Here is a 72,089-nt window from a genome sequence, read left to right on the forward strand (position 1 = left end):
GCAGGAACAGACATTAAACAGGACAGAGACAGCGTCAGAACCGGTATGCAAAGACAAACAAACATTAATCCTGACAGGAACAGACATCAAACAGGGACAGCTCAGAACTGGGTATGCAAAGACAAACGAACATTAATCCTGACAGGAACAGACATCAAACTGGACAGAGACATTATGCAAAGACAAACAAACATTAATCCTGGAGGGAACAGACTTCCAACAGGACAGAGACAGCATCAGAACTGGGTACGTGAAGACAAACAAACACTAATCCTGACAGTGAACAGACATCAAACAGGACTGAGACAGCGTCAGAACCGGTATGCAAAGACAAACAAACATTAATCCTGACAGGGAACAGACATCAAACTGGACAGAGACAGCGTTATGCAAAGACAAACGAACATTAATCCTGGAGGGAACAGACTTCCAACAGGACAGAGACAGCATCAGAACTGAAGACAAACAAACACTAATCCTGACAGTGAACAGACATCAAACAGGACAGAGACATCAGAAGCGGGTATGCAAAGACAAACAAACATTAATCCTGACAGCAGGGAACAGACATCAAACTGGACAGAGACAGCGTAAGAACTGGGTATGCAAAGACAAACTAACATTAATCCTGACAGGGAACAGACATCAAACAGGACAGAGACAGCGTCAGAACCGGGTACGCAAAGACAAACAAACATTAATCCTGACAGGGAACAGACATCAAACAGGACAGAGACAGCGTCAGAACTGGGTATGCAAAGACAAACGAACATTAATCCTGCAGGGAACAGACTTCCAACAGGACAGAGACATGTATGCAAAGACAAACGAACATTAATCCTGACAGGGAACAGACTTCAAACAGGACAGAGACAGTGTCAGAACTGGGTATGCAAAGACAAACAAACATTAATCCTGACAGCAGGGAACAGACATCAAACAGGACAGAGACAGCATCAGAACCGGGTATGTAGAGACAAACTAACATTAATCCTGACAGGAACAGACATAAAGCGTCAGAAGTATGTAAAGACAAACAAACATTAATCCTGAACAGACATCAAACAGACAGAGAAGCGTCAGAACCGGGTATGCAAAGACAAACGAACATTAATCCTGACGGGAACAGACATCAAACAGGACAGAGACAGCGTCAGAACCGGGTATGCAAAGACAAACGAACATTAATCCTGACGGGAACAGACATCAAACAGGACAGAGACAGCGTCAGAAATGTAAAGACAAACAAACATTAATCCTGACAGCAGAGAACAGACATCAAACAGGACAGAGAGACAGCGTCAGAACCGGGTATGCAAAGACAAACGAACATTAATCCTGACGGGGAACAGACATCAAACAGGACAGAGACAGCGTCAGAAGAACATTAATCCTGACGGGGAACAGACATTTGCAAAGACAAACAAACGTTAATCCTGACAGGGAACAGACATTCGGGTATGCAAAGACAAACAAACATTAATCCTGACAGGGAACAGACATCAAACAGGACAGAGCAAAAATGCAAAGACAAACAAGCATTATCCTAGAGGGAACAGACTTCCAACAGGACAGAGACAGCATCAGAACTGGGTACGTAAAGACAAACATTAATCCTGACAGGGAACAGACATCAAACAGGACAGAGACAGTGTCAGAACCGGTATGCAAAGACAAACAAACATTAATCCTGACAGGAACAGACATCAAACAGGACAGAGACAGCGTCAGAACCGGGTATGCAAAGACAAACGAACATTAATCCTGACAGGGAACAGACATCAAACAGGACAGAGACAGCGTCAGAACCGGGTATGCAGAGACAAATAAACATTAATCCTGGAGGGAACAGACAGCAAACAGGTTTTGCAAAGACAAACAAACATTAATCCTGACAGCAGGGAACAGACATCAAACAGGACAGAGACAGCATCAGAACCCAGTATTGACAGGGAACAGACATGTGTATGCAAAGACAAACGAACATTAATCCCTGATTGACATCAAACAGGACAGAGACAGCGTGTGACAAATAAACATTAATCCTGCAGGGAACAGACATCAAACAGGACAGAGACAAGTCAGAGCCGGGTATGCAAAGACAAATAAACATTAATCCTGGAGGGAACAGACAGCAAACAGGGGAGACAGCGTGGATGCAGAGACAATAAACATTAATCCTATCAAACAGGACAGAGACAGCATCCAGGTATGCAAAGACAAACTAACATTAATCCTAACAGCAGAACAGACATCAAACAGGACAGAGACACAGGTATGCAAAGACAAACAAACATGAATCCTGCCAGCCAGACATCAAACAGGACAGAGACAGCGTCAGAATGCAAAGACCGAACATTAATCCTGACAGGGAACAGACATTCAGAACCGGGTATGCAAAGACAAACAAACATTAATCCTGACAGGGAACAGATCAAACAGGACAGAGACAGCATCAGAACCGGGTATGTAGAGACAAACTAACATTAATCCTTACAGCATGGGGTTCAGACAAATAAACATTAATCCTGACAGGGAACAGACATGAACAGAACTGGGTATGTAGACAGACATCAAACAGGACAGAGACAGCGTCAGAACTGGGTATGCAAAGACAAGAAACATTAATCCTGACAGCAGGGAACAGACATCAAACAGGACAGAGACAGCGTCAGAACTGGGTGCAAAGACAAACTAACATTAACTGACAGGGAACTCAAAAGTATGCAAAGAAACGAACATTAATCCTGACAGGGAACAGACATCAAACAGGACAGAGAACAGAACCGGGTATGCAAAGACAAACAAACATTAATCCTGACAGACATCAAACTCAGAGACAGCGTCAGAACCGGGTATGCAAAGACAAACAAACATTAATCCCTGACAGGGAACAGACATCAAACAGGACAGAGACAGTGTCAGAACCGGGTATGCAAAGACAAACAAACAAATCCCAGGGAACAGACATCAAACAGGACAGAGACAGGTCAGAAGTGCAAAGACAAACGAACCCTGACAGGGAGACTCAAACAGGACAGAGACAGCTCAGAACATTGACATCAAACAGGACAGAGACAGTCAGAACCGGGTATGCAAAGACAAACGTGACAGCAGGGAACAGACACAAACAGACATTATTACTGGGTATGCAAAGACAAACAAACATTATTGACAGCAGGGAACAGACATTCAGAACCGGGTCATTAATCCTTCAAACAGGACAGAGACAGCATCAGAACTGGGTATATTTCCTGACAGGGAACAGACATGTCAGAACTGGGTCCAAAGACAAACAAACATTAATCCTGACAGGGAACAGACATTCAGTTTCTCTCACAGGCACATTCAACCTGCAAAGTTGGACAGGGAACAGACATCAGCGGACAAATAAACATTAATCCTGGAGGGAAACAGACATCAAACAGGACAGAGAAGAACCTGACAAACAAACATTAATCCTGACAGGGAACAGACAAGCAGAGACAGCGTCAGAACCGGGTATGCAAAAGACAAACAAACATGAATCCTAGACAGCAGGAACAGACATCAAACAGGACAGAGACAGCGTCAGAACCGGGTATCAAAGACAAACAAACAGAGATGACGGTATGCAAAGACAAACAAACATAATCCTGACAGCAGGAACAGACATCAAACTTCAGAAATGTAATCCTGCAGCAGGGAACAGACATCAAACAGGACAGAGACAGCATGTGAAGACAAACAAACTTCCTGAACAGACATCAAACAGACAGAGATATGCAAAGACAAACAAACATTAATTAGGGAACAGACATCAAACAGGACAGACAGCATCAGAAACTAAAGACAAACGAACATTAATCCTGACAGGAACAGACATCAAACAGGACAGAGACAGCGTCAGAACCGGGCATTAATCCTAACAGGAACAGACATCAAACAGGACAGATACTCAGTGCAAAGACAAACAAACATTAATCCTGACAGCAGGGAACAGACATTCAGAAATGAACATTAATTGGAGGAACATTTTGCAACCTTTTATATCTGCATAGACTGACAAACAAACATTAATGGACAGAGACAGCATCAGAACCGGGTATGCAGAGACAAATAAACATTAATCCTCATCAAACAGGACAACGACAGCATATGGTATGCAAGACAAAAAACACTAATCCTGACAGGGAACAGACATCAAACAGGACAGAGACAGTTATCAAAGACAAACAAACATTATTTCAAACAGGACAGAGACAGCGTCAGAAAATCCTAAGGACAGGTTGCAAAGACAGAATATGACAGCGACCGGGTATGTAAAGACAAACGAACATTAATCCTGACAGGGAACAGACATCAAACAGGACAGAGACAGCGTCAGAACCGGGTATGCAGAGACAAATAAACATTAATCCTGACAGGGAACAGTTACAGAGACAGCATCAGAACCGGGTAAAACAAACATTAATCCTAACAGCAGGGAACAGACATCAAACAGGACAGAGACAGCGTCAGAATATTGCAATGTCTGACAGGGAACAGACATCAAACAGGACAGAGACAGCCTCAGAACCCTATGCCCATCAGAACATGCAAAGACAAACGAACATTAATCCTGACAGCAGGGAACAGACATCCTCCTGAAAGACAAACAAACATTAATCCTGACAGGGAACAGACATGTGCAAAGACAAATGAACATTTCCTGACAGGAACAGACATTCCTGCAAAGACAAACAAACATTAATCCTGACAGGGAACAGACATAAAACAGACAGAGACAGCGTCAGAACTGGGTATGCAAAGACAAGTAAACATTAATCCTGACAGCAGGGAACAGACATCTGAACTGGGTATGCAAAGACAAACGAACATTAATCCTGACAGGGAACAGACATCAAACAGGACAGAGACAGCGTCAAAACTGGGTTGCAAAGACAAACGAACTCCTGACAGGGAACAGACTAACAAACAGCAGGGCATATCAAGACAGCCAGAACCGGGTATGCAAAGACAAACAAACATTAATCTATCAAACAGGACAGAGACACGTCAGAACCGGTATGCAAAGACAAACAAACATTAATCCTGACAGGAACAGACATCAAACTGGACAGAGACAGCGTCAGAACCGGATGCAAAGACAAACAACATTAATCCTGACAGCAGGGAACAGACATCAAACAGGACAGAGACAGCGTCAGAACCGGGTATGCAAAGACAAACAAACATGAATCCTAACAGCAGGAACAGACATCAAACAGGACAGAGACAGTGAACTGGGTATGAAATGTGGAAAAAAACATTATGCCTGACAGCAGGAACAGACATCAAACAGGACAGAGACAGCCAGAACTGGGGTCATCCAACAGGACCACATCAAAAGCAAATATTATTTCTCTATGCAAAGACAAAGTTGTCATCAGGGAAACAATTACATCCAGAAGTTGTTGACAGCAGGGAACAGACATCAAACAGGACAGAGAGACAGCATCAGAATGCATTTATGAACAGACATCAAGATAACCCATTCACCTGACAGCAGGGAACACATCAAACAGGACAGAACATGATAAAGACAAACCTTATCCAGTGAACAGACATAAAGACAGCAGAAATGACAAAAACAAATATTAATCCTGACAGGGAACAGACTACACAATGCAAAGACAAACAAACATTAATTAGGAACTGACAGAACCGGGTATTTTTTTGTCAGAACCGGGTATGTAAAGACAAACAAACATTAATCCTGCCATCAAACAGACAGAGACAGCATCGGTAAATGTAGCAGACAACTAACATTAATTGTCAGGGAACAGACATCAAAATGCAACAGCATGATGACAAATAAACATTAACAAAACAGACATCAAACAGGACAACGACAGCATCAGAACTTACGTAAAGAGTCCCGACAGGGAAATCCAACAGGAGAGACAGCATCAGAACCAGAAAGACAAAAACAAACATTAATCCAGCAGCAGAACAGACATGACAGCGTCAGAACCGGGTATGCAAAGCATTAATAGAATGACAATGTCAGAACTGGGTATGCAAAGAAACGAACTCCACCAGGGGACATCAAAAGCGACTCTGTAAAGACAAACGAACATTAAGACAGGGAACAGACATCCAGGACAGAGACAGTCAGAACCCAAAGACAAACGAACTCAGCAAGTCAGACACTAAAGACAAACAAACATTAAAACTGGTGCAAAGACAAATGAACATTAATTGACAGGGAACAGACATGTGCAAAGACAAACAAACATTAACCAAGGCAGCCTAATTTTGTCAGGACATTCAACATCATCCTTCTATAGACAAGGTAGTGCTTAAGAAGTCTGTGAGCTGAACTGCAATTGGCAGGAATGTCCACCAGAGTTGTTGCCAGAGAATGTAATGTTAATTTCTCCACCATAAGCTGCCTCCAACATCGTTTCAGAGAATTTGGCAGTACGTTCAACTGACCTCAAAACTGGTTAGCAAGTGTAACCACGCCAGCCCAGGACCTCCACATCCGGCTTCTTCACCTGCGGGATCGTCTGAGGAGTTTTTCTGTCTGTAATAAAGCCCTTTTGTTGGGGACAACTCATTCTGATTGGCTGTGCCTGGCCCCCTAGTGGGTGGACCTATGCCCTCCAAGGCCCACCAATGGCTGCACTCCTGCCCAGTCATGTGAAATCCATAGATTAGGGCCTAATTTATTTATTTCAATTGACTGATTACCTTATATGTACTGTAACTAAGTAAAATCTTTGAAATTATTGCATGTCGCGTTTATATTTTTGCTCAGTATATATAGCCAAGTTATCATTACTCGTTGTGCATTTATTATTACTTGAATTATTAATTGTTTAACTTTTCTATTATTTCTCTATTTTCTTTCTCTCTACATTGTTGGTCAGGGCCTGTAATGTAAGTAAGCATTTCACTGTTAGTCTCCACCTGTTTGTGATGAGCATGTGATGAATAAAATGTGATTTGATTCGATTTTTGTAGACAGTATAACCTATTAAAACTACGGCTTAACTGTTTGTGTTCCTCATAAGTGCTCCATTGGCTCACATTTTGCAACCTTTTATAAGATAGCTGATATGGAAATATGATGAATTTTATGGTTGTGGAAACGTTATCTATTTTATGTTATTAAGGAGCAGGTTTCAATAGAATATGCTACCTATTTTCCGACAGAACAACTACACAGATAAAACAATCATCTAACATTTCACTCTCATCATCATCCTCCCCCTCTCCCCCCATTCCCCTCCTCCTCCTCCCTCTCATCCTCCTTATTCCTTCCTCCCCTCATCATCCTTCTCCCCTCCTCCTCCCCCTCGTCCATATCCTTCTTCTACACCTCCTTTCCCTAACAATCATTATCATCTATCACCCCTCCCCTCCCTCTCCTCCTCCTCCTCCTCCTCCTTCCTCTCCAGTGAACCAGAGAATGTGGAAAATAACCTTCTCATGCCAGGTCAGTCCAGGCCACCAACAGGATATCATTTCATACGAGGAAGTGAAACAGCTCTTAGTTAATCAACAATACACACAATGCCTTATAAACACTTTCACTACACTCTCAAACATGGATCCTTATCCAGGCTAACAGAACCAATGACCTTCTCTAACAATACATTAGGAACTGACACATTTTTTTGTTATTGTATTGCATTCGTTACAAAGTGATGAACAAAAACCTGGTTGGACCTAAGTACCCAGAAAGAACAGCGCAGGATGTCAGTGGCAAATAACTGCAGAGGTATGGAAGAAACCTTGAGGGGAACTAGACTCTAGAGAGAGGGAGCCCAACCTCAGCAGTAGTCGACACTTTATTATACAGGTGTGATTATGTATTTATAAGGCATTGTATCATCAACATCATCCTTCTATAGACGCAGTCAGCTGAACTATGCCAATGTCCTATTGAAAGAGAAATGCTTGAATTTTGAGTGGCATCAGAAAGCTATGCAGAAAGCAAGTAACGTTCGTTCAGCATCTTCATCTTGTACCTCTATCCTCTGCTCTGCTCAACAACTTTTAGACATGTTAGATAATAGTGACTTATTTTCAAGAATCCCTTTCAAGAATCCCTTCATCAATGTTAACAAAGAGATATCGCCTACGTGTAGGCTTTGTTTCGATATTGTCTGGATATCTTTTTTGCAAGAGTAGGTGTAAAGCGCTAGTGTTCTCGGATGTGACATTACCTGAGTCGTCCGCAATCTGCAGTTAGACCTTGCTTCCTGTGTGGAAAGTTGAGCGACACTTTCCAATGTATTTTCTCCTAAAAGTCTGATGGTTTAGTCATTTCCCCAATAAGCAATGGTAAAAACAAAAAAACGGAGAAAAATAAGCGAATCTATTCTGTGAAGTCTTCCGTTCGGTAAGAAGAATGTAGTCAAACTTTATTTTTGGAGAAGTGGGTTTTCCAAAGCACGGCTGCCAGGCTTCGTTCAATCCGTCCTGTCCTCCACCCCGCGCCACGGTCCAGCCCCTCCTCTATCCGTGAAGAGGCAGGTCTCTCCTCGCCCGTTCACCGTCCACCGCGAGAGCCACAATAACACGGTCACGTGTCCACAGACCTGGATGAGATGGGAGAAATGACGCAACTTAATAGAACCCTTTTCATACACAGGTGAGGTTGTGATGAGTGGGAGTCTGTTTGCCATGTACATAGAATAAAATAGAATCGAATAGAATAATAGTATTGAATTTAATAGGTTCCCTTATCACTGCCTTCTGAAGAGACAATAGTCTTTTGAAAATGTTAAAACTGTTCCCAAAAACGGTTGTTTTTGTTACAGTAGCCTATTGCATGGTAAAATGGTAGCCTAATTAATAAGTAATAACATAAGAATTAATCTGTATATAACTGTTTATTTCCATGGGTAGCTGGATGAGTATGCAATCCAAAACACTAAATATGCATGGGTAGTGAATGTTGCACTTTCTATTGCTCTGCTTGGCCTTCCATAAGGTCCACTATAAGTGACCAGTCTTGGAGCCTCCAACCATACTGAAAACAGATATCTTGCTGTTCTCCACTAACTTGTTGCTGCACTCGTGTATACAAGGTCATACTCGTACTAGTGCCCATAGCAACAGGGGAGGAAATGAAATGGAGACCAAATGGAGTGCCCGCCTTTCCTGCTCTTTGGCCATTAACTAACATTGAGCAAATATCGAATGGAGAATATCTTTAGTTTAGGCTACAGCTCATAGGCAACAGCAACAGGAGCAGCAGTAAAACCATAAATGAACATCAGCCTATGAGTATTCCTACAACGCATAGGGGGGCTGGGGAAACAGTTGAAGACCAGGCAGAGACCACTGCAGTTGCAGTTGTGCTTCTCTTATACCCAGCATCTGAAAAATGAACTTTTTAAATATTTTTGTTTAAAGACAAAACTACACTTTCATATGTTGTTAGTACAATCAGATTTGCCAACTCATTGTATGAGACACGTTCAATAGCAAAAAGTTTAGTTCAGTTACGTCATGAACTCGATTCAAGTGCCGACATGTCAAATTGGTCTATACTGTCCCCCAGTGGTCATTAGATGACATCATATACTGGGATCAAATGCCCTAGCTGCAGATATACCCCCATTTACCCAACACCTGTACAACCTTGAGTAAAGACCTTGGGTAAAAACTGAAATTTAGATCAATTTAACTTCATCTTACATCCATTGACATGTTTTATTTTTTATTAAGGTTAAATAAATTAAGACATGTTTATGTTATCCACATGTATTTGTCATACACTATTTAAAAAACACAGTTCTCTATTAGCCTGGGTCCCAGTTGGTTTCTGCATCAGCAAAATGTTGGTTTTGTTGACACATCCACAGTATATTGTGGTTGTGGCATCTTCCAGACACATACATGAGTGTGCACCAATAATCAGATTTAACGTCATTCTGTTACGCAGGGTGGAGTAGGTGAACCCAAGTGCAGACTCAGACGAGGAGACAGTGATGAGGTATTTATTGAAAAGTGATGGATGGGGGGGGTGCAGGCCAGGGGATGCTCGGGCGTGTAACAGGGAACCAGGAACTGAGGCTGCGGCTGGTGCAAAGGAAGCAGGGGCAGGGTAAGCAGGTCCGAGGCGGAATCCAAGGAAGCATTAGAGCGGAGGTCCAGGGCAGGGAAGCAGGACTTACGAGACAATGGGATTGGCGACAGGGACCGGAGTCAGAGCGAACTAAACTGTGGTGGAGAGAAAAGCAGGATCAGGTTAAGGAAACCAGGCACCACAAGATAATAAGCTCTATGCAGGCACAACTGGCTTGCCCTGCAGACTGACTGAGCAGAGGCTATAATCTGACAGCATAGAAGTGGCAGGGCTATTTATAGAGGTCTTGATTATGAAACAGGTTGCAGCTGGTGGGGATCTGCTCTGACTCCAGCACACCTGTCTCCCCTCACACAATCAGATACACCCACACAGAGGGAGAGAGCACTGGGGGTGTGGCAGCAGGTTAGGGAGACACAGGATGAGAATTAGAGGGCGTGGCAGGGGCAGATGTAACACATTCAGTCTGGTAGAGGGTTGCGGTTAACTCTGCATCATTCAGTCAGGTAGAGTGTTGCGGTTAACCAGACATCATTCAGTCTGGTAGAGGGGTGCGGTTAACTCGGCATCCTTCTTTCAATAGCTAAGCGGCAGGTAGCCTAGTGGTTAAGAGTGTTGGGCCAGTAACCCAAAAGGTTGTTGGTTTGAATCCCAGAGCCGACTAGGTGAAAAATCTGTCACTGTGCCCTTGATCAAGGCACTTAACCCAAATTGCTCTAGATAAGCGTACCTGCTAAATGACTCAAATGTTAGCTGAGTTAATATGCAAGTCAGTAGGCTATTCTGTAGATGGTGTATGAGTTATGATCACAGCAGGACGGCAGACTTATCATGTGACTGTCCATCGCATGCTGGGGAAATAAGGTGACTCGGGCGTGTGATAAGTGACATCGATTTTGGAGCGAGGTGATTTGCTCCATGCAATTGAAAGGAAGCTTTTTATCCTGCTGACCCCCTGGTGTCCCGTACTGCGCCAGTGGCAGGCCACAACCCCTGATCTCCCTCATTAGAGACTCTGAAAACAAACAGACAACTAAACAACAGTACAAAAGAGGATCCGGTGATGGTGCAATTGGTTCATTAACTTAATTGAAACAGTGTAAAAGCTATCCCTATCTCTCTTGGGATGCTGTACATTTTTATTCATAGAAGGCTGGAAAAGAAACCATTTCTCTCATTCTCAACTTTTCGTATTCAGACTTATTTTAGACCTACAAGGCTTTTTTTCATTGATCAGACAGCATGTTATAAGTGTATGGAATATATTGTGTATGAAATAGTTGACTTCTGACCTAAAGTTCACGTTTTTCATTCATGTAGGGGTAATCGGTTTTCAAGTAGTGGTAATCTCTACTTTAGACATGCACAATATGCCTTGGATGAACAGTGTTTTTCACTTTAAAATGAGGTGTGAGGCCTCAAGTGAAACTACAGTGATACATCATTGTGAGGGCATTGTTATAATATTTGCTTTATTTGTGTGTAAGCATGCAGAAAGAGAAAATATGCACAAACAGCAAACAGGTTAGAGGTTACTTAATGTATGTCCATAGTGGAGATTATGGGCCTAATGAAATGCATAAATACTCCAGGGGCCTGAAAACAGTTTTCATCCAGCACAGCAGCAAAGCCTAATCATGTAGTCAGGAAATCTCCACTTTGCAGCAGCTTTGCAGACCTAAAAATAAACAATGAAAGCAAGGCCACATAAGAAATAGAAGTCAACCAACACTCAATAGAAGGTGAAACGGATCTATTAAATCTACCATGGCTTACTTTCCTAGAGAGGCATCTTCTGGTTAAGAGGAAATGATGTAGCCTAATGAATGTGTCATTGACTATTTAATATGTCTTATGATTTGCATACAGTTAGTTTCAGGAAGGCGTAATACCAGTAACACCCAGACATTGTTGTGACAAAACACCTGACTAGAATGGGTTGTTAACAAACTATACAGTGACCACATCTCAATGGTCAATTAAAATACAAACTATTCACCATGACCATACAAAACAATCTGTATTACTCAGACATAAACAACCCAGAGAAAGAAAGCTGTGATATGATATATGTTGATAGTTGCTTGATTTAGCTGTTGATCCTTTGTATCAAATCAGATTTCCACAGACAGAGAAATCCAATAATACTTATTGTCTATAGGCCTATTGATCCCTGACCAAAACTAGTAACCATGCCTTGCAAAAATGTTATTCAATTATTCATACATTTTATGAGCTAAGTGAGCTGCATTGTAAGTGCCCTAGCCATATCAAGTCAAGCGTTATTTGTCACATGCACCGAATACAACAAGTGCAGACCTTACCGTGAAATGAAATACAAGTTAAGGGCTTGTATTTACCGTGAAATACAAGCCCTTAACCAACAGTGCAGTTCAAGAAGAGTTAAGAAGATATTTACCAAATAAACTAAAGTAAAAAATAATCAAATTTAACACAATAAAATAACAATAACGAGGATATATACAGGGCTACCGGTACCGAGTCAATGTGCGGGGTACAGATTAGTTGAGGTAATTTTTATATGTAGGTAGGGGTGAAGTGACTATGCATAGATAATAAACAGCGAGTAGCAGCAGAGTACAAAACAAATGGAGAGGGGAGGGGTCAATGTAAATAGAAATAGTCTGGTGGCCATTTAGTAAATTGTTCAGCAAAGTTGTTCGGAAAGTATTCTGACCCCTTGACTTTTTCCACAATTTGCTTACATTACAGCCTTACTTAAGAATGTATTACTTTTTTTGCTACATCAATCTACACATAATATCCCATAATGACAAAGTGAAAAGAGGTTTTAATATGTTTTTGCAAATGTATTAAAAACTGAAATATCACATTTATATAAGTATTCAGACCCTTTGCTATGAGACTCTAAATTGAGCTCAGGTGCATCCTGTTTCCATTGATCATCCTTGAGATGTTTCTACAACTTGATTAAAGTCCACCTGTGGTAAATTCTATTGATTGGACATGATTTGGAAAGGCACACACCTATCTATATAAGGTCCCACAGTTGACAGTGCAAGTCAGAGCCAAAACCAAGCCATAAGGTCGAAGGAATTGTCCGTATAGCTCCAAGACCGGATTGTGTTGAGGCACAGATCTGGGGAAGGGACCCAACAAATGTGTGCAGCATTGAAGGTCCCAAAGAACAGTGGCCTCCATCATTCTTAAATGGAAGAAGTTTGGAACCACCAAGACTCTTCCTAGAGCTGGCCATCTGGCCAAACTGAGCAATCAGGTGAGAAGGGCCTTGGTCAGGGAGGTGACCAAGAACCTGATGGTCACACTGATAAAACTCTAGAGTTGCTCTGTGGAGATGGGAGAACCTTCCAGAAGAACAACCATCTCTGCAGCACTCCACCAATCAGGCTTTTATGGTGGAGTGGCCAGATGGTAGTGGCCAGACGGCAACCACTCCTCAGTAAAAGGCACATGACAGCCTACTCTGAGTTTGCCAAAAGGCACCTAAAGACTCTCAGACCATGAGAAACACGATAATCTTGTCTGATTAAACCAAGATTTAACTCTTTGGCCTGAATGCCAAGCGTCATGTCTGGAGGAAACCTGGCACCATCCCTACGGTGAAGCATGGTGGTGGCAGCACAACCTGCTTTAGAGCGTTCAGGACCTCAGACTGAGACGAAGGTTCACCTTCCAACAGGACAAAGACCCTAAACACACAGCCAAGACAACACAGGTGTGGCTTCGGGACAAGTCTTAATGTCCTTGAGTGGCCCTCCCAGAGCCTGGACTTGAACACTGATCGAACATCTCTGGAGAGACCTGAAAATAGCTGTGCATCCAACCTGACAGGGCTTGAGAGGATCTGCAGAAGGAATGGGAGAAACTTTCCAAATACAGGTATGCCAAGCTTGTAGCGCCATACCCAAGAAGACTCAAGGCTGTAATCGCATAGTAAATGCATAGTAAATACTAGCGGTTGGAATAGAGAGATGTGCCCCAAATTCCCTGATCTGGACAGGGGTCTGGCTGTAAAAACACCTGGACAAAAACAAAAGTGAACAGTGGTTAATTTAAGCATACACTCTAATGCAGGACTTGACAGATTAGAGCAAAATATTTGTCATATCCCCCTAAATCAGATGAGCATTTTGCAACTTTGACCAGTGAAGGGGAACCTCCTGACCGCCTCAAACAAATGCGTAATTACAGATTATTCAAGCAGAAATGACACACTTCAAATGGCAAGATTAACAGATTTTGCAGCACAAAGGAAACACTTAAAATAGCAAGCTGGGTCAATGCATGTTTTTAATTTGATCTGAATGGTACCATATACATGCATACATACTGTACCTTTCCCACTCCATTTTAGAACGAAATTAGCAACATAACATTTAACAAATCAAAGATTAAATAAACACCTACCACACTTCTGCCTGGTTCTATTTTCCTTGATAAATTTAATAATGAAACATTTCATTTGATACATGTAGGTCAAGGAAAATATGTCATTAGTGTTCTAAAGAACCTGTGGACTTGGAAAAATAACTTTGCATAAACCAACTTTTAGCATTTGACCAAACTGTGATCTAGTCTCTAGTCTCACAGCAGTGTAACCGGTGTGAGTGTAGCCCAATCTATTATTCAACATTTTGTATTAAAAGGGATTAAACAAACACTGCAAAATGTCATGGTAACTTTAATTCAACATGATTCGGGTTTTTGGCACTGACACAGGTAAAAACACAGGTCCCCTAGGCCTCAACGATTTTGATGCATAGGCCTACATGGGGCCTTTTGGAAATATCAATATTCTACCCACATTTTTAGTCCGTAGCCTGTATCTAATTTAGAGGTGGAGTTATTTTAGTGTAATTCATTTAACCAATTCATCCATTAATTTAAGTTAAAATACAAAAATCTACTAGAATAAATAATTGTTTTCTGAATAGCATCGTTCACCCATACCTTTACAATTAAATCTGTCACATGTGGAGAAAAAAAATATTGACCTGAAGAAACTGCTCATGCGCGAGAAACATCAAAACAAGCACAAAGCCAGCTGTCAAATCGTTGCAATACCGGCGAACATTACACAATGTGTTACTAGGTAAGATATCATTATGTATTATTGTGACTCACCTTACTACGGTTTCATTTGTGCTTGTAATCAGTACGTTAGTTTGCTTTTAAGGGATTCTGCTGGGTCTGTTAGCTAGCTAACCATGCTAGCTAGCTAACACTAAGCCAGAAAGACAGAAATACTTCAGACTTGGTTAGCTAGTTAGCTCTCGTTCACCCAAGAGGGCATATCTTGGGCTAGTTAACAATAACGTTAGCTAGACAGTTGGGTTTCGTAAGTCGAACAGAATTTGGTTGAAGGTCCAAGAATTAGCTAGCTAGCTCTTTTAAAACTAGCAAGTTGCATAGACAATGCTAGTCTCAACCTATGCGGAATACAAGCTTTCGAACTTGTTTGTGCACGCATGTTATTATTTAGGAATGATCATTGTCTGTTAACTTACAACCCCACTCTCTCCTGTTGGATTTATGCATAACATCACTAACGTTACCCCTTTTTTGTTATTTTAATTGTTGACACTTAGACAGTAGTAATTCATGATTGTTGTAGTATTAAATATTATTTTTTTTACAAAAGAGATCAGCTTTACATGCTTAAATTGATGACATCGGCACACACTAACTTGAATTAACGTTACAACATTCTGATATTGCTTTTGTATCCATTCAAGGCTTTTAGACACATCTTCTATTGGAGACCGGATGTGGTGATCAAAGTGTTTATTTACCAGATAGATCACATCCACCCAGCGCAGAGGGTCATGGACACAGGTTCAGTAGTAGGTAGGACCAGTTCGGTCTCCGAAGAGATGGAGGGGATATGTGTGATGCCAGATATGAGCAACATCAAGTCGGAACACCCGGGTGGGAGTGTGGACGACACAGGTGCACAGAACGTGGCCATGGGGATCAAGTTCATCCTGCCCAACCGCTTTGATATGAACGTGTGCTCAAGGTTCGTCAAGTCGCTCAACGAGGAGGACAGCAAAAACATCCAGGACCAGGTCAATTCTGACTTGGAGGTGGCGTCTGTTTTATTTAAAGGTACCAACTGACTACCAAGTGTTGATGCACTCTTTATTTGTATTACAATGTGATTTCAATATTTGACCCCAGAAAATCAGAGGAGATATTTTGCTCCTCAATTGATCTGAGCTGTTGATGCTATATCTCTTTTGCCTCTTTCAGCCGAGTGTAATATTCAGACGTCGCCCTCACCAGGGATACAAGTGCGTCATGTTTACACCCCATCCACCACCAAACACTTCTCCCCCATCAAACAGTCGACAACACTCACCAACAAGCACCGTGGAAACGAGGTGTCCTCCACTCCTCTTCTGGTCCACTGTAAGTACCTGAGCTCATCCTAAACTAAAAAAGTTTGTCACATGTCACTTACCCTCTTAAACATAGACTACAACCTAAAATGTACTTGACTCTAACATTGAATTATGGCTGCTTGACCTCTGACATGTGACTTATGCTTTCTTTCCAGCCCTGTCCATTCACCAGCTGGCAGCACAGGGAGAAATGGTGTTCTTGGCCAGCAGGATTGAACAAGGTGGCAATGTCCCTCAGGGTGGAGTTGTATTTATATCTGTTTGTTAATGGTATATTGATGTTGGGCTCGCTACAACCATGAACAGTCACATAATTAACAGTTGGTAAGATAAGAATAACATTTACTCAAATGTCTAAAGGGCTTCACAGGTTGACTAGAAATATGTGAAACATGTTACTGACCGCTTTGATGTTTGTATCGCTGTAGAGACAGTGATTAACCTGCAGGATGAGGAAGGCTTCACCCCCCTGATGTGGGCCGCAGCACACGGACAGATAGCTGTCGTAGAGTTCCTGCTCCAGAACGTAAGAACAATAACATGTTGAGAGATGCACTATACACCACCGTTCAAAGGTTTGGGGTCACTTAGAAATGTCCTTGTTTTTGAAAGAAAATCACTTTTTTTTCTTTCCATTAAAATAACATAAAATTGATCAGAAATACAGTGTAGACATTGTTAATGTTGTAAATGACTATTGTAGCTGGAAATTGCTTTTTTTAAAATGGAATTTCTACATCAGTGTACAGAGGCCCATTATCAGCAATCATCACTCCTGTGTTCCAATGGCATGTTGTGTTAACTAATCAAATGTTATAATTTTAAAAGGCTAATTGATCATTAGAAAACCAAAGAGGACAAATATATTAGTGTCTAGTTTGAGAAACGGACACCTCACAAGTACTCAACTGGCAGCTTCATTCAATTGTACCCGCAAAACACCAGTCTCAACGTCAACAGTGAAGAGGCGACTCCTGGATGCTGGCCTTCTAGGCAGAGTTGCAAAGAACAGCTCTAGTTCACCCAAGAGCGGGCCTATCTTGGGCTAGCTAACAATAACGTTAGCTAGACAGTTGAGTTTCGTCTTTATTATTTCCTTAGACGTATTAGCTAACTATCAGTAATCGTAAGTCCGACAGGGATTCTGGCCTTCTAGGCAGAGTTGCAAAGAAAAAGCCCAATCTGACTGGCCAATAGAAAAGATTAAGATGGGCAAAATAACAAACACTGGACAGAGGAACTCTGCCTAGAAAGCCAGCATCCCGGAGTCGCCTCTTCACTAACGTTGAGACTGGTGTTTTGAGGGTACTATTTAATGAAGCTACTCCCTTCACAGAAAAGTGCAAATTGGCCCTAACCAGAATAGAAAGAGGAGTGGGAGGCTCTGGTGCACAACTGAGCAAGAGGACAAGTACATTAGTGTCTAGTTTGAGAAACCAATGCCTTACAAGTCCTCAACTGGCAGCTTCATTAAATGGAACCCGCAAAACACCAGTCTCTGTTTCTGGACATTTTGAGCCTGTAATCGAACCCACAAAAGCTGATGCTCCAGATACTCAACTAGTCTAAAGGACAGTTTTATTGATTCTTCAATCAGAAACAACAGTTTTCAGCTGTGCTAACATAATGGCAAAAGGGTTTTCTAATGATCAATTAGCCTTTTAAAATGATAAACATGGATTAGCTAACACAACATGCCATTGGAACACAGGAGTGATGGTTGCTGATAATGGGCCTCTGTACGCCTATTGAGATATTCCATAAAAATATCTGCCATTTCCAGCTGCAATTGTCATTTACAACATTAACAATATCTACACTGTATTTCTGATCAATTTGATGTTATTTTAATGGACCAAAAATGTGCTTTTCTTTCAAAAACAAGGACATTTCTAAGTGACCTCCAACTTTTGAAGTGGTGTATATACAGTGGTGTATATACAAAAGTATGTGGACACGCCTTCAAATGAGTGGATTTGGCTATTTCAGCCACACCCGTTGCTGACAGGTGTAGAAAATGGAGCACACAGCCATGCATCTCCATTGACAACATTGGCAGTAGAATTACCTTACTGAACAGCTCAGTGACTTTCAACGTGGCAATGCCATAGAATGCCACCTTTACAATAAGTCAGTTCGTAAAATGTCAGCCCTGCTAGAGCTGCCCTGGTCAACTAAGTGCTGTTATTGTGAAGTGGAAAGTCTAGGAGTAACAATTGATCAGCCGCAAAGTGGTAGACCACACAAGGTCACAGAGTGGGACCGCCTAGTGCTGAAGCACATAAACATTGTCTATCCTTGTTTGCAACACTCACTACCGAGTTCCAAACTGCCTCTGGAAGCAACGTCAGCACAAGAACTGTTCGTCGGGAGCTTCATGGAATGGGTTTCCATGGCTGAGCAGCCACACAAGCCTAAGATCACCATGCACAATGGCAAGTGTCGGATGGAGTGGTGTAAAGCTTGCCACCATTGGACTCTGGCGCAGTCATCTGGCAGTCCGATGGACGAATCTTGGTTTGGCGAATGCTACCTGCCTGAATGCATAGTGCCAACTGTAAAGTTTGGTGGATGAGAACTAATGGTCTGTGGCTGTTTTTCATGGTTCGGGCTAGGCCCCTTAGTTCCAGTGAAGGGAAATTATAACGCTACAGCATACAATGACATTATAGACGATTCTGTGCTTCCAACTTTGTGGCAACAGTTTGGGGAAGGCCCTTTCCTGTTTCAGCATGACAATCCCCCAGTACCAAAAGCGAGGTCCATACAGAAATAGTTTGTCAAGATTGGTGTGGAAGAACTTGACTGGCCTGCACAGAGTCATAACCTCAACCCCATCAAACACCTTTGGGATGGATTGGAACGTTGACTGCGAGCCAGACCTAGTACCCCAACATCAGTGCCTGACCTCACTAATGCTTGTGGTGAATGGAAGCAAGTCTCTGCTGCAATGTTCCAACATCTAGTGGAAAGCCTTCCCAGAAGAATGGAGGCTGTTATAGCTGCGAAGAGGGGACCAACTCCATATTAATGCCTACGATTTTGGAATGAAATGTTGGGCAAGCAGGTGTCCACATACTTTTGGTGATGTAGTGTAACAACTCAGCAAATTACTATTTCAGAGATATGCAGCATTCAGTCAGATACTGTTACCTAAAATGTACATAAGACAGGAAAACACCACAAATGACATTAACATACTGTATGCAGTATGTATTGTTGAATCCGTTTAGCCCAGATGCTTTTCTCACCAATGGTCTCTTCCATGTCCTCTTCCTTTAGGGAGCGGACCCCAACCTGTTGGCTAAAGGCAGAGAGAGCGCTCTGTCTCTGGCCTGCAGCAAGGGATACACAGACATCGTGAAGATGCTCATCGACTGTGGCGTGGATGTCAATGAATATGACTGGGTAGGAATGTTACATCAGGATTTTCATCTGTATTCTTGTGTATGGCTTAATTTTAATGTACAGTATGTCAAACCAATCATAGAGCAACATTTGTTCCTGTTGAAGATTTCACTCTTACGGTTTCAGAACGGAGGGGTTCCCGTTCTCTACGCTGTCCATGGAAACCATTTGCGTTGTGTGGAAATTCTCCTCGGTAAGAACTGCCTGACTGAGGGGCAGGAGCATGTACAGTAAGAAATGAAGCCCTGACTGACCTTCCATTCAGCAGACTTACTGTCGCATTGGTGGCAACTGTCACTTTCTAGATGAATGATGATTCTATGACTTTTATTAACTGAGACAATATGTTGTGTTAAAAGCTTGGTCTGCACTGATTTTGATGAGATATGTTGCTTATATTTAGGCTGTGTTGATCCAGGCAGGTCTGTAATCTGACATCTTCCATCCTTTCCTGTCACAGAAAGTGGCGCCGACCCCACCATTGAGTCTGACTCTGGCTTCAACGCTATGGATATGGCTGTGGCAATGGGCCATAGGAATGGTATACAAATATGCATCTCATACAGGTCATATTTAGGCTATATACTTCTCATCATGAAGAACAAGTTCAAATATCATGACTAAAGAGGTCTTGTAGTCTAGCCATACATACATAAAGTGGAAATATAGCATTTATTTATTTGTGTTATGCCCGGTCTACTTTCATGATGATATTGTGCAGCGAGATTACTATCTTGGAATATGTTTAAAGAAATACAAGGGTATTTGGTGAGTTCCTTCTAGTCCGTGTATAACAGTAATCCCTGCCCTGCCCTCCCCCCCACATCCCCTCTTCCACAATCAGATTTCTGTGTTTTGATACAATTATGCAAATGAGGCCATCTTAACAGGATCTCCTCTGATTCTAACAGTCTGGTCCACTCGTTCCACTAGGATCAGAAGTAAACTTTTTTTATATAGTGCTGTGTATGCCAAGGATAAACATGTCATCTGTTATGGTATCAGATCCCACTTTACAAACCATGCTCAAAATAAGCCCAGTAGCTGTTAAGATTTCATGACTTGGATGTTTGTCCTATGGTATGAACAGAGATTTAACGTTTAAAATGCTGGTATTTTGGCGCTGTAATTCAATGATATTTTCTCAGTTTGAGGATAGCTTTAACTAACTAGCATTCCTATTTACATTTAATGAACCCTACCAGATACTTGCCTTTTTTGTTTGCTCAATACTCACCAAACGTTCAGACATTTTGCTTTTAATTTTTTCTAACTTCTAAAACCTCCATTTTTGCATGATGTCTCTGTGCAGTAGTAGGCTATGGCTGAAACATGTCTCTCTTCTCTGACCAGTTCAACAGGTGATGGAGGCCCACTTACTGAAGCTGCTGATGGGGATCAGAGAGTAACCCTTTAACCTGGGGCACAAGAGGAGGGACTGCCTGTGAATGGAAATACAGTGGACACCATAAAGAAAAAAGAATTAAGGCTGAGGATGATTGTGGATCATGTTGAGACTTATCTGTTAGGGTGAAGCACAGGTGTAAATGGTTTTGATGAAGCATGTGAGTATTTATGGAGACATGCAACTCAAATGTGTCAGTTTCAGGCCGCCGTTCTGGGTAGATGCCCTTTTCTTTGAGTTTAGTTTGTTATGATGTAAATAAGTTTTGAGCCAAATGCTAATGTAAAAGTAGTGCTTAAACCCGTCTGCTGTAATCATGCATTGATATCAATGGAAGATTTTTGTTAAAGTGCACAATTTTCATTTGAGAATTTTGCTCAAGTAACGGGTAAACACTATAAAGTTGGGATGAAATTAAGTAGGTCAAATGGATTGCTTTGGGAAAAATGTGTGGATGCTTCTGTAGGTAAAATGTTTTAATTTGTTTTTGTTTATGACTGACTTACATTGGAGCAAATTAGTTGTTTTCAAGGAAAAAAGAAACCGCACATTGCTCTTGATAGTATCACTGATATTTAATAAGCTTACATATCGGCCCCACGGCCCTCGTCAGGGCTTTTGTTTTTCTTTTTTAAATTAGGACTAAGGTAGAAATCTAAGGTAGAAAGGTCATTAAAGTGTACTGAGACTGGATAATCCCTGTCGTTTCTCCTGATTGAACTTCTAAGTTCACTAATTCTCTGTTTGAGAGAGCGGGAGGTTTTACGACATAGCAGAGCCCACATGGACATTTAATAATGTAAATAACATGGGTGGTGGAACACGTAATGATGTAATTTATTTGGAACTGTTTTCCTGTGTGTGGGTGGCAGAAATATTCACACTTCATCATATTGTTGCACTGTGCGCATCCTCTGCAATCAAAATGGTAAAAAAAGAAACAGCTTAAACAAGAGCACTTTCTCAAGCAAAAATGTTGCTAGGACTGTCTGGGAGTAATCTAAGTGGGGAGGGGGAAACTAGACGTTATTGGCAGAGAGGTTTGGAACTACTTCTTATTCCATTAATGGATTTACTGCCTGGTGATGTCATAGGCAGGCAAAAACTCCATCCCACCAAAACAGGCTGAAATTTCAGGTAGTCTTTTCAAACAACTCTTACACTACAATTGCATAATTTTCACAGTATTATTCTGACCTCAATGTGGAAAGATATATTAAACACAGGAAAATAGTAATGCATCATAGCTACAATAAAGACTACAGTAAGAAGATGGGCAGAAACTGGTTATCCGATAAAATCCTTGATACCACTTCGCTACCTAAGCTCATGCGCAGAAACACGTTATTGGGTTGTGCCTCGCGCAAGTGCATGCCGTCAAGTCAAAGGCACTCAAATAAAATTGTATTGGTCACATGCACATAATGCTTGTGTTCATAGCTCCAGTGCAGTAGTATCTAACAAAACAAAGTTGCTTTGGAGCTAGAAGCAGAGCTGCCATGTCTGTCGTCATCTCCTTGTTTTTTACGAAAAAGTTTGTCACTTTTTTAAAACGTATTTTTATTTATTATTTTACCTTTATTTAACTAGGCAAGTCAGTTAAGAACAAATTCTTATTTTCAATGACGGCCAAGGAACAGTGGGTTAACTGCCTGTTCAGGGGCAGAACGACAGATTTGTACCTTGTCAGCTCGGGGATTTGAATTTGCAACCTTCCGGTTACTAGTCCGACGCTCTTACCACTAGGCCTGAACGTACTTTGGTGCGAAATTTTCAAATCAATCCCAGTACTTTACCGAGGTTGGGGTAATAACATGTTCAAATACTTTAAACATTGTCTCGATTGTAGGTTGTGCCTTTAAATTGTGAAAATTAACGAAGGAAGAATTTGTGATTTCTCTCATTGACTTCTCAAACCCCGGCCTGGTCTGCTTGTCAAGCGTTCCCGGGAGTCTCGTGATGTTGCACCTCGGTTTAAAAACTCAATGTACTAGATAGGATAACACACTATTACATTTCATAACATTTAAACTATTACCTGCACTCCAGATCGTCAAATCAGTCAATATATGGTATGGGCATATTTGTTTAGAACACATTCATCTGTTTATATCATGACAAAGTATATATTACGCTTAGATGTGCTCAATCTAAACTGCACCAAATTATTCCATTTAATTTCCCCTAAAAATACCATCTCGGGCCGTTGTTGCCATACCAACGTACTCTGCACTCACTCTGGACAGAGACGAACTGTAAACTGAACTCTTGAGATACTCTTAAATGTGTTTAGGCGATTATACAGCAAGCAAGTTACATAACATGCTGATTTTGATTTACAGTTGAAGTCAGAAGTTTACATACACTTAGGCGGGGAGTCATTAAAACTCGTTTATTAACCATTCCACAAATGTCTTGTTAACAAACTATAGTTTTGGCAAGTCGGTTGGGACATCTACTTTGCGCATGACACAAGTAATTTTTCCAATAATTGTTTACAGAGATTATTTCAATATATAATAATTCACTATAATTCACTGTATCAGAATTCCAGTGGGTCAAACGTTTACATACACTAAGTTAACTGTGCCTTTAAACAGCTTGTAAAATTCCAGAAAATGATGTCATGGCTTTAGAAGATTCTGATTCTGACACCATTTGAGTCAATTGGAGGTGTATTTCAAGGCCTACCTTCAAACTAAGTGCCTCTTTGCTTGACATCATGGGAAATCAAGACCTCAGAAAAAAAAATGGAGACCTCCACAAGTCTGGTTCATCCTTGGGAGCAATTTCCAAACGCCTGTAGGTATCACATTCATCTGTACAAAGAATAAGTACGCAAGAATAAACACCATGGTACCACGCAGCCGTCATGCCGCTCAGGAAGGAGACCTGTTCTGTCTCCTAGAGATGAATGTACTTTGGTGCGTAAAGTGCAAATCAATCCCAGAACAGCAAAGGACCTTGTGAAGATGCTGGAGGAAACCGGTACAAAAGTATCTATATCCACAGTAAAACGAGTCCCATCTCGACATAAACTGAAAGGCCGCTCAGCAAGGAAGAAGCCCCTGTTCCAAAACCGCCATAAAAAGCCGGACTACGGTTTGCAACTCTACATGGGGACAAAGATCATACTTTTTGTCCTCTGGTCTGATGAAAGAAAAATAGAACTGTTTGGCCATAATGACCATTTATGTTTGGAGGAAAAGGGGGAGGCTTGCAAGCCGAAGAACATCTCAAACGTGAAGCACGGGGGTGGCAGCATCATGTTGTGGGGGTGCTTTGCTGCAGGAGGGACTGGTGCACTTCACAAAATAGATGGCATCATGGGAGAGGAAAATGATGTGGATATATTGAAGCAACATCTTAAGACATCAGTCATAAAGTCAAAGCTTGGTCGCAAATGGGTCTTCCAAATGGACAATGACCCCAAGCATACTTCCAAAGTTGGAAGCATACAACAAAGTCAATGTATTGGAGTGGCCATCACAAAGCCCTGACCTCAATCCTATAGAACATTTGTGGGCAGAACTGAAAAAGCATGTGCGAGCAAGGAGGCCTACCAACCTGATTCAGTTACACCAGCTCTGTCAGGAGGAATGGGCCAAAATTCACCCAACTTATTGTGGGAAGCTTGTAGAAGGCTACCTGAAACGTTTGACCCAAGTTAAACAATTTAAAGGCAATGCTACCAAATACTAATTGAGTGTATGTAAACTTCTGACCCACTGGGAATGTGATGAAAGAAATAAAAGCTGAAATAAATCATTCCCTCTACTATTATTTTGACATTTCACATTCTTAAAATAAAGTAGTGATCCTAACTGACCTAAAACAGGGAATTTTTACTGGGATTAAATGTCAAGAATTGTGAAAATTTTAGTTTAAATGTATTTGGCTAAGGTGTATGTAAACTTCCGACTTCAACAGTAGGTATTATAGTGTGTAGATACATTAGCTAACCACCCCAGAGAGCAGTGCATTATAGGTTTTGTAGTCGACTTGAATTGCAATGGATTTCCACAGACTTTGTTGCTACCAATATTATAACGACAAATTGAAACATTTCACAAAAAATATTGTTTTCACAGTGGTATCTAACACTATTATAGGAATTAGTGGCTTGGTTTATCCCTTTTACCAAGTGTAATGCACAGATGCAAGTCATTTGGACAGTTGACAAAGGGCCTTTTGAAGGTACACTACATGGCCAAACGTGGACACCTGCTTGTCGAACATCTCATTTGAAAAGCATGGGCATTAATATGGAGTTGGTCCCCCCTTTGCTGGTCTAAAAGCCTTCAACAATACATGTACTGTATACAGTATGTTAATGTTATTTATGGTGTTTGCCTGTCTTATGTACTATGTGCACTTTATGTAACAGTATCTGACCGTTTGCTGCATATCTCTGAAATAAAGTCATTTGCTGGGTTGTTACACTACATGACTAAAAGTATGTGGACACTTGCTAGCTGAAAATCTCATTCCAAAATCATGGGCATTAATATGGAGTTGGTCCCCCCTTTGCTGCTATAACAGCCTCCACTCTTCTGGGAAGGCTTTCCACTAGATGTTGGAACATTGCTGCAAAGACTTGCTTCCATTCAGCCACGAGCATCAGTGAGGTCAGGCACTGAGGTTGGGCGAGTAGGCCTGGCTCGCAGTCGGCGTTCCAATTCATCCCAAAAGGTTTTTGATGGGGTTGAGGTCAGGGCTCTGTCTTTGTATGTTATAGCGATAAAATTTCTCTTCAATGGAACTAAGGAGCCCAAAACATGAAAAACTGCACCAGACCATTATTCCTCCTCAAACTACACACAGTTGGCACTAAGCATTCAGGCAGGTAGCGTTCTCCTGGCATCACCCAAATCCAGATTTGTCCGTCAGACTGCCAGTTGGTGAAGCTCGATTCATCATTCCAGAGGACGCGTTTCCACTACTCGAGACCAATGACGGCGAGCTTTACATCAATCCAGCTGACGCTTGGCATTGTACATGGTGATCTTAGGCTTGTGTGGCAGCTCAGCCATGGAAACCCATTTCATGAAACTCCCAACAAACAGTTATTGTGCTAATTTTGCTTCTATAAGAAATTTGGAATGCTGTAGTGAGTGTTGGAACAGAGAACAGATGATTTTTAGGTGCTTCAGCACACAGCGGTCCCGTTCTGTGAGCTTGTGTTGTCTATCACTTCATGGCTGAGCAGTTGTTGCTCCTAGATGTTTCCACTTCACAGTAACACCACTTATAGTTGACTGGGGCAGCTCTAGCAGGCAGGAATTTGACAAACTGACTTGTTGGAAAGGTGGCATCTTATGACAGTGCCACGTTTAAAGTCACTGAGCTCTTCAATACGGGCTATTCTACTGTCAATGTTTGTCTTTGGATATTGCATAGCTGTCTGCTCAAGTTTATATACCTGTTAGTAACGGGTATGGCTAAAATACCCAAATCCACTCATTTGAAGGTGTGTCCACATCATTTTGTGTCATACTTACCAGCATTAGTCAAGATAGCAGTCACGGTCAACGCTACCCCATGTCAGCTCAAGCATAAATTACCTTTAAAACTTCAGTGTTGTCTGTCCAGTGTGCTGCTCTATAGCATGCTTTACATCAAATCATGGCTTTAGGGTGCAACTAAAAAAGTTAACAGGCAAGATGTATGTTCATTTAAAATATACAACTGATAAGAATCACCTTTGTCCCCTTATTTCATGTAATCAGATAACACAATTCTCTTAGTTGACAATAGCAAAATGTTTATTCCAGATATTATGGTTTCAGCCAGACTGCAAAGAAATAAGGTTCAGTAACATGGAGGAAACTGCTGAAGAGACCTCGAACCCCAGAGAGACAACATACAGTAACTTACATACAATCTCTCACTGACTCTCAAACTGGACACGGCCGGCAGTGCACAAAATAGCATTTGGAGAATCGGGTGGCAAGAAAGAAAAATAACGCCTTGTGCCCACCCCACGGCCTAGTCAAGTCCTGTTGAGACTCTCCTGAAGGTCTGTTGTTTCCTTTAGTTTGCCTCATCCTTGGAAGCCTCGTCAAAATTCTCCACCAGATCTGAAACAACAAGCCAACTTGTCAGTCAGGGAAAGAAACAAGCAGTACTCTTTCCAAACATACATGCCTCCATCAGTCTTTCCAACTGATCTCAGTCCACTTCAGAAAAAATGTGTGTTTTACCTAAAACATGACCCCAGGTATAATTTCTACCCCCCCAATAACCTGATAAATCTGTCGGGTCCATATTTGGCTCAGTGGGGTCGAGGGTTATAATGGAAACAATTCTAAGGTCTGAATATAATTTAAAGTGGGAAACTAAACTCTGTTAATGACATGATGGCATAGACCGTTAACCCCGTGTCACCGGGCTTCAACCGCTCCTCACTCTGAATTAGAGTAATTGTTTGTTACATTTGTGAAAACGTTGGGTTACGAGAAAAGGAGAGCCTTGGGAAAAGCCGTGGGTAACTAATGGCAACCTCATGTGTATGGACCATTTTTCTTTGCAAAGAAAAGCAAACAGTGCTTTCAGAACTCAAACAACAAACATTTCAAACACTAAACCCACCACCACGACTCCAATCACCATCAAGTGTTCAGTCATTGTTAGATCTCTTTAGCATGACCCCCTTCACTTCCTAAAAGTAAGCAAACCTGCCACGGTTCTATTATATGCGGCAAAATACAAGTCACAGACAGGAGAAAGTATAAATTACCACAATGTGAAATAACACTACACGTAGTTGTTGTGGAGACCCAACTCTTATAAGTGTCTAGGACAAAAAGCCATTGTTGACGATACCTACACTATTACTGCACTTCCACCTAAGACTAAAGGCTTCCCAGACAAAACTGTTTGGAAAAATTTGTGCGTATATTATGACAACATTGTGACGTTTTCATTCATTTTGGACTTAGGTGAGGGTTTTTCAGCTGTTTGGGCACACTACATTTTTTTCTGGAGGTAAACCGAAATTGGTAGCTGAAGTCTATGCCCCTTTGTCAGTGATTGGTCAACAGTAGGGCTTCTTCAATAAGTCTCGTCATTCAGCGAGAGACAACTCGTTTTCATGTAAATTTGTTCGAGAAATACTGCACCAAACATCTTAGTTCAGATGTCAAATTCAAGACTAAGATCTCCTTGTCAAAATTGTCCAAAATAATGACCGATTTATTAAGTTATCTTAGATTGATTCAATACTATTTTGAGGCCTTTTAAAAATCGACAAACAGTACCATTGTCGTTTTTTTTCTAATTTTTCAAGCTGGGGTCTTTTCAGGGAGTACGCGAGCACCCTCGTTTGGGCCGCCAGCCGAACTGAAGCATGCTGACGCCTTTACCCCAAACCAGTGTGTCGTCAGTGTTTTATGTTAATGAAAACTCCAGTATAATTGCGTTTCCATCAGGAGTGTGACAAGACTTGTGGTGAGCAGAATCAACAACCTCTGCATCATCAAGACAGTTGCTTTGTGAGAAGGTGTTCCAAGTTCAGTTGGCCATTGTTATGTAAATTACAAATTAAAAGTACCAGTCAGCATTTTGGGTAACACCAGGGATGTAAACTCAATGATCAATCATGACCTTTTAACTTTGAGATGGCTGTTCATGACCCACCTGGAACATCATCATCTTCCTCCTCTATGGGGGCGATTGGTGCTTTTCCATCTCCAGCTGTGAGGAAGAAATAAGAGATGTTACGAACCTGTTGCAGAGCTATGTACAAATGCCTCTGGTCTTCAATTCAAGTTGTATACAATACATGATCATGACCTTTACAAAATAGTCTGTTTAAACAAATGGTATTTCTATTACAATGTCAGTGCCTGCCCAGTGCTCAAAATCAATCCAAGACCCTTCAGCCCTACCTCAAACCCCCCCATCCCAAAACTTTGAGATTGCTACTGTGCATGTTAATCTGTTTCTTTTTATTACCAATCTGTCTGTTTCCTAAGCAAAAAGTGTAACTTTTTTTTTTACTTTACCTACTTTATTTATCTTTTGCAATGAAAACCGACACTGTTTGGGCAGACCCTCCGCCAGTACTCCTGAACCATTAGAACCAGTCCCCCCTCCCCATCTCACTCCCTCCCTCCCACAGCCCCACGTACCCTGTTTGGGCAGAGCCTCAGCCAGTCTCCGGAGGCTAGTCAGACTGTCTGCTCCCAGCTGGTTGAGGATGCTGGGGAGCATCTCTGTCAGCTGCTTGGTCTCGGCGTGGCCAGTGATGGTGAAGGTGTTGGCTGCCAGGGAGGCCTGCACTTTGGGGTTGTTGAAGTGGATCACTGTCCCCTGGTTCGTGAACATGTTCACCTGCGAGGAACAGAGGAGAAACGAGAACGGTAATGTGATGTTACTCGCAGTTATAGACATACAATCTGAAAGACTAGACATCTCCCTTTCTGAAGACTCAAATACAACAGCTAGCTAAAGTGGGCCATGAAATGAACCCTCCTTTGCTCTCAAAGAAATCAGTGGCTTCCAATTTAATTTTCATACCAATTAAAGTACTCCAACATCCATCTAAATAGGGATGGTTAGAGGGAGAGAGGACCAGTCTAACCATGGACCAGATCTTACCTCTTCGATGCCAGAGATGTTGTTGACTCCTAGTTTCTTTAAGGAGAACTGAAGTTTCTTGTCATCTGCAGTTGCAGTTCTGTGCACAACCTTCTTCTTTCTGCGAGCAGTGCCCTGTAAAAGAGAACAGATATATCAGGTACTTGAATCTTTTAACACGTGTGAGACATGAGCTTCATATTGACATATTTTTCTAAACATTCACTCTGAAGAAATAATTGATTGGTGTGAACGGCTTCTTACCTTGCCGCCGATGCGGACTTGTGCCTGAAGTTTGGCAAGTTTTTCTTGATTCATTATTATTTCTTTCATCTGAAATAGACACCGTATGTGTTGAGTTATTATATCACTGTCCTTTTGTTTCTGGTTATGTAACATTACATTTTGAAAAACATTTGCAAACCCTGCCTCACTTAACTCGCTAGGCCTTTATTTTTATATTCATAAATATATATTTATTTATTGGGGGTGCACAATATAATCGGCGAACATATCGGAATCGGCCAACACTAGCTAAAAATGCCAACATCGGTATCGGCCGATGTCTAGTTTAACGCCGATGTGCAAAACCGATGACAAAGCTGACATGCATACCTATATACATGATGTAATGACGCCACTAAAAATGTTGCGCTATACGTGCAACACAGCATTCCTAAACTAGCCCACAATGTCTGCTGTGTGGATCGAACAGACAACAAGTTGAGCAGTCATTTGAAAGAGTAACACATTTTCAGTGAGACAACTCAAAGGCGAAATCCATTAAAGTCAAGATAATAGAATTCATTGCCCTTGACAATCAACCGTCGTGGGTGATGTTGGCTTTCGCCGACTGGTTGAGCACCGGTATATACTACCAGATGCGCTATTGTTCAGGTGTTGCCCTACCGGAGTTGCACAGTAATAGCGTCACTGCATACATACTATGGAACACCATTCTGGTCTTTGCGTGTCAAAAAAGATACAGTAGCACTGTCAAAGCTGTACAAAAAGTCTGCAAACAAGCAAACACCAGCCATGAACGATGTATTTACAATAGCGCATTGGTAATGAAGCATTTTTTTCCCGACCACAACTTCTGGGGTAGCTAGCTTTAGCTGGCTACCTAGCTAGCACCAATACAACCAGCCTAAAAACAATGACCAGTAGAAACTGCAGTCATTTTCATTATTCTTGGCAATGATTTAGTATTCTTTGTGAGTAAGTATTAGCTAGGTTGCCACTTGTTGTTCGCCTATTGAAATTGAACTTCAGTTCATGAAAATAAATAGCTAGCCAGCTACTTAACCCCGTTGTCCAAAGCTAACTTTATAAGCAGCCAGCTAGCTTCATCTGGCTAATGAAGCTCAACCGGACCGGGTTATGTGTTGTGAAGCTAGCCACAACAAGGATTAGGCACAATAGTAGATTTTGCAGTTTGCCTTCAAAATAAAAGTATGTCATTGACAGAGATGCAAATGAATACAAATAGTATAATTATGCCATGCTTTTATTTTGAAGGTTAACCGCAAAGTCCACTAATGTGGCTAATCCTTATTGTGGTTAGCTTCACATAGATGGGTCCGACTATTAAAGAACTCTTTCATAAATTTGGGTTACTTTAGATGATGACGCCTAGCTATAGAGTTAGCTAGCTAACTATAGCTACTGAAACCGATGTCGTTTTGCTATGTTTTTGGGGAAGGACATTGTTTGCATCCATGAGCTAGCTAGCTTTTTTTTAATGACCAACACTGTAGGTGCGTGAGACAACTTTACCAGCATCATAACGTACGTATCGACGAATCGTTGTGACATATGAAATACGAGTGATAGTTATTACACATTGATTACACTATGTAAAAAAAAAATATGAAAGCGTAAAATGATTGTGACATGCAGTCATATTCAGTTCATGATTGGTCAAATAGTGTTATTTGACACTTCAAATAGTGTTATTTGACACTTCAAATAGTGTTATTTGACACTTCAAATAGTGTTATTTGACACTTCAAATAGTGTTATTTGACACTTCAAATAGTGTTATTTGACACTTCAAATAGTGTTATTTGACACTTCAAATAGTGTTATTTGACACTTCAAATAGTGTTATTTGACACTTCAAATAGTGTTAAATAGTATATTTTTTGACACGCAAAGACAAACTGCATTCCATAGCAAAGACCCAAAAGGCGTTCCATTGAAATGCTGGTTTAGAATGAAACGACTGAATAAATTAATGAAACAGCACAACAAGTAAGTGAAATAAATAGGTTTTGATTATGTTTTACTGGTAATGGGGACATACGTAAATGCCTGCAAAATAACTTTTTGGTCAGTGTGGTGTGTGTGTGTGTAACCTTTATTTACCTAGGCAGTTAAGAACAAATTCTTATTTACAGTGACGGCCGACCCCAGCCAAACCGGCGCCCTATGGGACTCCCAATCACGGCTGGATGTGATACAGCCTGGATTCGAACCAGCGACTGTAGTATCGCCTCTTACACTGAGATGTAGTCACACCTCTTGCACTGAGATGCAGTGCCTCAGACCACTGCGTCCATGTGACTATTTAACTTTAGTAGAATGCTTAAAAGGCCACTAAAATTTTAAATATCAGTTATCGGTATGCCTTTTTTTGCAAAAAAAATATCAGCCAAACTTTTTATATTGGTGCATCACTAATATTAGCTAGCTACAAACATCACACATAAGTACATGTAGCCTGGCTATCTTAATTGTGTCCTAAAATACAAGTTGAAGGCACACGCTCTGGTTTCCGAGCTGGTCACGGGTGCACCTCAGCCACGCTGCTCAAGGTACTAAACGATATCATAACCGCCATCGATAAAAGACAGTACTGTGCAGGCCTCCAAACAAGCTTCAATGCCATACAACACTCCTTCCGTGGCCTCCAACTGCTCTTAAACGCTAGTAAAACCAAATGCATGCTTTTCAACCGTTCGCTGCCTGCACCCGCACGCCCGACTAGCATCACCACCCTGGATGGTTCCGACCTAGAATATGTGGACATCTATAAGTACCTAGGTGTCTGGCTAGACTGTAAACTCTCCTTCCAGACTCATATCAAACATCTCCAATCTAAAATCAAATCTAGAGTCGGCTTTCTATTCCACAACAAAGCCTCCTTCACTCACGCCGCCAAACTTACCCTAGTAAAACTGACTATCCTACCAATCCTCGACTTCGGCGATGTCATCTACAAAATGGCTTCCAATACTCTACTCAGCAAACTGGATGCAGTTTATCACAGTGCCATCCGTTTTGTTACTAAAGCGCCTTATACCACCCACCACTGCGACCTGTATGCTCTAGTCGGCTGGCCCCCGCTACATATTCGTCGCCAGACCCACTGGCTACAGGTCATCTACAAGTCCATGCTAGGTAAAGCTCCGCCTTATCTCAGTTCACTGGTCACGATGGCAACACCCACCCGTAGCACGCGCTCCAGCAGGTGTATCTCACTGATCATCCCTAAAGCCAACACCTCATTTGGCCGCCTTTCGTTCCAGTTCTCTGCTGCCTGTGACTGGAATGAATTGCAAAAATCGCTGTAGTTGGAGACTTTTATCTCCCTCACCAACTTCAAACATCTGCTATCTGAGCAGCTAACCGATCGCTGCAGCTGTACATAGTCTATCGGTAAATAGCCCATCCAATTTTACCTACCTCTTCCCCATACTGTTTATATTTATTTACTTTTCTGCTCTTTTGCACACCAATATCTCTACCTGTACATGACTATCTGATCATTTATCACTCCAGTGTTAATCTGCAAAATTGTAATTATTTGCCTACCTCCTCATGCCTTTTGCACACAATGTATATAGACTCTTTTTTTCTACTGTGTTATTGACTTGTTAATCGTTTACTCCATGTGTAACTCTGTGTTGTCTGTTCACACTGCTATGCTTTATCTTGGCCAGGTCGCAGTTGCAAATGAGAACTTGTTCTCAACTAGCCTACCTGGTTAAATAAAGGTGAAATAAAATAAAAGTATTCTGTTCATATTCTAAATTAGCAAATACCCCAAAACCAGCAAATCAAGATTATGGTTGGAAGTTAAGGCAAAGCTGCAGAATGTCTTCTAAACTGCCTGTTGAGCAGTACAGTATCATATTTTTTTTATTTGACCTTTATTTAACTAGGCAAGTCAGTTAAGAACAAATTCTTATTTTCAATGACGGCCTAGGAACAGTGCCTGTTCAGGGGCAGAACGACAGATTTGTACCTGGTCAGCTCGGGGGTTTTGAACTTGAAACCTTCCGGTTACTAGTCCAACGCTCTAACCACTAGGCTACCCTGACGCCTTTACTAGCAGCTGCCATTAACTAGTTAATAACGTTAGCTAGATAATTACAGTAGAAGTAGAATGTGGAAAAAGTTAGACGCTTTCCTACAGACACAGACCTGCAAACAAAACAAACGATTCGAGGTTTCTCAGTAAGTTAATGACAGACGGCTTACAAATTAAGTAACTGTACCTAATATTACCTAGTTGTTTGTCTGCTGGACTGAGACTATCAACCAAATTACCAGTAACGTTAGTTAGCAAGTTCGGGCGGCAGGTAGCCTAGTGGTTAGTGTTGGACTAGTAACCGAAAGGTTGCAAGATTGAATCGCCGAGCTGACAGGGTAAAAAAAATATGTCGTTCTGAACAAGGCAGTTAACTGTTCCTAGGCCGTCATTGAAAATAAGAATTTGTTAACTGACTTGCCTAGATAAATAAAAGTAAATACAAAAAAAATACAAATGTCTGTCCGGATATGGGTGCTAGCCAGCTGGTTCGCAAACTAGCTACCTACACTAGTTAAGAGCGGAATATGGCGAGAAAATTGAAAACCTTGACCATCGACACGCCTGCTAAATATCTACAAGCATTTGAGAGATTGGCGATTACCACTGATAAATATAAGCCAGATAGTAAACGATTTAGGTAACGGGCCTTGTGCCGCTGCTGGCTAGATACCAGGCTAACAGGTTAGCCAACGCTAGAAAGGGGCCTGTGAGTTGGACTCAACCTCTCAAGTCTACACTTATTTACGAAGTCCCCGTGAGTTCAAACTCCAAGATTTTCACCGGTCTGATAACCAAGGATATTGTTTACCTTGTGTCGTTGAAGAATGGCAGAAACAGTGCAGGAAAGAAGGTATTTTAGAGCTCCTAACTGACCTGCACACTAGCAGCGCGCACACGCGGGGAGCAAGATGGAAGCGAAAGAGGCTGGAGGAAGTGACGTGCGGGCAGAGGTGCAACCGCGAGAAGGGCCGATGGGCCAGTAGAAATGGCCCTATCTCTAACTAAAAGACCAAGGGAGTGCCCTGTCCTGCCCTCACAAATATAAAACTTATTTCAGTGAAATGACATTATTAATTTTACTAGATTGAATAGCAAGCCTTAATATATATATGAATCGATTGTAATATATATGAATAGATTGTAGTTACTCATCAGTGAAAGAGTAGAATAGAACTGTAGCTAACTATTCTCCGGTGTTGGCCGTCATTGTAAATACGAATTTGTTCTTAACTGACTTGCCTAGTTAAATAAAGGTTCAATTCTGTTGAGTAGCCCTAGCCCTACCTTTCACTTGTTCATCTTAGTTATGTTTTAGAAGGAATGTCTATGGTGTGATCAGCTACACACAACACCCTGCATTCTCAGTCATATTGTAAGATTGGCCTTCTCATTCTGTGGCTGAGAACAAAGTGGAAAGTGCCACCATAGCCCAGACCAAGCCTAGCCTACACGTGGAATTAAATTATATTTTTTATTCAGCCTAAAGCTTTGATCCCATATCTAAAGCCTGTCACAATGCAATTGCAGTAGGGCTATATGTACTCACACTGGTATACAACTGGTGTACCTGTTAATAGAATTTTCAAAGATTTTCAAGAAATGTCCAGTACAATACAAAACTCCCATGGTAATGTGAACACAAAAATGTAGCTCTCAACCTTTGCCTATAGCATTTCATAGTCACCAATACATTACCAGATTGAAGTTAGCCATGTTCATTTTGTCCCAACAGACACAATCTCAAGTATTTGTTAAGTTACCTATTTATGAATTCTGATTATTTACAGGGATACACAACATCCGGAAATATATGTACAGTGCCTTTAGAAAGTATTCATACCCCTTGATTTATTCAACATTTTGTTGTGCTACAGCCTGAATTCAAAATTGATTAAATATATTTTCTTCTCGCCCATCTACACACAATACCCCATAATGACATGTGAAAACAAATGTATTGAAAATGCAATACAGAAAGTATTCACACCTCTGTTAGAATCCCATTTGGCAGCCATTACAGCTGTGAGTCTTTCTAGTCTCTAAGAGCCTGGATTGTACAATATTTGCACATTATTCTTTTAAAAATTCTTCAAGCTCTGTCAAGTTGGTTGTTGGCCATTACTAGAAAGCCATTTCAAGTCTTACCGTAGATTTTCAAGCCAATTTAAGTCAAAACTGTAACTAGGCAACTCAGGAATATTTAATGTCATCTTGGTGAGCATATTATATATATTTGGCCTTGTGTTTTAGGTTATTGTCCTGCTGATTTCTCTACCAGTGTCTGTTGGAAAGCAGACTGAACAAGGTTTTCCTTTAGGATTTTGCCTTTGTTTAGCTCTATTCCATTTCTTTATATCCTAAAAAACTCCCTAGTCCTTGCCGATGACAAGCACACCTATAACATGATGCAGCCACCACCATACTTGAAAATATGAAGAGTGGTACTCAGTAATGTATTGTGTTGGATTTGCCCCAAACATAACACTTTGTATTCAGGACATAAAGTTTGTTTCTTTGCCACATTTTTTTGCAGTCTTACTTTAGTACATTATTGCAAACAGGATGCATGTTTTTGAATATGTTTTATTGTGTACAGGCTTTTTTCTCTTCACTCTGTCATTTATGTTAGTATTGTGGAGTAACTACAATGTTGTTGATCATCCATTTTCTCCTATCAAAACCATTAAACTCTGTAACTGTTTTGAAGTCACCACTGACATCATGGTGAAATCCCTAAGCGGTTTCCTTCCTCTCCTGGAACTGAGTTAGGATGGACGCCTGTATATTTGTAGTGACTGGGTGTATTGATACACCATCCAAAGTGTAAATAATGACTTCACCATGCTCAAAGGGATTTTTACCCATCTACCAATAGGTGCCCTTCTTTCCAAGGCATTGGAAAACCTCCCTGGTCTTTCTGGTTGAATTCACTGCTCGGCTGAGGGACCTTACAGATAATTGCATGTGTGGGGTACAGAGATGAGGTAGTCATTCAAAAATCATGTTAAACACTATTATTGCACACAGTTATATGAGTCCATATAACTTATTATGTGACTTGTTAAGCACATTGTTACTCCTAAACTTACCTAGGCTTGCCATAACATAGGGGTTGGATACTTATTGACTCAAGAAGTTTTCAGTTTTAGATGTTTTATTCATTGTAGACATTTCTTAAAACATAATTCCACTTTGACATTATGGGGTTTTGTGTGTAGGCCAATGACACAAAATCTCACAAAATGTGGAAAAAGACAAGTGGTGTGAATACCTTCTGAAGGCACTATAGATATCTTTATTATAAATAATACTATAGCACCCTTGACAGTGTGATGCTGAAGTGTTAAAAATGTCTCAACTTCAACGTGCCCCATTCTCCCCTACACTCTCTCCCTCTCTCTCTCTCACACACACACACACACGACACATGACACATCATGCCTGATCACGGACTTGTACCCGCACACACGCACAGGTATTGTCTTGCCTTTTATGCATGCGATGCATATTAATCACATGCTACCAAGTCCCCAGAGAGAGACTGACTCTTTTGGTGACATTTATAGGATTTGTCAGCGCGAGAAGCTGGGATTGCGTTCAGCAGTAAGTGCTTTCTTGGTACCCCGTGGCACTGAATCACCATCCGATCGTAGAGAGGAATTTATAAACACTTTGGAAGTGGTTTACCACAAATGCGAACCCTGCTTTAAAGACGGACTCCAGCGTCAGTTCACGAATTAATTTAACTATAGCCCAAAACATGCCTATACTACTAACTAACTCAAAGAAATAATTTCGAATGAGGATTTATAGAACACCTGATGCAAAAAGGCTAAATGTTTTTCCCACAGCCAATGTAGGTGACAATCGTGACATATCAGCCCATAAATCTATACATCAAAACCCATTTTATTCATCTTCAAAAAGCGTCAGTGTCGAGCACAAAAATAATTCATTAAAATAGATGATTATAGTTATTATCAACTTTCACCTATCATTAACTTTTAATATCGCTAACCAGGCCACAGTCTATCAAATCTATTGAATCAATTTGTGATTATTATTCGGTTTACGTGACTGGTCATTTAATCTCAAAGTGACTGGTCATTTGGTCTCCGGGTCTTTCCGTAGCCCTCTCCAAGACTAGGTTATTTTATGTCTAAAATAGTATTTCAAAAAAGGCATAGGCCTATTAAACGAATTAAGTTCAACCAGGCTTTGTTTTCAAAAATAGCAATTAATTTGCCATGCACGGTCAGCATCACCCGGGATTCTTTAATAGCCAAGTATTTTCTTACAGAAATAAAACATGTAATATTCAATTCACTTAGGTTTACCTTACTCTTTTACTACCTTAACATTATAACATCATATACATTATATATACATTATATATATATCTAATGTAGTGCATGTGGAAATAAGTAGGCCTACTTGTGGTCACTTTTATTTATTTTTCCCTGAATGATTGTACAATAAAGACTTCATAATGTCCGTCATAGTCAAAGGGCCAATAGCTATTAACAGCGCATACATTTGCCATTTACTGCACTAGCACAATAAACTAATAAACAAACACTGATAACCAGTGTCACATGCGTGACTTTGGCTCCAAATAATTCAAACAGGTTTTTACGCACGACTTTTTTACGCACGAAATAACTATTCTATACCAATGGTGTGTTAATTCTGAAGAGTTTAATCAAAAGACCATTAGTTCGATAGTCATTAAAAATATTTTTATGACCTGTCTGAGAGAGATGTGTATTTGAGAGAATTCTAGATCTCATGGTCCGTTGGCGAGGTGTAGGCTTGAGGCAATTGTCAGCCAATTGATAATTTGTGAGAGTGAAAGGGCTTGCATGTAACTGATAAACTGTTACTGTAATATAAATAGTATGCAGATTTAATTCAAAAGAACGAAAGGGAAAACAAAAGTGCTGTCATTGTCAAACATTTGACAGCTGAAGTTGTCAAAGTAGACATCGTGTTGAGAGTGTGGACAATTTCTCCGCTAGATGGTGCTGCATGGTCCAACATAAACGCTACAGTAGAGTTGTTAGGCCAGAGAAAAATAAACATAAGTCATCACACAACTCTGAATCAACCATGGGTTAGCTATTATATGGTCATCATCAAGCACCAGACATTTTCTTATTGACATAAAGATCACCTAAACCCATTCATCCTCATCTCTACAATACAGCAGATGGATTTAATCGTTCTATATAGGCTCTATTGTTGTAGTCTAGGCTACTTTTGTAGTCTATAGGTTTTCTGAACTTACTAACATAACTAATTGGGGGACATAGGAGACATTGTGATAACAACAGTAATAAATAATCTATTTGGATGCGAATATAGTTTTATCTATAGGCCTACTTTATTGTTGCAAACAGTCACGTTCTTTATCAACGAATGGTGATGTTTGATAGGTTTTCAGCGCTTTTAAAACGTATTTTATTTCATGAAAAGTTTTATTTCCTACCGATTTGTTGTTTCATGCACCCAACATTGGTATATGAGAGATATGATCAAGTGTCACTCACTCCAAGCTGAGGTCAAGAGATGTTTTACATCTAGTTTTGTGCAAAATATGCATGATTTAGCCTATACATGACTGACATCCATAATGTTTGATTTTAGTGCACTAACAAAGCGAGTCTCAGTTTAAATTGTAAGTGTCAGATTTTGAACCAAAATGTGACACTTAAAAATGTTGATTCTTCACAGTCGACCAACTTCATGACAGTAACTGTCTCCTAGGTGTTAAAAGTGGTTCTGTAGAATGAAATATAGAACCATAGCCTTTAATTAAAATTTGATTGGTGAGAAGGAAAATATTAGCAGTCATACGGTGTAGCTTCTCGTGCGTACTTCTCGTGCAAAGGCAATGAAATGGAAAATCACAACCGGGTAGTTGTTTTGAAACATAATTTCAGATAATGAAAAGTTCCGTTTTACAATATAGTTATAGGCCTACATTTCATACTCTTTATATATTTCAAATGAATTACTTAATTGAAAAGCATCCTATAGGCCTATGTTGGTGTAGTTTTAAAGTAGGCTTCTATGAATAAGGAATAGGAAAGGTTGCTGTGCGTTAAGCTATTACGCACGTGTAGACCTACAGAAATGTCTGCACACTCTTTTGTGGGAGTCGTATCACGTAAGGATGCTTTAGCCTGCACTGTTACATGGATACAATTATAATATTGTACACTAGATAACAGGATCCAGATAACCCAAATAAAAAAGGTTATACTGTATGCGTAAATATCACAATCATTTATCAAAAATCATATCAACTCATCAAAACAGCAGATTTATTTGATGTTTTCCCCCTTTATTTAAAAAACATCAATCAGAGCTATAAAGTCAGTGCATGGCAGAGGCCCTTATTTCTCGAGCTGCTCGCATGCTCTGCGTGACCCGTGACTGATGCGAGTTAACAGCTGACTCTTTTCTATTACAAATGGCTCGCGGATAATCTAGATAACTACTGGATCACGCAAACTATGAAACGTGGAGAGTGGGTCATGAAACTCAGACTGTACATTTTTTAAATTTATTTTATGAATCGTGAATTATCTGAACTATTACATTGTTTCTTAAAATCCATAACTTTATAAATACGTATCATTTATGTCAATTATTTAAAACATAACAATCCACTATCATGTTACAGCTTTATATGACATTAGATGATAATCTATAAGGGATAGTCCTACCAGCATGGGCTTTGTTCTGCATGCAGCCTTCTTCTATCTTCTATGTTCATTGATATAGGCCTATTTTTTTGCCAAGCATTTAGCTGAAATGAAAGGTTTAGATTAATCATATTTGTATACCAAGATGACCACCAAAAAGAGAACCAAACTTTTTTTAAATCGTCCACAGTTACACAATTGTTGCTATTTTTTTTTAATCTCTTCATTTGCCTTGGTGACGTTCCTTCGACATGTGATCAGAGCTCTGGTATAAAGCGCGAGGGAAGATCCGCCCTCTTTAGGATTCAGGTTTGGCCTTTTTCAGGTCTTTCCACAGGCTAGTATCCGGATGCGCGATATTGAACAACGAAAAAAGCCCTAAAACATATGGTAGTGGCTGGGAAAAAGGGACATCTATTACCGCCGGCGTGCTCCTCTAATTCCATCATATGAGTTGTCTTGGAAGAGGGCAGAGTAGCACCGGCAGTATATCCTCTTCCTATCCGCCGTAGCTTCTGGGAGCGCACAGTGCAGCCTCTACACAGCTAGCGGTGAGCCATGACTCTGAGCTCCGAGATGTCGGATGCCTCCATCCTTTCGGAAGAGACAGACATCGACGTGGTCGGCGAGGGGGAGGATGGGGACAGCCAAACGCGCTCTTACGTAGACGAGGTGGCGCAGATGCACGATGACCTGCTGTCTGGCTCCCCGCCATGCCTGGACAGCTCCTCGTCCCGGGATCCTTACAAACCAGCCAGTAAGAACACCCTGGTGAAGCCCCCTTACTCCTATATCGCCTTGATCACTATGTCAATTCTTCAGAGCCCCAAGAAGCGGCTCACCCTCAGCGAAATTTGCGATTTCATCAGCAACCGTTTCCCGTACTACCGGGAAAAGTTCCCGGCGTGGCAGAACTCGATCCGACACAACTTGTCCCTGAATGACTGTTTCGTCAAGATACCGAGGGAACCGGGGAACCCCGGGAAGGGAAACTACTGGACCCTAGACCCGGAGTCCGCCGATATGTTCGATAACGGCAGCTTTCTGAGACGACGGAAACGCTTTAAACGGCAGCAGCAGCAGGACTTTCTGCGGGAGCACAACAGTTTTATCCCCGCCGCTGCGTACGGCTATGGACCTTACGGCTGCGGCTACGGTATCCAGCTGCAGTCCTATCACACACACTCTGCGATTTTCGCGTTTCAGCAGCAACAGTCCAGGCATTCACACACGGGGACCATTATTCCGGCACCGTCCTTAATGCCAACCTCCACTGACTTGGCCAGGAGCCGGTTCTATCCCCAGCTCAGCCCCAGCCTGGCTTCACCCATACAGACTGCAGCCAAGTCCAGCTCGCCTGTCCAGCGCTCTCCCTTCTCCATTGAGAGTATCATTGGTGGGTCGCTGAGCCCTGCGCACTCTCAATGTGCCTCGCGGACTTCTCCTCTTGTTCCAATGTTATCGTCCTCCCTCGCGCCACAGTCGCCCAACCAGTCGCAGAGCGTGCACCCAGGAACTGTTTTACACACGGTCGAGAACTTTCCCAACAGAATTGTGAACGGTACTAGTGGCTGTTAATTTCTATAAACTAACTTCAAAGTTTTCAAGAAATATGAACAAAAACGTCCCTCTTTGAAGGTAGGATTATTTTCGTATGTTTTTGTTGTTGTTGGGGTAACACGCAACTTAATGATGGATATTAACACTAGGGCTTATTCATGCCTATACATGCTGTAAAAAAATATATTATATTTATGTTAATAACATTTGAGTGTCAATCTAATTTTCTCTCCACGAAATGTTTCGTAGTTTATGAAGTGATGCGTTTAAGTCACTGTCTATGGCGTCTCAGGATCGACTTAAAGAAACAGCTTAGAAATGATCACGTCTAAACAATGTATATTGTGTCACACACACCAATGTTTTTGTAGTTTGGCAAATTGAAACATTTTTACTGTTTTGATTTGTGCTTTGTATTGAAAAGACACAAAGATGAAAGTAATTCATTTATATGCAGTGTGTGCTTATTTCAGTAATAAAACATTGTACATTCTTTGGCAAGTATTGTATAATTTTTTACACGGTTTGTTTTTCAACAAGAATAAATATTGTTTTACAAAAAAAACTCTTTGCCTGGAAAGTAACTTATTAATAAGTAAGTAATAATCTCAGTCTAGAAATTAGCCTAATGTAGGCCCACACTTGACCACGTGCATGAAGTAGCCTATAGTGTTGTTTAATGATTTTGAAAGACCTATCCTTTTCATTTTTGTTAAGAAATATATTTCCAAAAAGTAATAGACAATGTAGGCTATAACCTATTGAGTGGGTACATAATAATAATAACAATAATATCAATATGGCCCTTATAATAATAAACTAACACTACAACTACTAGTCCGCAGCTGCTGTTAATAAATAAATAAATACAATAATAATAACAATGCATCTAAATTGCTGTTACAATGACTCATGGACATTTTTTATTATATAAATAATAATGAACTTTCAGTGTTAAATGACCAAAACTGGCACCATTACTTTCAACAGGCCAAGGGGTGCAAGACAAACTTCATATTCGCTACCTATAGACCTTTAAGAAACTTTGCGTGCGTGTGTGGGAATGCGTGAGTGTGACTTTAAGAACATGTAGGCCTACAACTCTATACCATTAACATTCTGAATAAATATTTTATTCAGGCTTTTCAACATGTATATTTACACACACAAACAGCCACAATTTAGTCCTCGTGTGTGTGTGTGTGTGTGTGGCCTAGTTGTGTCTGAATGTAATTACATTTTCCATGCACGGGATGGATGACAAACCTTGGACCTACAGGTCCATTTGCCCTCTCCCACATGTATCCTTGTAATTACGCTTGGTGGACAGGCCGGTGTCACTGGGGTGACAGAGATTGTATTTTGCTACCTTCAGGACCGACGGTGATTATCACGCGGGTGATTCGAGGCAGCTGGCTCGGGCTCTTGAGAAAACACTGCTCCTCGACCAATTCCTTATCTCCTCATACTTGTCACAGTTGCCACGAGAGAGAGAGATGTATTGGTCAGCGAGGCCATACTCCTTAACATCCATAGCCCAGAGCAGTAGAATACAGACATGCGCCGTGGCGAGGGTTGTTGCAAGGAAAGTAAGACGATTTGATGCGCATTAGGAAACATATGGCTATGTGAATAAAAAAAAGAATAGCCTATATATTAAAACGCGCGTCAGGAGCATAACGTAATTATCATGCAATTATGCATCATTATATATTAGTATACATATAGCCCACATGTAATTAGTAGAAGCCATAACATTAGATCTATCCGCCACTGTCCTCAATGATGAGCCTATGGATAAAAATAGGATCATGAAGTGTATAGGCTTTGGCTATATGATGTTATTTTGGATGATGCCTAAACAATAGACCTGCATCTCTTTACTAAATATACCATTCCACATTCAAAGCAGGTGTTTGTAAGAAAAGGCTGGAAAGTTGATTTTCAGAAGGCCTCATCCTCACAACATCAAGGCTGTGGCGTGATGCGTGGGCCACAAGCCAAGAGAAAGACCCCCACTCTCTCCGAGGGAAGGACCACTGTTTGGCGTGTGTTATCCATCCGTGACTACAAATGCGCATCCCCGTCGCCCGGCCGCGTGTTAATGGCGCCACTGCGTGCTTCCCAGTTGCAGAGGAAATGCGTGTAGCAATAGCTAGATCCACTCAGCGCCGTGCGCCGCTCAGAAACAGTTCACTAGGCCACCGGAGGACAGCAGCATGCGTGATGATGTAACACGCAAGCCAGGCAGCCAGAGCAGAGCGAGAGTCCCTGGCTGTGCCATGGCCCTACACTCACACCACGCCGGGTCGCAACCTGCTTATTGGAGACTGAGGTCACATATTTGTTCGTGCTAATTGATAAATATACCTCGTAGAAAAGGGTCAAGCAGGAGCGAGACATGACTAAAGACGACTTTTAGCAATTCACAGGCAATAGGTGTATGCAGGGAGCCGCCCGTAGCTGACAGATTGAGAGATGACATAAATGTAGTCTATTGGCTTTATGGATATCCAAATATGGATATGTAATGCCATACAAACTCGGAGTGCTGAAATCTAGGAAATGTACCATATAGGCCTGCAAAAATGTGAATATTTTCAACACGCAGGCCACATGCAATCCTACGATGTTATTAACAATTAATCTAGTTTGAAATAACCTAATAATTTGTAAATGTTGAATGTTTTCATCACACACACACACACACACACGCACACATGCACACTATAGGCCCATGCACAGAAAAATATGTTGTCTTTCTTGTAAATCTATATAAAATATAAGGCCTATTGCTACATAAACTGCCCTCATAATGTAATTTGTATTAGTAGCCTTTAATCCGTGTATGTTTATGTTTACTTTTATAAATATGGGCTACTCAAATGCACAAATATAAATGTATTAGATTTCAGAAAATATGTAACTTTTTGTTGGATCTTTTATGATTGGAGAAACAGGATTGTATGATTAAAATCATTTGTGTGGTAGGCCTACAAGTTCTGAAATAAGAGAGAAACGGCCTGACCAGCTTACTCTTCACCATCGCTGGATTGTAATGAAGTGAGACTAAAATGGTTTGGTTATGAGTGTGACTGAACGACAGTAGTAACTAGACTAGAATAGAATAGAATAGAATAGAATAGAATAGAATAGAAAATAAAATGATAGAAAGCGAAAAACACGATACGTCTGAGAAAATAATCTTCACGCAATGACACTACAGAATATTAGACACATTTAAAGCAAATCAATTCAACAGTGTAAGATGGTGTACAACATTCAAAAAGCCGCATAGGACAATAAAATGCACACATTTATAAATGAATGGATACATATTTATTCATATTGAATCCGTTGGAATATAATCTACATTCTTTCCTAAAAATTTATTTTTTTGCGACTGGCATTCCATTGGTCTTGTAAGGCCTAGCTTCTGCAGTGTTCCCATAGAATTAGAAATTAGAATACGTCATTTATTAGGATCTCTATGAGTGTTCCAATGTCAATCTATGTAACCAAATTAAACCATTTTCAAAAGTTGTGTGTCATGCAATAGGCTATTTATCTTTCTAGCAAACCTAATATGGAAGAGCAGTCTGCCCACGACAGGGTGAATTACAGGCTACCCACAAAAAATAAGATCAAATAAATGTTTTTAACGAACACAAACAAGTTCCCTTCATAATACCATAGAGGCGTGAGGCGTACAAATAAATAATTTGATGGTCTGCATGCGCATGGAAACCCACTAGCCTACCTTTTTCTTTATCCGCCAGAGTGATTTGAACAAATACGTGTTCAATTTGATTGACTCACACGTTCTCCCTTTTTCCCGTTAAAAAAAGAAAATGCGTTAATTTTTTTAAATTAATCTCTTTTTACAGTTGTCACAAAGTTCTTTACAGATACCAAGCCTAACATTAGTAACTTGCTAAATTGATATTAATAACATGTTACCAACAGTTAAAATGTCTTCATACCGAAGGTCTGCATGATCTTCATAACTTGCTTTGTTTCTGGTAGTGATATGGGAGAGCAGTTTGGGGGCTTTGTTAGGTTTGGCATATATGTCTATAGCCTGGTTGTTCTGTGTTGTTATTAGCCTACACCGCAGCACGGCATATCAGATCACAAAATTGTTATTAATAGCCATGTTTCGACAATCCCTTGTTGGCTTTATTATGTATTTGACCCTTTCTTGAAAGTTTAGCCTAACAGGCCCTAAACCTGCATTCACTTAGAAAAAGTGTAACCTTTGACCCATTATATTCTCACCCCAATTTATATTGGATGTTGATTGGATAAGCTGTAGCCTATTCGAGATGTTAACCAAAATAAAAGTAGCCTAACTTGATAACTGATCACTAGGACTCAACGGACTTCATATTAAATAATTTGGCCAGTTTGATTTGCAATTTTTCAAATTAAATAAATAAAGACAATTTTATGAAATAGTACCACATCGATATAAATCCAAACCGATGGTTCAACTTCGAGTTGAATAACCCAAAGGCTATTGAATAATAGACTGCTATAGGCTACTATCTATATTTGACAAATGTGTGAGTGTGTTCGATGACGGAAGTCCTCAAATTTTGCCTATACAATAAAAGAAGGAAAAGTTATAGTTATATGTGACTGTGCGGTTAACACGCGATTTTTAGCAAATTTCACGGATCATGTGGGCATCAGTCTCATTGAGAGCGTGACTGCAGTTAGCAGTTTATCCTTGGCGGGTCACACAGGTCACGAAAAACGGGGCTAAAACCAAAACACTCAGCTCACAAAGCAACCTGAAGGCGCCGATAAGCCAACTTAGACTAGAGAAGGAGCAGAATTATAGCCTATTTCGAGAGTTTTTGCTAACATTAGATCCAAGCGAATTCAGGAATAAAGGCATTTATTCAAAGTTGTTATTTTAGTCACTTAAATATTGCTGTAAGATAGGTTGCCTAAACCTCAATTTAGCCAGTGCCTCGAAAACAAAAGTTAGGCATTATGGTTTAATGCTGTGCAGCTGAAAATACAACAAATATGTTTACAAAGACACATGATTGATGAACAACCAGTAGGTCTAGCCGCCTAGACAAAGGAAAGAATTAAGAATTTCTAAAATTAAATCCACCTTACTGACTCAGTGTGGGACAAAGTTTTGTGCTGGAGCTCAGTGGACTACATGGGGAGTGAATCCACACAGTACTCTGGTCTTACTATTGCGTGAGAAGTCAACCTATATCTTTCAGATGAGAAGAGTGATACACAATACTAGAATGGGTGGTAGAGCTAGCTTTGTGGAACATTTAGGGCCTAGGGGCACACCTTCAGATCCTCAGACAGTCTCTTTGCACCATCACCACCATCACAGACAACACTCTCAACAACTTTCAATTCAACAGGACTGAGAAAAAGCTATGTTTTTTTTTGTATAGTCAAAGGGTGTACTTAGCTCATGATCTTTCAGTTTAATGTTTAGGATTATAGTTCCAAAATCATCCTTGTGTGTACGGATAGAACATTTATTTTAATATAATATATGCCAATTAGCAGACACTTTTATCCAAAGCAACGTAGTCATATGTGAATACATTTCATGAATGAGTGGCAGTGGGAATCGAACCGACAACCCAGGCATTGCTGACTCCATGCTCTACAAACTCAGCCCCCCAGGACCACGAACTGTATCGATCTGTATTGAAAAGCTTTCAAAACTTTGTCTTTACATTACATGTGTTGCTCCATAATCTTGACTTGTATAGGCTACTAACTTAGTTTTATTGAGACATAAACCTACAATGTCATTTCAGGACTATACATTTGCTATAATGTACACCAAAACTACATAGACTATTTACATAATCTATAAATAATTCATAACACATCATAAATAATTAATAGACATGATATAAACCCACTACATCTGTTTACCAAAGTTTTATGACGTTCATATAATATATTATATTGCATAGTATTCAATAAATATGACATCAAAGTGTATTTTCTATCCATAGTTCCATCTGACTGACATAATGTATATTAGATGCATTGTAAAATACCTTGTCAACTTTTAACAGTGCTCTGCAGTGTATAACTGTGATGAATGCTTTACATAGATACATGTAAATAATGTCAATAATTTGAATCAGTGTGGAAGTCTGTGTCCTTCCCTCCACCTTCCTCGTAAAGTTAATCAATCATTCATGAATTATATCTTTTAAGAGAAAGTACATGGTTGGTCTGTGGTCTGAAACTTGACCTGCAAAAATGATATTATTTTATGGACATGGTTTGAATCAACGGTTTCTTTTACTTTCCATTCTACTAATTTCCATGGTACTCTCTCTAACTCTCTCTCCCATATATAATAAAGCAAAAAGCCTCATCAGTCCCTACTGCAATAGTCAATAAACTTTCCTTCAAAGATACACAGTTCCGTCACATTCATACAGGTGTCCACAGATTATTAATACATTAAACTCAAATTCAAATCTTTCATTTCTGGTCGCTCCAATGACCAGAATCCAAAACTTACTGAGTTAGGTTGACAAATATGTAAATACTGGTAAGTTGTTGCTTAGTTTGAAATGGAATGGAATATCGTCTGAAGGCATGTTGTCTCTTCTCAGTGCAGCCCAATTCTTGTTATAATGAGTCTAATAAGATAAACATGTGTACTCTGTTTGGCATGTTCAGTTGCATTGTGTTTATTTCATTGGAGTGAACTAAAAGCATTTGTGTGCATGTGCTTGTGTGCTTGCATGCTTCCGTGAGTGTGTGTGTGTGTAAAATATAAAATACACAGGGAAAAGAGAGAGGAGGGGGGGCAAAGAGAGAAATGAGAAAAAGCAGAAAAATAGAGAGAAAGGGAGAAAAGAGGAGAAAAAAGGAGTGAATACCTCCCAGGGAGGCGGAGAATCCCTTCATCTGCTTTTCAGTGTGTGGAACACTGGCTACACTTATCCCCTCTCTCTAAAAGGAGCTCCGCTTTCCGCCCCATTAAAAAGTTTGGGAACTAATGCCACCCCTGAATACTAGTCTAATTAGAGTACTACCCAGAGCTGCAAGGGCCCAGCAACACAAGAGGAGCCGGAGGCTATAAGGGAAAGCATTCTGTCATTTCCCTTTTGTAGAACCCATCTTTTTTGTGTTATTTTTTTTTGTCTTTCTTTTTCTTTCACGTTCCGACTCTCTCTCCCTTTCTGGGTATTCTCTCTCTTCAACTTGTGTATAGAGAGCAGGAATGAGGAATCCTACTACAGCTCAACCGATCTTTAATCACAGAGACACTTTTGATCTGGGAGACAGGCCCAGGTGGATTATGACAATATGAATGGTGTCAATCTCAATGAGGCAATACAGGATACTGTCACTGGCCTTTTGGGGGATCAGTGAAGAGTAAGGCATTTATTTTGAATTAAATGGAATGACTACAAAAACAAGGAACTCTGATAATTTTGCTTTTCTAGGTAACAATAACTATAAAACAGAGTAAAATAGATTTTTACTTAGATAGAAATTCATTGCAAGACATGCTTTCTGTGTAACTCAATACATTTTATGAATCACACAAACACACAAAGTATGTGTTGTGCATGTAAATTTGGGCATGCCTGACACTACTGTAAATTATATAAATTGCTAAATAAACGTTGACAACTTTTGTCTATATTGTCTATATGTCACTAATGTGTGAGTGTATTTGATGACGGATGTCCACATATGTAGCCTATACAATAAAATAAGGAACATTTAGAAAAAATAAAGAAAAGTTAGAGTTATATTGTAGTTGTGCGGTTAACTGTGCGGTTAACTGTGCGGTTAACTGTGCGGTTAACTGTGCGGTTAAATGTGCGGTTAACTGTGCGGTTAAACTCCTTAAAGTGTGAGTCAGCTTGCGTGGACCACAGAGCTGTGATTCTGAGTCTGTGTCCCAAATGGCACCATATTCCCTATGGGTCCTGGTCATTAGTGAGCTACAGTACATAGGGAATAGGTCTAAATGCTCTGTTATGTAAAGTCAGACTGCTGAGGTCAGGTCAATTTGACTTTGGTATTATAGGATCTGCTCAATAAATCTGGCTTAATCATCTTAATCACAAGCCCTAATACACTATACACAGGGGTGGCCTTTATTCAGACTAACCCAAACAGTGTTGATTAAAGAACAAATCTCATTAGAATTTCGCAGGATGGAGCATTTCATTTGGGAGACAGAGAAAGACATTCACTTATATCAATAACTCATCAGGACAGAGAGAGTACTACATAGATAGATAGATAGATAGATACAGTAGATAGACAGACAGAGAGAGAGAGAGAGAGAGAAAGAAAGAGAGTGAGTGGGTGGGTGGGTGATGGCAGGCGAGAGAAATCAGGGAAGCTGAGAGAGAAAGAGAGAGAATCAGGGAAGCTGAGAGAGAAAGGGAGGGAGAATCGGGGAAGCTGAGAGAGAAAGAGAGATAGAATTGGGGAAGCTGAGAGAGAAAGAGAGAGAATAGGGAAGCTGAGGGAGAAAGGGAGAGAATAGGGGAAGCTGAGAGAGAAAGAGAGAGAATTGTGGAAGCTGAGAGAGAAAGAGAGAGAATAGGGGAAGCTGAGAGAGAAAGAGAGAGAATAGGGAAGCTGAGAGAGAAAGGGAGAGAGAATCGGGGAAGCTGAGAGAGAAAGAGAGAGAATAGAGGAAGCTGAGAGAGAAAGAGAGAGAATAGGGGAAGCTGAGAGAGAAAGGGAGAGAATAGGGTAAGCTGAGAGAGAAAGAGAGAGAATTGGGGAAGCTGAGAGAGAAAGAGAGAGAATAGGGGATGCTGAGAGAGAAAGAGAGAGAATAGGGGAAGCTGAGAGAGAAAGGGAGAAAATAGGGGAAGCTGAGAGAGAAAGGGAGAGAGAATCGGGGATGCTGAGAGAGAAAGAGAGAGAATAGGGGAAGCTGAGAGAGAAAGAGAGAGAATAGGGGAAGCTGAGAAGAAAGAGAGAGAATTGGGGAAGCTGAGAGAGAAAGATCTACTCAATGCTAAAGTTCTACACCTCCAGTATCGAGAGTATCTTGACTGGCTGCATCACAGCTTGGCCTGGCAACTGCTTGGCAATCCGTCCGCAAGGCGCTACAGAGGGTACCTGGGCCCCCTATGTAGTGCCCTATGTAACCTGGTCAAATGTAGTGCTCTTCATAGGGAATAGGGTACCATTTTCATTGACAGCCTTCACTATCCCACTTAATTCATGCCACCACCTCCATTGTATCTTCCACAATGTCCTCCGACCTACATCATTTATTCAGATGAAGAATTTTGAGTTTGGAGGTGTTTTTATTTGTCCGACATCTTGGCTTTCTCACCTCGCAATGACCTTGTTCTGACTGAGATTTCCGCTGCGGAATGATGTCGCTGCGTCTCACCGACCCCTAGCGCTTTCTTTCTTTCACTCTATTTTTATTTTTTATTTTCCCCCTCTCCATGCTTCTTTTCTTTGGTATGATCGGTGCTCCTACAAACAACCCAGAGCCTATAGCTTTATCCATCAGGCTTGCTCAGAATGTGATAATAAAATAACAGGCGGACTGAAACAAACCATTTGTTACAACTCACAGATATATTATTCTGTCGACTTGAAATGAAGCTCAGAGGTTAGCGAGGCATCTGCTACTGAAGCTACACCAATAAATAGAACAAACATTATTGCTGCCATTGACGTCGTTAGGGCCACTTGCCACTTGAAAAGTGCCGGAAAGTCTTGGGTCTTGGGTCATCCTAAACGACGCCACCTGCCAGCAGCTGTCGGAGGTCACAGCTAGCAGCGAACAGCTTTTCCTGGCGGTTTGCATCCAATACATCATTTAGCATCCTGCACTCTCCCCAGCGTGCTGCTATTCAGAGGGGTTCTGGCAGCCGTTGTATCTGGTGGACTGTCTCAGCTGGCTGGCTACCAGTTAGTAACATGCAACAACGCCATTGGGCTCTAAACACTTCATCGACATCAAGCAGCCCGTTCATCATAGTGACACCTGCAGGTAATGCACACCGCCAAGCTACAATTTGGCTAACAGCCCAGCTAACAGCCCAGCTCCAGCCCAACTACAGTCCAGCTCCAGCCCAACTACAGCCCAGCTCCAGCCCAGCTAACAGCCCAGCTCCAGCCCAGCTCCAGCCCAACTACAGCCCAGCTCCAGCCTAGCTAACAGCCCAGTTCCAGCCCAACTACAGCCCAGCACCAGCCTAGCTAACAGCCCAGCTAACAGTCCAGCTCCAGCCCAGCTAACAGCCCAGCTCCAGCCCAACTACAGCCCAGCTAACAGTCCAGCTCCAGCCCAGCTAACAGCCCAGCTCCAGCCCAACTACAGCCCAGCTCCAGCCTAGCTAACAGCCCAGTTCCAGCCCAACTACAGCCCAGCACCAGCCCAGCTAACAGTCCAGCTCCAGCCCAGCTCCAAGCTAGCTAACAGCCCAGCTCCAGCCCAGCTCCAGCCCAGCTAACGGCCCAGCTAACAGCCCAGCTCCATCCCAACTACAGCCAAGCTCCAGCCCAGTTCCATCCCAACTACAGCCCAGCACCAGCCTAGCTAACAGCCCAGCTAACAGTCCAGCTCCAGCCCAGCTAACAGCCCAGCTCCAATCTAGCTAACAGCCCAGTTAACAGCCCAGCTCCAGCCCAGCTAACGGCCCAGCTAACTGCCCAGCTTCAGCCTAGCTAACATCCCAGTTCCAGCCCAACTAACAGCCCAGCTCCAGCCTAGCTAACAGCCCAGCTAACAGCCCAGCTCCAGCCCAGCTAACAGCCCAACTACAGCCCAGCGAACAGCCCAACTACAGCCCAGCTAACAGACAAGCTAACAGCCCAGCTTTAGCCCATCTAACAGCCCAGCTTCAGCCCAGCTAACAGACAAGCTAACAGCCCAGCTTCAGCCCAGCTAACAGACAAGCTAACAGCCCAGCTTCAGCCCAGCTAAGAGCCCAGCTCTAGCCGAGCTAACAACCCACTTGTCAAAGGTCAAATGGGATTTAGAATTTATTTTCAGAATATGGTGCCAGGTTAATTAATGTACTATACCGTATATTAAATCATATTTACTAGATCAATACATCTTAATAGGAAAATATATACATTAATTGCATGCATATATGTACTGTATGCGTGAGTGTGTGTGTGTGCGTACACCCAGTGGGGAAATTTAACGTTAGAAGTTTCTTCCTGTATCCTCTGTACTATGTCATCCATTCCCTCTCGCCTCCATAGCGACGCCCCTGTCACTCAAAAGATTAAAAAAACATCAACAGTGGAAGCCACCCATGAAGACGCACTCCCACTCTCCTCTCCCCTCTCTCTCATGTTTTTTCCCCCTAACTAGCTTTCACTCCCTCTGTCTCACTCTCTCCCTGACTCCTACTCTCGACTCTCTCTCTCCCTGACTCCTACTCTCGACTCTCTCCCTGCCTGACTCCTACTCTCGACTCTCTGTCTCCCTGACACCTACTCTCGACTCTCTGTCTCCCTGACTCCTACTCTCGACTCTCTCTCTCCCTGACTCCTACTCTCGACTCTCTCTCTCCCTGACTCCTACTCTCGACTCTCTGTCTCCCTGACTCCTACTCTCGACTCTCTGTCTCCCTGACGCCTACTCTCGACTCTCTGCCTCCCTGACTCCTACTCTCGACTCTGTCTCTCCCTGACTCCTACTCTCGACTCTCTGTCTCCCTGACTCCTACTCTCGACTCTGTCTCTCCCTGACTCCTACTCTCGACTCTCTGTCTCCCTGACTCCTACTCTCGACTCTCCCTCTCCCTGACTCCTACTCTCGACTCTCTCTCTCCCTGACTCCTACTCTCGACTCTCTGTCTCCCTGACTCCTACTCTCGACTCTCTGTCTCCCTGCCTCCTACTCTCGACTCTCTCCCTCCCTGACTCCTACTCTCTCTCCCTGTCTCCCTGACTCCTACTCTCGACTCTCTCTCTCCCTGACTCCTCTCTCTCTCGACTCTTTGTCTCCCTGACTCCTACTCTCGACTCTCTCCCTCCCTGACTCCTACTCTCGACTCTCTCCCTCCCTGACTCCTACTCTCGACTCTCTCTCTCCCTGACTCCTACTCTCGACTCTCTCTCTTCCTGACTCCTACTCTCGACTCTCTGTCTCTCTCTCCCTGACTCCTACTCTCGACTCTCTGTCTCCCTGACTCCTACTCTCGACTCTCTGTCTCCCTGACTCCTACTCTCGACTCTCTGTCTCCCTGACTCCTACTCTCGACTCTCTCTCTCCATGACTCCTACTCTCGACTCTCTGTCTCCCTGACTCCTACTCTCGACTCTCTCCCTCCCTGACTCCTACTCTCGACTCTCTCCCTCCCTGACTCCTACCCTTGACTCTCTCCCTCCCTGACTCCTACTCTCGACTCACTCCCCCCCTGACTCCTACTCTCGACTCTCTCTCTCCCTGACTCCTACTCTCGACTCTTTGTCTCCCTGACTCCTACTCTCGACTCTCTGTCTCCCTGACTCCTACTCTCGACTCTCTCCCTCCCTGACTCCTACTCTCGACTCTCTCCCTGACTCCTACTCTCGACTCTCTGTCTCCCTGACTCCTACTCTCGACTCTCTCTCTCCCTGACTCCTACTCTCGACTCTCTCTCTCCCTGACTCCTACTCTCGACTCTCTGTCTCCATGACTCCTACTCTCGACTCTCTCTCTCCCTGACTCCTACTCTCGACTCTCTGTCTCCCTGACTCCTACTCTCGACTCTCTGTCTCCCTGCCTCCTACTCTCGACTCTCTCCCTCCCTGACTCCTACTCTCGACTCTCTGTCTCCCTGACTCCTACTCTCGACTCTCTCTCTCCCTGACTCCTACTCTCGACTCTCTCTCTCCCTGACTCCTACTCTCGACTCTCTCCCTCCCTGACTCCTACTCTCGACTCTCTGTCTCCCTGACTCCTACTCTCGACTCTCTCTCTCCCTGACTCCTACTCTCGACTCTCTCTCTCCCTGACTCCTACTCTCGACTCTCTGTCTCCCTGACTCCTACTCTCGACTCTCTGTCTCCCTGACTCCTACTCTCGACTCTCTGTCTCCCTGACTCCTACTCTCGACTCTCTCTCCCTGACTCCTACTTTCGACTCTCTCTCTTCTCCCCACCTCATTGTTCTCTCTCTCTTTCTCTCTCTCTCTCTTTCTCTCTCTCTCTCTCTCTCTCTCTCTCTCTATATATATATATATCTCTTTTCCCCATCTATCACTATATGACTCCCTCGCCCCCCCTTCTCGCTCTCTCAGCCTCATTGACTCAACCACAAAGTGTCTGCTGCAGATGCCCACAGCTTCTAAAAGGACTAGCAAAACACCAGAGCTAAGCATTTAAGTGGGTATATTCTGCTGCGTACCCCCCTCCTCTATGCCTGTGTGTGTGTGCACGTGTGTGTGTGTGTGTGTGCAATTGTGTGTGTGTGTCTTCCTAGCCTGTTCCCAGTCTCTTGGAGGCATGCCCAAAAGTCTCCCGACACAGGGATCAGTATTTGACAGACGTGTTCTCATAGCAGTAGATCAACACCACAATTAAATCCAGAGGCCTTGTGATACACACAAGACCCCTGTCCCATGGCCCACCCCCTGCCAAAAAGTGAGCCACATCAGAGGCAGCACCAGATTTGATATTTTCGTCATTTAGCAGACACTCTGCCTTACAGTAGTGAGTGCATACCTTTTTTCCCTACTGATCCCCCATGAGAATCAAACCCACAACCTTGGCATTGCAAGCACTATGCTTTACCAACTGAGCCAAACAGCCCCTGAGCCACATGGGACCCCACGACACTCTGTAACACATTAGAAGGGCTTGCGGCTTTGATATTCTGCAAGATACTGATCCCAGACCAGAGGCTATGTATGGGATTTTCGAGGTGAGGGAAATCCCTCAGAACTATGTGTGCTTCAATGTTATGGCGGTTTATGCTGTATGACGGACTAAAACCACTGATCACAGACATCAGCTCCATGTCTAGTTTTGATTTACATTTGGTTGTCAACTAACGTGAATTCAATGTGAAATCAACAAAATATTTTATGTAATTGGATTTATGTTGATGACTTTTTGCACATCCAATCAGTTTTCAGTGTCATCACAACACTCCCCAGTGGGGAGCTGCTATGTGAACAGGGTGACGTGCTTTAAGCCCAGTAAAAGAACCTCTTGATCTACAATAAAGATGACTAAACAACTTGACAGTTCTTTACACTGTGAAAGCCCTATACAATTGCAAGTGATAATCTCCTTATCCACAGATCCATTGTCTTGATAAATGATTGTAACACCTTTTTGTTGTGTGTGTCTGTGTGTGTGTGTGTGTGTGTGCATGCGTGCGCATTCACGCTTTAGATGTCTCTTTGATTGACAGATTCAATTAGCCCTGACATAGAGAAAGCAAAGATGGATGACATGTTGACAGTGATTATGCCCTCCATAATTCTGTCTTTTCACAGAAAATATGCAGTTTTATGTTTCTTTATTAAATATGGTTTGGCTGTATTTCACTACGCAAATCATGGCATTTCTTTTAATTATGTCACTTTCATTTTATTAGTCCATTCAACTTTCCATTCATCCATTCATTCATTCATTCATCCATCCATCCATTCATTCATTCATTCATTCATTCATTCATTCATTCATTCATTCATTCATTCATTCATTCATTCATTCATTCATTCATTTATTCATGTTTGCTTGATGTTGAGTAAGGTTTGGATTCAATCCAAAGAGTGGAAGATCCGCCCTATGGCTCGACTGAAATGTAAAGCTAATTTCTAAATGAGTTGACTTATGGTTAACCGTTAACCGTGAATGCAGTCTCTGCGAACGCGGGAACATTGCCTTAGAAATTCTATCCTGCTATAGCACGGATCTTCCACGAGCGGATCTTCTTTAATCTATGTCTAAGCAGGCAGATCGCTCAAAATATACTTCAAAAATGGTCCTGAAAAAATCCTCAGGCAGTCTGGAAATGCTTTCAATATTGTCCAAAAGGGGGAACAGCGAGCACAATTACTATCCAGTAGGTTTGGGTTTTGCTAGGGCATTGCCGATGGGCGTAATTCCATGGATCTGAATCTGAAGGTTGCCTGTTCAGTCCCAGTGGTAGACAGTTATTTTGTATTGTTTTTCTTTTAACCCTTTCCCAAACCTTAACCCGTAACTTAACCCGTCAGAATGAATGCCTAAACTTAATGTTTTAACCCTATCCAAATCCTTAAGCCTGTACTTCAAAATTTGGAGTAACTTCGATTTTTGGAGAAATGTGGATCAGAATCTGAAGTCAAAATTGGGTAAAAAAAAAAATATATATATATATATTCTTAAAAGCTGACATAATCACCACAATCTAAGCAATTTTGTGTGTGTGTGTGCGCATGTGTGTGTGTGTGTGTGCAGGACAGAAGTTCCACTCCACATGGTGTGTGGCTGCATCCAGCCAGGGTGTCGCATCACCAGCACCTCTGCAGTATTATGGAGATTGACTGAAATCAAGGAAGTTCTCTTTCCTTCTCCCCATCCCCTCTTCCATCCCTCTCTCTTCCCCTCCTGAGGTCAGATGAAATAATACCAAAATATCATATACCTAGTGTGCAACATCAACATTGACTCTCTCAAAGGTCGGAAAAAAGACCTTAAAACAACATTGTGTTTCCTATAGTAGGAGGCAGGCTGAAAGAACCCTTTTGTCTTGTAGCAGAGAACACACACACACACACACACACACACACACACACACACACACACACACACACACACACACACACACACACACACACACACACACACACACACACACACACACACACACACACACACACACAGCTCATCTCCTCTAGTGTTCACAAAGCCCATGCAGAAAGTATTTAACCAGAAAATCTCACAGAAGTGGAAAAAGATGCCGTTTGATTTGATACTTCCTCCCTTGGCAGTAGGAACTTCCTTTGCCCCATCACAACTGTTTCTAGAGCCCCTGTTGGAGTTTGGCTTCAGCTGGGGGGGAAGGGGTGGGGGGGTGACGGGGTAGTAATGGGTGTAAGGAGGGCCCCTGTGCTCCGGAGTGGTCAGGGCAGCAGATTTTGAGCGGATCCCTGTTGGAGATGTGAGGTGGCTCCATGGTAACTGGATATATAAAGCACACAGAACATATGCAGGGCACACTGGGGGGTAGCTAGCCACCTGCTGGATGTCCATTCGGTGCGTGTGCGTGTGTGTTTGTGTGTTTGTGTGTGCGTGTGTGTTTGTGTGTGTGGAGGGTATGCGTGTGTGTCTGCATGTGTGTCTGTGTGTAGCAAGTTCCACACTAACAGTCTCCACTGTTAGCACAAAGCTACATTTACCTCTGCTCTGTATGGAGGTAAAAACCTGCAGTGAGCTCTTACACTCACCTCATGCAGATAGTGAGTATTAGCGACCGTTCACAGAGTGGTGGAGAGGTAGCCTGTCCATCGTATGTGTGTACCAACAACGCCACCATTATTTGACCCCTATTCCACTCATGCCCATTTGTCAGTGATCCGTCTGTTTGGTTTTCATAGTTGTGTTTCTGCTCCCAACTCTGTTAGTGGTTCACTTACAGGTTTCATTATGGAGAAGAGGCTTTTATACACCCACACTCACTCACTCACTCACTCACTCACTCACTCACTCACTCACTCACTCACTCACTCACTCACTCACTCACTCACTCACTCACTCACTCACTCACTCACTCAAACACATGCATGCAGAGTCAAATGAGCATACTACCCAATTGGTGGTTTAGCCACTATCCAGACCTTTGCAAATGGCTGACCGATCTTCATCCTCACAGAGTTTGCATGATGAGTGTTGGTTTTCCTATATGTTGCTGATGCTCTAAAGTGTGAACTCTTTTTATTTGACAACCTTTGTAGAATGGGCTCTAAGCTCAAATCTCTTCCTGTTAGGCATAACATGGCAAAGCAAAGCTGTAGGCTGTGCCAATGATTTTGATGTATTTATTTAATCAAACCTTTTCTTATCTAAGTTAGTCTTTTGAAATATAATGTGTTGTTTGAAGAGATAGAAGTCTGGTCCAGACCTGGTCAGTATTAGAGGTGAAAGAGAAACGTCTTTAAAAAGACTAAAAGTTCAGAGGTCATCTCCCATCATCCTCTCTGTCCAGTGTTTGGTCAGGTGTTTACCCATAGTCCTTCGGGGCACATACTGTACTCTCTGTTGTGTCTCTTCCTGTTTGTTTTCTAGTGATTTACTAGTAAACCTCTGAGAGTTTTGCAGGCTGGAATAGACTTCTTTAACACAAGCAATACATGTTTTAAAATTCATCTAGAAACTTGGATAATATCTGGTTTCTGTATCTGACAGGTTTTGCTAAACATACTGTATGCTGTGCTTCTCCTAATTGTGGTCCGTAGTATCCGAAACCTAAGACGACATAACCTACATTTGTTTTAACTTTGTGTTTGTTGGTTTAGCCAGGGAATCAGTCCAGGGGTGGACGTTGGTGACTCTTTCTTTATCCTTTACAGATTCATGTACTCCAATTCATGCTGCCAAGTTAAACAAGGGACAACAATACATTTGGAAACTTTAAACAAAGCTCTACAGCAATTCAATTATGAGTTTAGTTTTCAGTAAAAATGTATTTGATTAACTGAGTTGAGGTATCTGATTTTAACAGATTTATTTTAGATGACTACATAAAACATACACACGTAGACAAACATACAAACAGACAGGATTTGACACAACCGAACAGGAACAGACACAGGCCTCAGTGCCCATGCAGGGGTACACACATACACACATACACACACACACACACACGCACACACACACACACACACACACACACACACACACACACACACACACACACACACACACACACACACACACACACACACACACACACACACACACACACACACACACACACACACACACAACACGTAACAAAGTAACAAAGTATGACGACATTTGAATATAATCTCCTTACTTCACTTCCTTCTGCTTGTCTCTGTATTATTGGAAACATCCACCGCCAAATTTGGTTTCAGCCATAAAAATGAGAGGAGAGTTGTATGTAGTACATGTGGGGATTTAGCACTTTGACATTATGAAGTTTTACTAGTTTTAATTTCCTGTTGTGTAGCAGTAAAGAAAATGCATTGTTTGAATGTGAGATCTTCCATGACTTGGTGATGGAAGCCACAATTGATATAGAGTAATTTGGTCATAGAACAGTGCAAAATTGATATTTCTATTTATTTTAGAAATGAATAAGAATGAAACAGTGAAACAACCCCCCCAACTCTGGTGACATGGTTAATTGGTGTAAGTAGGGTAGCAGTGTACATTCTAATTACAATGATACTGCTGTTAACTTCTCTGCCAGTATGTCTGTGCAAGCCCGTTGTTGTTACAGTGTGTAATTGATTCCTACAGTCTTCTTCCTCTCCTTTTGATCCCTCCATCCTCTCCAGTCATGTCTCTCTCAGGTGGAACCGGCTAGCAGGAGGTCCAGCCTTGCTCTGCGTCCTCTCCTCTCTCCCGGCACGGGCAACATATGTTACACAGATCTGCATGTTTCCATCCTAAACCCCCTCCTCACCCTCCCTGGCGCGTATGGATAGAGTTTCTGTGAGCCAACTAGGGAAGGGAAATGTAGCGCTGGTCGGACGGCGCTAGGATGTCACAAAACAAACACAGAAATCTGGACATTGTTAGCTTTAGAGTTTTTTCCTGCCCTGGTTGCGTGAGCCCAGAGTGACCTCTGGCCTCCCTCTCTCTTTCCCCATATTTAGATACCGTTGGTTGGTGAGCTGAGCTTCATATTTGGGTTTGGATTCACGGGTTGAGGAGAATGCTCACTGGAAAAACACAACTTAAAGATATGCTCTGGAACTTTGGCAACTACCAAGTATTTTTTAAACCTCCCGCTTTGGGCTGGATGTGCTAATGTAGTTCATACATGCATAATCTATGAGCAGAATGAATGTTTTACCTCAATTAGCCATGAAATCCCTAGTTTGAAAGAAACCATTTTTCTGGAAGCTGTGCTGCGCTATTTCCCTACATTTTCCCCATGTGGGCCAGCCCCCTAGCAATTTAATTTTAGCCAATGCGCTTCAGCCGTTTGAGTGACAGCTAGGAAGATGCACACAAACAGCAGAGTGAGAGAGAAATGACATGGTACACATATCTGCACATACGTGATGTAGTACAGTTTTCAAGGACCACTTTTGGCTCATGAGCTACTTTCAGAACTAGCGATTTGAAAACTATACGAAAGTACCGGAGAATCTCTTTAATGAGGATTATAGAGAAATAAATGTGGTAGTTTACATAAATATAGAAACAACACCACTGCCAATTTTTTTTTCTAACAGACTATTTTCTACTTCTGTTCAGTTGATCCTTTGTGTTTCCTAGAAAAACCTCTCATGTTTTGTCTTGTATGATTGGCACCCACCAATCGTACAAGAGTTCTATGGATGTGTATCAAAGGACCTTCACACCCAGACAGTTGTTCCTTCTCCTCTCATCGAAGCAGAGGAGTAGCAGGGCTGATTCCCAAATGGCACCCTATTCCCTACAAAATGCACTACTTTTGAACAGGGCCCGCCATAGTACACAATACAGGGAAGAGGGTGCCATTTGGGACATAGCCCAGAAGTCGGTCGGTCTGGGGCGGGCTGGTCTGGGTCTGACAGTATAACAGCATGTCAGATTGATGCTTCATCATTAATGCTTAATGACTTTACCAGTCTAAACAAATAATCAGTCTCACAGAAGCCAAGCACGGGGATTCATAGGGCTATCAATTCACAGTCTTTAGGGGTGGAGGACAGGGAGGGATAAGGAGAGGAAGGGGACAGGGAGGGGAGGAAAGAGAGGGATGAAGGGAGTGATTTAAGGAGAGACAGAGGGAGTACAGAGGTGGAAAAGGGAGAGAGGGACAGAGGAGAGTGGAGGGTGGGAGGAAAGAGAGTGGAGTGTGGGAGGGAAGAGAGTGGAGTGTGGGAGGGAGGGAGAAGGGTGTGGGGGGGGGAGGGAGGAGAGTGGAGGGTGGGAGGGGAGAGGAGGGAAGGATGGAAGGAGGAGTGGTGGAAACTGAAGAGAAGAAGTGATAGCAGGGAATTTATCTCTCTTGTCTTGGACTTTCTCCAGGTTGCTCCTGGGAGGCTGTTCAGTGGGGTGACCTTTCCCCAGAAGGAGGAGCCTGCTGGTGACCCTTGTATTCTCCCCTGTACACCCCTCCTCAGCCCCTCAGCCCCTCCAGTCCTCCAACCCCAGCTCAATGCAGGCCATTCATAGCTGTGTGTTTTCCTGGGGATGCTCTGCAGGGACACTATCCACTGCCATTTTATGGAGCCAGAAAGAGAGAGAGAAAAAGAGGGGGGAAGGTGTTAGCAGAGGCCGGCATTCTGGGGACCAGGAAGTCAGAAAGGTTTAGCTACCCTGGACACACAGCATCCTCTAACACTTCTGTCCTCCCCTTAATGGACTACTTCATTTCATTTGCATTTTAGTTCTTGCTCCTACAAATACTGTTATACAGAACATACAATTTCTGACACTGTTGCGAATATGCTTTTTTCTAAGTAGTCATGTGGATGATGAAAAATGAAAGGAATATGTATGAAATAATAACACACACCTTCTCTCTCTCTCACATACTGTCCTAAATAAACACACACAGACATACACACACACACACACAGTGAGAAGCGTCCAAGTGTGTCCTATGACATTTAACCATATGAACAATGGAGGTATTTGGCTTCATTCAACCCAAACACCCACATCCCCATCCACAAACATCCAGGAAAGGTGCACCTCGCTCCCCCATCGACCCCACCCCAGTGACCCATGCCTGGAAAGTGTGGCTGAGGAGAGGAGTGGGTGCACTAACTGTTTTTACATCTGAGGTCATACTTAGAAAGCATTAGACATGCAGAGACACTGAGTAACATATCAGTATTGGGAAAGGGGTGGAGTGGAGTGGGGGTTCAAGTTTTGGTTAAACTTGTTTGTTTTCTCCCATGCATAGTGTGTTGGGAATTGTTATACTTTTCAAAGTTATAATGCATAACTTTAAAATGCTTTAACTGTGTTTCTAATCTCATGTGCTCAAGTGAGTGGGCTGACAGAATCTCAGAAAACCCCCTTCCAACATTTCACTGGATATGACGAGTGAATTATGACCATTCAAATGTACACAATTACAGAGGAAATCCGCCAAGGGAGACCAACTGGAATGTAACATTTTAACACCTCTACACTGTATAAAGTTATTTCAATGCTGTGGGCATTCCTCTCTGACATGTTGTAGGTATAAATCCAGCCGGCAGAAGGCTCCCATTTTTCTTAGTGTAGCTGGCGCGCACACACACACACAAATAGTGCACTGTATAGGGAATATATAGGGGGCCATTCCTCACACAGCCCAGTGTGGAGAGAAGTGGGGCTCTCAGTAGGTCTGGTCTAGCCCATATCCATCTCCTCCTCTGTTCTACTGAAGAAAGAGAGAGTTTGTGCATTAATTCTTATTCCATGTGTTTGTGTGTGCATCATGCATATATACAATGTCTTCAGAAAGTATTCATACACTTTGACTAATTCCACATTTTGTTGTGTTACTGTAACGGCTGTTTGAAGAAGAGGACCAAGGTGCAGCGTGGGACGTGTTCATGATTTTTAATAAAACTGAACACTAGAACAAAAAATAACAAAGTGGAACAAACAAAACAGTTCTGTCTGGTGCAGAGACACAAAACAGTTCTGTCTGGTGCAGAGACACAAAACAGTTCTGTCTGGTGCAGACACACAAAACAGTTCTGTCTGGTGCAGACACACAAAACAGTTCTGTCTGGTGCAGAGACACAAAACAGTTCTGTCTGGTGCAGAGACACAAAACAGTTCTGTCTGGTGCAGAGACACAAAACAGTTCTGTCTGGTGCAGAGACACAAAACAGTTCTGTCTGGTGCAGAGACACAAAACAGTTCTGTCTGGTGCAGACACACAAAACAGAAAACAACTACCCACAAAACCCATGTGGGCAAGAGCTACCTAAGTATGGTTCCCAATCAGAGACAACGATAGACAGCTGGCCCTGATTGAGAACCACACCCAGACAAAAACAAAGAAATACAAAAACATAGAAAAATAACATAGAATGCCCACCCTAGTCACACCCTGGCCTAACCAAAATAGAGAATAAAAGCCTCTCTATGGCCAGGGCGTGACAGTTACAGCCTAAATTCAAAATTCAACATTATTGTTAGAAAATTCTTCAAGCTCAGTCAAGTTGGTTTTTGATAATTCTTAGACAGACATTTTCAAGTCTTGCGGTAGATTCTCAAGCTGATTTAAGTCAAACTGTAACTAGGTCACTCAAGTACATTTAATGTCGTCTTGGTAAGCAACTCTGATGTATATTTGGCCTTGTGTTTTAATTTATTGTCCTGCTGAAAGGTGAATTTGTCTCCCAGTGTCTGGTGGAAAGCAGACTGAACCAGGTTTTCCTCTAGGAATTGCCTGTGCTTAGCTCTATTCCGTTTATTTTTAACCAAAAAAACTCCCTAGTCCTTACCGATGACAAGCATACCCATAACATGATGCAGCCACTACCATGCTTGAAAATATGAAAAGTGGTACTTAGTGATGTGTTGTATTTGCCCCAAACAGAACACTTTGTATTTAGGACATAAAGTTAATTTATTGCCACATTTTTTACAGTTTTACTTTAGTACCTTATTGTAAACAGGTGCATGTTTTGGAATATTTTTATTATATACAGGTTTCCTTCTTTTCACTCTGTCATTTAGGTTAGTATTGTGGAGTAACTACAATGTTGTTGGTCCATCCTCAGTTTTCACCTATCACAACCATTAAACTCTGTAACTGTTTTAAAGTCACCATTGGCCTCATGGTGAAATCCCTGAGTGGTTTCCTTCCTCTCCGGCAACTGAGTTAGGAAGGACGTCTGTATCTTTGTAGTGAATGGGTGTATCATCCAAAGTATAATTATTAACTTCACCATACTCAAAGGGATATTAAATGTCTCCTTTTAATATTTTTACACACCTACCAATAGGTGCCCTTCTTTGCAAAGCATTGGAAAACCTCCCAAGTCTTTGTGGTTGAATCTGTGTTTGAAATTCACTGCTCGACTGAGGGACCTTACAGATAATTGTATGTGTGAGGTACAGAGATGAGGTAGTCATAGAAAAATCATGTTAAACTCTATTATTGCAACTTATGTGACTTGTTAAGCAAATATTTACTCCTGATCTTATTTAGGCTTGCCATAACAAAGGGGTGGGAATAATTATTGACTCAAGACATTTCAGCTTTTCATTAATTTGTTGTTTTTTTAAAATCGAAAAGCATTCCATAATGTGTAGGCCAGTGACACTAAATCTCAATTTAACCAATTTTAAATTCAAGCTGTAACACAGAAAAATGTGGGAAAAGTCAAGGGTTGTAAATGCTTTCTGAAGGCACGGTATGTGGTTGAATGTGAGCACTTGTGCGTGCCTGGGTATGTAATGTAGGTAAATGTGCATGTATGTAGCTTGTGTGTGTGTGTGTGTGTTATAGTTTTGGGTATATACATCTCCCCTGCCACACAGTTGGTTGAGCAGACCAATGGACCAATAGCAGCAGCGATAGAGGTGAGAGATGTCATGCAACTACTGGCACAGATACAATTAACATACCATACAGATAGATAGATATCCTCAGGATCTCATTGAAAACCAAATGTAACCATTCTTTACATCCCAAGTAAATACTATATCATTACATTGGCAACCTCGTTAGCAACAATGTGACAGAGCTAAAGTACAATGGGGAACAATTAAGTGGTAATGCCAGAGAAGCCGGGGTTTGGAGGATATATTGGCACAGGTGTTGTTAGGCCCGAGATGAAGTCGAGGCCTGGTAAACCGTGCCAATATATCCTCCAAACATTGGCTTTGAGGACATTATCAGGTTTATACAACGGGTTACCAACATATTCAAATAATGATTGACATATTATCATTAAAAATGTTATTTTGATTAATTTATTCATACTATTTCATCCTTCCACAGGATATAGTCCCGACACAGATCTAGGATTGCGAGAGTCTTTCAGTCTTTTTGTTCTGCATCTATGGACACGACCCAGTCGTTCGTTCTAAATGTTTCATTGCCATACTGGCTGGCAACGTTCTTATCCCTTGCTTGCTAGCTAGCCAACTACAACTAACTTACAGTCACGTCAACCTTTTTTCAATTGACATTCTTTTGTATATATCGATCAAAATTATGTCAGCTGAATCATGATTTCGACTGGCTGAGAAATGCTGTCTGGCTGTCTGTCTCGTCCTGACTCACGACACGTTCATTACTATGGGACAGCAGGAGATCGAATTTGAATATTGAAGCAATGTTGCAAATGTCGACGACACAGACAGCAAGGTTTATACAAATCTCCGCTGTTGAAAACTAAATGTTAGCCTAAAAGAAAGAAATGTCTAGATGCTTTTTATAGTGGAGATCAAGTTTATAAATGACCTGGCTGGGCTGATGAGACAATTGATAGCGCAGTCAGATGGAACAGAGTAAATAAAGCATTTTAACTTCATAGATTTAGCCGGTGGAAACTTGTGGAATCGACACCGGCTGGAATGCAGTTTTAACCAATCAGAATTCAGGATTAGACCCAACCATTGTATAATCATGTACAACCAGTACAATCATGTCAAAATGTGACATCATTTGGTAATTTTTGACATTTAAATTCACTGTAAAAAGAGCCAGCTCTCGTCTGCTTCTACTCATTAAATACAATCAATGAAGATGACTTTTGAAACTGCAGTAAAAACAATGTATTTACCCTTTATTAAATAACTAAGTCATCATATTGAGACCTAGGTCTCTTTTACAAATTCACCCTGTATATATAACATAAATAAACACATTATACCCAAACTATATATACACTGAGTGTACAAAACATTAAGAACACCTGTTCTTTCCATGACAGACTGACCAGGTGAATCCAGGTGAAAGCTATGATCCTTTATTGATGCCACTTGTTAAATGCACTTCAATCAGTGTAGACGATGAGGAAAAAACAGATTAAAGAAGAATTTTTAAGCCTTGAGACATGGATTGTGTATGTACGCCATTCAGAGGGAGAATGGGAAAAACTAAAGGTTTATATGGGAAAAACAAAAGATAAGTGCATTTAAACAGGGTACGGTAATAGATGTCAGGCACACCAGTTTGTGTCAAGAACTGCAACGCTGCTGGATTTTTCATGCTCAAAAGTTTCCCATGTGTATCAAGAATGGTCCACCACCCAAAGGACATCCAGTCAACTTGACACATCTGTGGGAAGCATTGGAGTCACCATAGGACAGCATCCCTTTCCACAACTTGTAGAGTCCATGCCCCGACGAATTGAGGTTGTTCTGAGGGTGAAAGAATGGGGTGGGGGGGTCCTTAATGTGTTGTACACTCACTGTATATACACATTAAAAAATAAAAACACAGTCATCGGAAGTACAAATAAAACATGACAAATCCCCCAGAAAAACAGATATATTCCTACAAAAATATGTGCCCAAACAATACTTTAAATTTCTCAAACAGCACCAGAACATCAAGTTAAAATGTAGTTTCAGTTTTGTTCCAGTACATTAAAACTAAAAGCAGATCTACCTTGCTCGGTGGAGACCCTAGGAACCTCAGGAGTTAACCAATCTTGTGAACGGGTTAGGCAACTCAGGTGTGTATACTTCAACAGCAAAATTAGATAAGACAGATGTTAATGAAGTGGGGCCTTGTAAACAAAAAGGGAGTGATGTAGACATCTATGGGTCTTTAGCAAGTTCCAGCCAACCAGGTTGCAGTGATTAGTCTCAGAACTGTCACCTGTAACAAAATGAAGGGCACTATGGTAGATGGCATCCAAAGGTTTAAGAGTAGTAGCAGAATAAATCATATCAAAATAATCAAGAACAGACATAAAGGTTGACTGAATAATCTGCCTCCTACTGCTTAGAGAAAGGCACCATCTGTTTCTGTAGAAGAAGTCAACTTTAAATCTTAGCTTCTTAACCAGCTCATCTCTATGTTTTCTAAACGTCAAATCCACATCAATGCAAATGCCTAAGTATTTATATGCAGGAACACATTATATTGGAGAATCATCTAATGAGTGAAAATGTAGTTCATCTGAAACATTCTTACAAGAGTTTGAAAACAACAAGTTCTAAAACAGCAAGAGATTCCTGAATAGCTCTAAAATCTGACTGTAGTTTTGACACAGATCAGTCTGGGCAATAGCATATCATATCATCTGCATATAGATTAAGTTTACAATTTGTAACAGATTGACCAATGGTGTTTATATATAAATAGTGAAGAGAACAGGTACCAAAATTGACCCCTGTGGTACACCTTTATGTACTTCAAGAAATTCAGACTTAACGCGATGGCCTGAGTTCTGTCACTAAGATAATCATGAAACCATGAGCAGGTGTCAGAGCTCAGGTTTATCAAGGACAACTTATTCAATAAAATAGCATGATCAACAGGTCCACAAACAAAGCCGCACGTTTAATTTGAGTGTCTAAAGCATTGACAGGATCATTAACAACTAAAGTTGTTGCTGTAATAGTACTATGCTCAGGCCTAAACCCAGATTGGTTTACATTCAAAATATATTTCTCAGATAAATAAAGAGCAAATGTATACATTTACCAAGGATTCGAGAATCTTCGCTAGAAAAGGAAGCCTTGAAATGGGGCGATGATGATGAAGATCTCTACTGTCCCCGTCCTTATGAAGTGGCAGCACAAGATGATTTCCATACTTTTGGAATATTTCCTGATAAAGTTAAATAATAAATGTGTGTTTGGGGGGGTCAATGTCAATTGTCCGGTGCTGATTTTATGAATTGTTCAGCAGTCTTATGGCTTGGGGGTAGAAGCTGTTGAGGAGCCTTTTGGTCCTAGACTTGGTGTTCCAGTATAGCTTGCCGAGCGGTAGCAGAGAAAACAGTCTATAACTTGGGTGACTGGAGTCTCTAACCATTTTATGGGCTTTCCTCTGACACCGTTTGGAAATTGCTCCCAAGGATGAACCAGACTTGTGGAGGTCTCCATTTTGTTTTCTGAGGTCTTGGCTGATTTATTTTGATTTTCCCATGATGTCAAGCAAAGAGGCACTGACTTTGAAGGTAGGCCTTGAAATACATCCACAGGTACACCTCCAATTGACTCAAATGATGTCAATTAGCCTATCAGAAGCTTCTAAAGCCATGACATCATTTTCTGGAATTTTCCAAGCTGTTAAAGGCACAGTCAACTTAGTGTATGTAAACTTCTGACCCACTGGAATTGTGATACAGTGAATTATAAGTGAAATAATCTGTTTGTAAACAATTGTTGGAAAAATTACTTGTGTCATGCACAAAGTAGATGTTCTAACCAACTTGCCAAAACTATAGCTTGTTTTAACAAGAAATTTGTAGAGTGGTTGAAAAACGAGTTTTAATGACTCCAACATAAGTGTATGTAAACTTCCGACTTCAACTGTAGGTGTTCCTTTGTCCAGGTGAGAAAGAACATTGTGGAGTGTGACTGAGATTGTGTCATCTGTGGATCTTTTGGGGCGGTATGCAAATTGGAGTGGATCTAGGGTGTCTGGGAGGATGCTGTTGATGTGAGCCATAACCAGCCTTTCAAAGCACTTCATGGCTACCGACATGAGTGCCACGGGCGGTAATCATTTAGGCAGGTTACCTCCGCTTCCTTGGGCATAGGGACTATGGTGGTCTGCTTGGAACATGTAGGTATTGCAGACTCAGTCAGGAAGAGGTTGAAAATGTCAGTGAAAACACTTGACAGTTGGTCCACGCATGCTTTGAGTACACGTTCTGGTAATCCATCTGGCCCAGTGGCTTTGTGAATGTTGACCTGTTTAAAGGTTACTGAAAGCGTTATCACACAGTCATCCAGAACAGCTGGTGCTCTCGTGTAGTATGCTTCAGTGTTGCTTGCCTCGAAGCGAGCATAAAAGGCATTTAGCTCGTTTGGTAGGCTCGTGTCACTGGGCAGCTCGCGTCTGAGTTTCACTTTATTGTCCGCAATAGTTTTCAAGCCCTGCCACATCCGACGAGCGTCAGAGCCGGTGTAGTAGGATTCAATCTTAATCTTGTATTGATGCTTTGCTTGTTTGATGGTTTGTCTGAGGGAATAGCGGGATTTCTTATAAGCGTCCGGATTAGTCTCCCGCCTCCATGAAAGCGGCAGCTCTAGCCTTTAGCCCGATGCGGATGTTGCCTGTAGTCCATTGCTTCTGTTTGGAATATGTAAGTACAGTCACTGTGGGGACAATGTCATCGATGCACTTATTGATGAAGCAGATGACTGAGGTGGTGTACTCATCAATGCCATTGGATGAATCCCGGAACATATTCCAGTCTGTGCTAGCAAAACAGTCCTGTAGTGTAGCATCCGCGTCATCTGACCACTTCTGTATTGAGTGAGTCACTGGTACTTCCTGCTTTAGTTTTTGCTTGTAAGCAGGAATCAGAAGGATATAATTATGGTTAGATTTGCCAAATGGAGGGGGGGGGTTGTATGAATCTCTGTGTGTGGAGTACACCTGCATTGCACCTGCACTTGCTTCCACACCTGCATTGCTTACTGTTTGGGGTTTTAGGCTGGGTTTCTGTACAGCACTTTGATATATCAGCTGATGTAAGAAGGGCTATATAAATACATTTGATTTGATTTGAGTAAAGGTGGTCTAGGATTTTCTTTTCCCTGATGGCACATGTGACATTTTCCCTGGTTGCACATGTGACAAGTTTGCCTGCATTGAAGTCCCCGGCCACTAGGAGCACCATTTTTGGGTGTGTATTTTCTTCTTTGGTTGAGAGCTGTCTTAGTGCCAGCTTCATTCTGTGGTGGTAAATAGACAGCTTCGAATAATACAGATGAGATCTCTCTTGGTAAATAGTGTGGTCTACAGCTTATCATAAGGTTACCTCAAGACTTCCTTAATATTAGACATCACGCACCAGCTGTTATTGACAAAAAGACACACACACCCACCCCTCATCTTACCAGAGGTAGCATCTCTGTTCTGCCGGTGCATGGAAAATCACGTTAGCTCTATATTGTCTGTATCTTCGTTCAGCCACGTCTCGGTGAAACATAAGATGCTACAGTTTTTAATGTCCCGTTGGTAGGATAATCTTAATCATAGGTCATCAATTTTATTTTCCAATAATTACACATTAGCAAGAAGAACGGATGGCAGTGGGATTTTACTCGCTCGCCTACGGATTCTCAGAAGGCTGCCCGATCTGCGGACCCTTTCCCAGCGTCTTTTCTTCACGCAAAAGGCGTGGATCTGGGCCTGTTCCAGTGAAAGCAGGATATCCTTCTCGTCGGACTCGTTAAAGGAAAAAGTTTCTTCCAGTCCGTGGGGAGTAATCGCTTTTCTGATGTCCAGAGTTATTTCAGTCTTAAGAGATGGTAGCAGCAACATTATGTACAAAATACGTTTTTTTAAAGTTAAAAAATAACAAAATAGCACAATTGGTTGGGAGAATGTAAAATGTTG

The 72,089-nt window shown here is 41.7% G+C and overlaps 4 protein-coding genes and 1 long non-coding RNA gene across 8 annotated transcripts in view; 2 read left to right on the top strand and 3 right to left on the bottom strand.

The window, feature by feature from the left end:
- Positions 1–8,448, bottom strand: part of LOC112220169 (rho guanine nucleotide exchange factor 28) — a 111,233-nt gene extending 102,785 nt beyond the window's left edge. The window contains exon 1 of one of the 2 annotated variants that reach the window (XM_042302503.1): positions 8,199–8,448. The gene's annotated coding sequence lies outside the window, so the exon portion shown is untranslated. The remainder of the gene's footprint in view (positions 1–8,198) is intronic. The other variant, XM_042302504.1, reaches the window with a different exon arrangement.
- Positions 8,449–15,006: 6,558 nt separating this feature from the next.
- On the top strand, positions 15,007–21,982 carry LOC112220168 (ankyrin repeat family A protein 2). Of its 2 annotated transcripts, none has more exons than XM_024381849.2 (9): positions 15,007–15,164; positions 15,808–16,180; positions 16,325–16,483; positions 16,632–16,715; positions 16,905–17,002; positions 19,759–19,884; positions 20,011–20,077; positions 20,345–20,425; positions 21,238–21,982. In XM_024381849.2, the coding sequence occupies exons 2-9, from the start codon at positions 15,898–15,900 to the stop codon at positions 21,291–21,293; spliced, it is 954 nt and encodes a 317-aa protein (XP_024237617.1). In that variant the 5' UTR covers positions 15,007–15,164; positions 15,808–15,897; the 3' UTR covers positions 21,294–21,982. The 2 variants fall into 2 exon arrangements, with proteins under 2 accessions (XP_024237617.1, XP_024237618.1); XM_024381850.2 differs by having other exon boundaries at positions 16,632–16,697.
- Positions 21,983–27,036: 5,054 nt separating this feature from the next.
- Positions 27,037–35,165, bottom strand: LOC112220167 (transcription factor BTF3). Of its 2 annotated transcripts, none has more exons than XM_024381847.2 (6): positions 35,064–35,165; positions 30,134–30,202; positions 29,891–30,004; positions 29,422–29,623; positions 28,928–28,984; positions 27,037–27,369 (listed from the first exon to the last, which is right to left on the bottom strand). In XM_024381847.2, the coding sequence occupies exons 2-6, from the start codon at positions 30,200–30,202 to the stop codon at positions 27,323–27,325; spliced, it is 489 nt and encodes a 162-aa protein (XP_024237615.1). In that variant the 5' UTR covers positions 35,064–35,165; the 3' UTR covers positions 27,037–27,322. The 2 variants fall into 2 exon arrangements, with proteins under 2 accessions (XP_024237615.1, XP_024237614.1); XM_024381846.2 differs by having other exon boundaries at positions 34,999–35,150.
- A 6,047-nt stretch (positions 35,166–41,212) lies between these two features.
- LOC112220166 (forkhead box protein D1) lies at positions 41,213–42,953 on the top strand. The gene has a single exon (XM_024381845.2). The coding sequence runs from the start codon at positions 41,459–41,461 to the stop codon at positions 42,476–42,478; it is 1,020 nt and encodes a 339-aa protein (XP_024237613.1). The 5' UTR covers positions 41,213–41,458; the 3' UTR covers positions 42,479–42,953.
- Positions 42,954–67,511: 24,558 nt separating this feature from the next.
- On the bottom strand, positions 67,512–69,465 carry LOC112219799. The gene is made up of 3 exons (XR_002948790.2): positions 69,216–69,465; positions 68,172–68,384; positions 67,512–67,921 (listed from the first exon to the last, which is right to left on the bottom strand). It is a non-coding gene; the product is annotated as an uncharacterized LOC112219799 (long non-coding RNA).
- Positions 69,466–72,089: the final 2,624 nt, after the last annotated feature.

The sequence above is a fragment of the Oncorhynchus tshawytscha genome, linkage group LG20 (genome assembly GCF_018296145.1).
Source record: "Oncorhynchus tshawytscha isolate Ot180627B linkage group LG20, Otsh_v2.0, whole genome shotgun sequence".
NCBI lineage: Eukaryota > Metazoa > Chordata > Actinopteri > Salmoniformes > Salmonidae > Oncorhynchus > Oncorhynchus tshawytscha.

Coding starts and splice junctions, on each gene's coding strand:
- LOC112220168 (XM_024381849.2), top strand. CDS start 15,898: ATGGACACAGGTTCAGTAGTAGGTAGGACCAGTTCGGTCTCCGAAGAG. Junction 16,484..16,631: donor CACTCCTCTTCTGGTCCACT/GTAAGTACCTGA, acceptor CTTTCTTTCCAG/CCCTGTCCATTCACCAGCTG. Junction 20,078..20,344: donor TTGTGTGGAAATTCTCCTCG/GTAAGAACTGCC, acceptor TTCCTGTCACAG/AAAGTGGCGCCGACCCCACC.
- LOC112220167 (XM_024381847.2), bottom strand. CDS start 30,202: ATGAAAGAAATAATAATGAATCAAGAAAAACTTGCCAAACTTCAGGCA. Junction 30,005..30,133: donor AAGTCCGCATCGGCGGCAAG/GTAAGAAGCCGT, acceptor TCTCTTTTACAG/GGCACTGCTCGCAGAAAGAA. Junction 27,370..28,927: donor GGAAGATGATGATGTTCCAG/GTGGGTCATGAA, acceptor TTGTTGTTTCAG/ATCTGGTGGAGAATTTTGAC.
- LOC112220166 (XM_024381845.2), top strand. CDS start 41,459: ATGACTCTGAGCTCCGAGATGTCGGATGCCTCCATCCTTTCGGAAGAG.